The 64,425-nt window shown below is 31.3% G+C and overlaps 2 protein-coding genes across 2 annotated transcripts; both read left to right on the top strand.

Annotated features, from left to right (window-relative positions):
- The first annotated feature begins 19,552 nt into the window (after positions 1-19,552).
- LOC120076000 (transcription factor HHO3-like) lies at positions 19,553-23,079 on the top strand. The gene is made up of 5 exons (XM_039029769.1): positions 19,553-19,697; positions 19,787-20,052; positions 20,136-20,409; positions 20,536-20,612; positions 22,620-23,079. Exons 1-5 carry the CDS (start codon positions 19,553-19,555, stop codon positions 22,959-22,961), a joined length of 1,104 nt encoding a protein of 367 aa, XP_038885697.1. The 3' UTR covers positions 22,962-23,079.
- A 26,468-nt stretch (positions 23,080-49,547) lies between these two features.
- Positions 49,548-50,141, top strand: LOC120076240 (secreted RxLR effector protein 161-like). The gene is made up of 2 exons (XM_039030004.1): positions 49,548-49,557; positions 49,630-50,141. The coding sequence occupies exons 1-2, from the start codon at positions 49,548-49,550 to the stop codon at positions 50,139-50,141; spliced, it is 522 nt and encodes a 173-aa protein (XP_038885932.1).
- The last annotated feature ends 14,284 nt before the right edge of the window (positions 50,142-64,425 follow it).

Raw genomic sequence — 64,425 nt, 5'->3', positions numbered from 1 at the left:
GTGCAAACCTTTAAGCTAGATTAGTGACAGAGGGTTTATTACCAAGTTGAAGAAGTGGATTATGAAGAAAATTTTTCACCTGTTACCATGCTTAAATCTACTTTGGATTCTCTTGTCCATTGCCATATATAATGACTATGAAATATGGAAAATGAACGTCAAAATTGCCTTTTTGAATAGTAAAATTTGATGAGATTATTTACATGAGTCAACCAAGAAAGATTCATTGAACAAGGTCAAAAGTAGAAAGTTTGCAAGCTTAATTAGTCCATTTATGGATTGAAAACAAGCATCTCGATCTTGGAATATAAGATTTGACACTGACGGTAAAATCTTATGTCTTTGATTAGAATATTGATGAACCTTGTATCTACAAGAAGACCATCAACAGTTCAATAGTTTTTTAGTTTTATATGTGGACGATATTCTAACTCATTGGAAATGATGTAGGTTACTGACGAATATTAAGAATGGCTAGCTGCTCAATTCCAAATGAAGATTTGGGGTAAAAACGCAGTTTGTGTTATAGGGAATCCAAATAATTAGGAATTATAAGAACAAAAACACTAGCCTTGTCTCAAGCATCATCGTACAAAATGCTTGTTAGGTATTAGATGCAGAATTCCAAGAAAGGTTTGTTACTTTTCAGGCATGGGATTAATTTGTTTAAGAAACAATGTCCTAAGACACCTAAGAATTTAAGAGAATGAAACGAATTCCTTATGCATTTGCATTAGGTAGCCTCATGTATGTCATGTTGTGTTATTAGGCTGGATGTTTGCTATGTAGTGAGAAATAGTCAGTATATATCAATCCAATCCAGGATTTTATTACTGAACGATGGTTTAAAACTATTCTCAAAGTATCTTAGGAAAACAAGAAACTATATGCTTGTGTATGGTGCTATGGATTTTGGTCTTTTACTGAAGGAAATCTGACGTGAGGATTTCGCATGAGCAGCGGAATGATTGTTCCAAATTCCACTCATATTTGAACAACAACAATTACAGTAACAAACAAGAAAACTAATCAGTCATGCAAAAATGGAAATTACAGCATGCTTAAACAAGATCTCAAGGGAAAAATTATACATACCTTTTGAAGACTCATCTTCAAAAACACCCTTGTCTCGAACGTTAGTACAATGAGCAAGACATCAATCACGAATGCTCAAACACTACGACCACAACATTGCACAATCAATGCGACCACGAACACAGCGAACGGCCTCCGAAAACCTTGAACTATGTCGGAGTTGAGTACGACACCACCACAATGGCTACCTTGGTATTCTCAGTGTGAGAATCCAGAAGTGTGGGCTCTGTGTGGACTTGGTTAGAAGACGAGACTTGGAGGAAGAATAATCGTGTAAACAATTGAGCAAGTGGGAGATGACAAGGTCTATCGTATAGACGATGCCCTTGTTTAACAAAAGCAATGTGATTGTTTAGCAAAAGCTCCGCGACCGTTTAGCTAAAGGTCAGCTTGAGTGAACTATCTATTGGGGTTGATGCCTTTAAAGTCTCGTGTCCTGTAGTTTGTAAAAGTATATATGAAACACTTGTGATTGTTAATATATGATATTTACTTCACATCTTGTTTTTTTGCTCATTTTACATGTTTTATTTGCTTTACCACAAACCAATAAACAAAAAATCCCTGGCTATCTGTATGTGACTCAAGCAATGTATGTGGTGACATACAAGTGGATCATGTCTTGAGAGATAAACAATGGTCTGTAGTAAATGGATAAATGAGGGAAACCTTATCCTAGTAACGCTAGCGGATGTGGCCCACTTTGTGGAATAGTCATAAGTGTTGTGACTTGTCACAGATGGTCCGATCCTGATCATTCATGTTGGGACATGCGAGCGGGGGCGTCCTATACAAAGAGTTTGTATAAGACCTGACCACGAAGTGTTAACGTCTCGTTATATAACACCGTTCATGACAGAGACTTCACTTCACTTAGGATGACCATAGGTAACATGAACCTTAATCCTGAGTGAGTTGGGAACTCCTGCATTGAGGGCGGTCCTTTGATTTATATAGGTGCGAGTGGCCAGTTCGCCGATTCAAACCTACCATTTTTGGAGATTCATCTGATTTAGGAGCTGAGAAACTCAGCTAACATAAGATGGATTCACTCCTTCCCGAAGGTAGGGGTAAGTAGATAGATGGCTTCCTTTAAGGGCTGATTCTGGGCTTGAACAATGTGTGCCACACACCTTCTCCTGGCCCGAGAGGTGTTCACACATAGTTGATTAGAGGAATTAGTAGAACTTAATGAGTGAGATGTAACAATAGCGGCAAAACGGTAATTTGGCCCAACTGTACTTACGAGCATCTATGAAGGGTCATCGTACTCATTACTGGTTATATCCGATGGATACAGAATATATCTGTAGTAAGAATAGTTCAACTATTGGTCCTTTAGTGGAATCACTAACAGTAACTGATGGTGAATCTCGTGGCTAAAGAGTTTAGTAAGTTATTCACGTACCATTTGAGCTTCGAGCCACAGGTCCATTAGTTCACCTTGCTAGCTTGGATAAAGTCGAGAACCAGTGTTTGGGTTAATTTGAAATGTTCAAATTGACAAGAGGAAGTTCAATTAATATTAATATAATTGGACTAGTTAATTATATATGATATAATTGGCTAAATGTATGAGATACATTATTTTGGAGGAAATTAGATATAAAATGATTTATATCAAATAGGGGAGAAATACTATAGTAGATATTGTGATATCAAAACTATAGGATATAAATATAATATGATTATTTTATTAATTGATTGATTGATTAATTATATGATAATTAATCATTTTTTCCACGTTCGGGCATGGGGTTAGTGAGCAGCGTTGGTTATGGTAAACGATAGGTTAAAATGAAAAATGTTTTCATTTTTGCATAGTTGGTCAATCGCCCAAAAGAATTGGTGAAGCGTGCGTTGGTGATTCAAAACAATCGCTTTGAGAGCCTATGCGATAGCGTTCTCTGTCTGAACGATCGTATACCTCATGCCTAAACGATCGTACACTGTCACCTAGATGATCAGATAGCTTTCTCAAAACGATCGTATAGTGTGCCGATTTAGCTAAACGATCGTTATACCTTTTTCTAAACAATCGTTCAGCAAATCCTACACAATCGTGTAGCTCTTCTAATACGATAAGCACTTCCGCTATACGATAGCAGAGTTTCATTCTCCCCGCGGCATTGTTCGTGTGTGTTCGAATCGTGCTGTTGCAGTCGACCACCGGGTGCTAAGTAGAGCGGTGGGAGGTTTTTTTGCTACTGAAGGTTCGGAAGTTCGAAGATTGTCTTTCAAACTAGTATGGAAGATGCTCTAGGGTATAATTGTTATAATTTATTTTATAATTGTTTATAAAATAACCTAGACTTCTAAAATCTATAACAAAGTTAAGATGTATGCTTATTTAGGGTTAACACCGAACAATCCTAATTTTCATAGAAAATAGGTCGATATCTTGGTAAAACCGAAGTTACAAGAAAACTCACCCGACAAGATCTTGGCAAAAAGTCAGATAAGATGACAAAGGTTGAAGGTTTTTAAGTTGACGGTTCACGGAAACATCTACTACCTGGAGATCGAGCCGATGTCTGAGTTAGGTTAAACCAGTTTTATGAGCATGCGTGAGCGGTGTGAGGTAATAAATTTGTTTATCACCTAGGCATCGTAGGTTAAAAATCTAGTTATATAAAGTTATATCGGATAAATCATCTAGACTTAGGATATGTTTAGTTAGCCAAAATGTATCGCTAAGTATTTTATACCCTAACCGTCTAGAACACTCAGCTGGAGAGAAGTAATGTACTTTTAGCTCTAGCGTCCCTAAGAGTTCACACCGTGAGATTCATGCTTGGCTTTGAGCACCCTGGGAGCAGACTCCATTCGGAGAGTGTTTTCATGAGTCAATACCAAGTTGAATAAGGGAAGTTGTTCATAGTAAGTGGAAGAAAGGAAGTGTGTCACACATCCTGCGGTCTCCTCCATTAGGTCACACCGTGAGATTCCTATAATGCGCTTGCATGTCTGTCCTGGAGCGACCTTACCAATCGAAGGGTTGTATTATAGGATTCGGAACTCCACGAACTATAGAAATAGATATGGGTCTCTCAGGTCCGTTTTCATTCTTGTCTTTTCAACTTCGGGAGCATAATGATTCCGATCTTTGAGGTCTAAAAATGGAGGGTCACACTTACGAGAATTACTAAGTGTTAGTAAATTCTTGACCAAAGTAGCGATAACTGAGGCTTCTATAGGAATAAGAGTTATTTTGGTGATAGTATCTAGTCAAGATAGTCATGGTTCAATGGAGGAATAGTCGATCACCCCTCAGTGGAGGTTATTCTAAAACGTTGAAATATCGTTGCAAAATATAATGATGAAGGGTATGTTATTAGATTTTTTAACTAATCTTGATTTGGATTTAACATATTTAATTTTTTACTAAAAAATGATATGTTTTTCTTTTCAGCATGACTACTCTTTAGATCAAATCTTAGCTTCCGAGAAAACTAAACGGCAATATTTACTCAACATGGAAAACAATATGAATTCAACACTAGTAATAGATGACTTGAGATTTGTCTTAACTGAGGAATGTCCTCAGGCCCCTGCCTCGAAAGAAGCACAAGGTAAATATGATTTATAGTTGTTGAGAACTGTTTAGTGGAGGATGATACCTCAACCTGGATATTAGATCAGCAGCCACTTACACATATTTGCTTCTCTTCTCAGGAAACTAGTTCCTGGAAAAAGATTGAAGAAGGCAAGATCACTCTCAAGGTTGGAAACAAGAGAGGTTGTCTCGACCGAAGCAGTGGGAGACTTAAAGTTGTTTTTCAACGATAGAATATATCATACTTAAAGATGTTTTGTATGCACCTCTTATTAAGAGAATTTAATAAATCTATCGCTTGTATTACGGAAAAAATGTATAAAACATCTTTTGAAGTTAATAAAGCGTTCATTTTCAGAAAAGGTATTCAAATTTGTTCTGCTATACTTGAAAACAACTTATATAAAGTTTAAGACCAACTAAAGCAAATTTGTCTTAAATATTGAGATGTTTAGAACAATCGAAAACTCAAGAATAAAAGACAAAAAGTTTCCTCTAATGCCTATTTTATGGCACTTAAAGACTTTGTCACATAAATCTCAATAGGATTGAAGAGATTGGTTAAAGAATGGACTACTAAATCAGTTAGAAGACAATTCTTTACCTCCATGTGAGTCTTGTCTTGAGGGAAAAAATGACTAAGAGATCTTTTACTGGAAAAGGTCTCAGAGCACACAATACCCTTAGAGCCTCGTACATTGGACCTCTGTGGACCGATGAATGTCAAAGCTTCGAGGGGGTATGAATATTTCACAGTTTTATTGATTGATTATTCAAGGTATGGTCATATTTACCTAATGCATCACAAGTCTGATTCTTTTGAAAAGTTCAAAGAATATAAGGCTGAGGTTGAGAACCAGTTAGGTAAAACAATTAAGACACTACGATCAGATCAAGGTAAGGAGTACATGGACTTAAGATTCCAGGACTATATGATAGAACACGGAATCAAAGTCACAACTCTCTACACCTAATATGCCACAGCAGAATGATGTATCTGAAAGAAGAAACAGAACCTTGTTGGACATGGTTCCCTCAAATGATGAGCTTTGCTGAGTTACCTAATTCCTTTTGGGGACATGCATTAGAGACTGTTGTCTATATTTTGAATAACGTTTCCTCTAAAAGTGTTTCATAAAACATCTTATGGGCTATGGAAAGGGCGTAAAGGCAGTTTACGTCACTTTAGGATTTGGGGATGCCCGGCACATGTGTTGGTGCAAAATCCTAAAAAATTGGAACGTCGTTCAAAACTATGCCTATTTGTAGGTTATCCAAAAGAAACAAAAGGTGGTCTATTTTATGATCCTCAAGAGAATAAGGTATTTGTACCGAAAAATGCCACATTCTTAAAGGAAGACCGTATAAGAAGTCATCAACCTCGCAATAGACTAGTATTGAATGAAATTTTCAAAGACGCTACAAATAGAGCTAGTTCATCTACTAAAGTAGTAGATAAAACTAGTACAGACTTTTAAGGCTCGACTTGTGGCAAAGGGTTATACCCAGAGAGAAGAAGTCGACTATGAAGAAACTTTCTCTCCCGTTGCCATGCTTAAGTCGATTAGAATACTCTTATCCATTGCCATCTTTTATGACTATGAAATTTGGCAGATGGATGTCAAGACAGCCTTTCTAAACGGCGATCTTGAGGAGAGTATCTATATGGCTCAACCAGAGGGGTTTATTGCACAAGGTCAAGAACAAAAGGTTTGTAAGCTTAAAAAATCCACTTATGGGTTGAAACAAGCTTCTAGATCTTGGAATATAAGATTTGATACTGCAATCAAATCTTATGGCTTTGAACAAATTGTTAACGAGCCTTGTGTTTACAAGAAGATCGTCAATTCTACTATAGCGTTCTTAGTTTTATATGTTGACGATATTCTACTCATTTGGAATGAAGTAGGCTACCTAATTGACATCAAGAAATGGCTAGCAACGCAGTTCCAAATGAAAGATTTAGGAAATGCGCAGTATATTCTCGAGATTCAGATTATTCGGAACCGCAAGAACAGAACACTAGCCATGTCTCAAGCAACTTATATAGACAAAATGTTGTCTAGGTATAAGATGTAAAATTCCAAAAGAGGTCTGTTACCTTACAGATATGGAATTCATTTGTCAAAGGATCAATGTCCTAAGACACCTCAAGAGGTTGAGGATATGAGACGCATTCTCTATGCTTCCGCAGTAGGGAGCCTGATGTATGCAATATTATGTACTAGACCTAACATATGCTACACGGTAGGGATAGTCAATAGGTATCAGTCCAATCCTGGATAAGATCATTGGACTGCCGTTAAAAATATCCTCAAGTATCTTAGGAGAACGAGGAACTACATGCTCGTGTATGGTACTAAGGATTTGATCCTTACTGGATACACTGACTTTGATTTTCAAACTGATAAAAGATGTTAGAAAGTCTACACGTAGATCAGTGTTCACACTTAATGGAGGAGCAAGTAGTGTGGAGAAATTATATAAGCAAAACTGTATTGCGGACTCCACAATGGAAGCTGAATATGTAAGCTGCTTTGTGAAGCAACAAGGAAGCAATATGGTTGGAGGAAATTCTTGACAGATTTGGAAGTAAATTCCAAATATGCCATCTGCTATACCCTATATTGTGATAATGTGGTGCAAATGCAAATCAAAAGACCAATGAAGCCACAGGTGCGGCAAGCATATTGAACGCAATACCATCTGATTCGAGAAGATTGTAACATGGTGGAGACGTTGAAGTGACCCAGAATTCTTCTGAGCAAAACATTGTTGATCCTTTACAAAGGCCCTCATGGCTAAGTGTTTTGAAGGTCACCTACAGAGTTTAGTCTACGAAGTTTTATAACTAAGAAAAGTGGGAGAATTTTTGGTATATGTCCTAGTTTATTGTATTCATATGTTTATTGTACTCATATGTTTCTCACTTAAATTCAACATTGTGAATACTCCACTAGGAGTTTTAGTCCAAGTGGGAGTTTGTTGATTTTATGTCCTAAAACTCGTAGTTTGTAAATTAAATAACATATTCTGTTTTGTTTTTTTTCGATAAAATTGTTATTGAAATTGTAATCTTGAATCCAAATAAACTAAGGTCCTGAGACTATTTAATGTAGTTTGAACTTTATGTTGTGACATAAAGGGTGAATCAAGTTCAAATATTATAGCCAAAATGGTCTAATAGTATGATTTAGGTAGGGCGCCCTTAATCTGGGGACACTATAGATATGGCCCACTTGTAGTTAGTACAAACACGTGTGAATCCTGAATCATTCATATAAGATATGTTGAGTGGGGGCATCCTATGTAAGAGTTTTACATAAGACCGAACAATGAAATAATAAACTTTTTACGTAACTTAAATATTCGTTTATGTTAAAAACTGAACTATTTCGTTAATTGATGACCTAGGTAACTTAATCTTAATCCTAGCTACTATGAAACTCCTGTTCAATCAGAATTATCCTTAGATCTGCATTAGAGGTGAGGGTAGCTCAACATTCGGCTAGCACAATAAGCCTCTCATTTCAGGGGGTAAGATCGGGTGGATAGCTGGGAACATAGGGTGCAAGAACGGAATTTCACTCCTACCTGTTTATTAGGGATAGTAGAAAGGTTGTTCCCTTTAGTACTGAATCCAGGGTCCTTGAAGCAAGGGGCCCCACCCTCTTTCCTGTTGGCCCCGAAAGGGGATTCGGGTTTATAGGTTGGACCTAACAATTGTTCATATAGAGAATCCAGTGAAACTTAAGGAAACAAGAGTAGTCTTGGGGGTAAACAACGGTTTTTATGCTCAGTTGAGATTACGAACAACCTGTTTTTTTTTGGGGGGGAAAAAAAAGGGGGAAATTTTTAAACTTTTTACTCCATCAATTGGTTATATCAAATGGAACACAAATAATCTATAGTGAGGGGAGTGCCAACATATAAGAACCTTTAGTGGAATGACCCGTTAGTTAAGAATGTTGATTAGCTCTGTCTAAAGAGTTTAGCTAGCTAATCCTCGGAATCGTTGGAGCCGCAAATGATCTATAAGGTCGCATTAGTTCCCCTACTAGCTCATATGATTAACTTAGAACAATATGATAGAATAATTCGAAATTGTTCCGAATTAAGGGTAGAGAAGAGATGAAACCGACAAGTATAATGTGTTATAGTGGTCGGGTTTTTCAGCTTAGAGATACAACTTTTAATATTTAAATGTGATTAAATATCAAAAAGAAATAATGAATATGTTCATATTCAGAAAGCTTGGAAATAATGGAAATGGTCAAAGTTGTGAAAAGTCAAAGAGTTGACTTTGAAAAGTCAAACTTTGACCAACCTCATATTCAAATGTGATTTGAATTTCGAGAAAATGAATGCGGATTCATGCTCGGGAGGTCAAAATTAGTCAACACGGAAAAAATCATAAAAAGTCAAATTGTTGACTTTTTGGTCAAAGTTTGACTTTGACCAAATGACTATTTTGCTCTTTGACTATAATTAGTGGAAAAATCTAAACTTTTGTTGGATAATTCTACTAACAAAATAGTGGGCTAGGTTTTGGTTTATAGTGGAGATATTAAGCCCACTAAGTTAGTGGATTATAGGTGTTGGGTTTTTATGGATTTGCTTCATGCAATTATTGCATGGTTTTTTTCTATAAAATTTGCTTTTGATTTTAAATAAAAGACTTTTTCCATTTTAGAGAAATGATGTTCTAAATTTGGGTTGGAAAATCCTATGTTCTTTGAGTGAAATAAAAACCCAAACTCAAATTCATCTTATTTTCCATCTCATTTCTCTCTCTCGGTTCTCTTCATCCACCGAGTCCCACAACTCAGTTATGAGTCCAGAGGATAGTAGTTCAACTATAGTATGGTTCGAAAGAGTTCGGGTCGTGATTCAATGAGGATAAGCGGTTTTCGGGGGCTTCAAAGGTAGTATCCTACACTTTTTAATCCACTGTTTTTTCCTTCATGATGCATGCTTATTTCCTTTAATTTAAGAGCAATTAGAGTGTAATTAGATCCTAATTCCGCTGCGTATGTCTCGAGTTCCATCATATACTAGCAAAGGAAGGCCGAAGTATGGGTCTCTTGGCCGATAACAGACGTTAGGAGCTAGAGCGATGTATGCTCGTTCTCAACTAGGGAATAATGATGTTAATGGTGTTTAAGAGTAGTTATCAATGTTTATGTTTAGAGGAAGTTGCTTGAGATGCCCATCGGTATATTTAAAGGGATCGACGTAGGGGTCTCTTCTAGCCATAGTTCAGTATGAAGAGATCGAAGTAGAGGTCTCATCTGGCCATGATTTGACGTTCGAAATTAGAGCAATGAATGTTCATTCTCAACTAAGATTTAAGTTTCAGATACAATGGTTTTAAAGGTTTTATGTACACATTTGCTTGGCATATTTTAGTTCTAGTATTATGTTTTCGAGCTTCCAGTTTAAGCATGAGATTTATGTTTTTATTAAGTCACTCACTGGGCTTCTAGCTCATGTTTTCAAATGTTTTCCTTTCAGGTAGCGGTCAGTTCCCAAAAATATTTTTTTGTTGCTGCTCTGCCACTCAAAGAAACAAGTTGAAGGAAGCGTAATTGAAGATCTATATTAGTTAGTACACATGTGTCTGTCTAGCGACTAGTATTCTAGATGGGGCTCACTAAGTTGTAATATTCATGTATGAACAATGCTGCAAAACCCTGTAATGTAAATGTGTTAAGTTTTGAATTAATATGTTCGTATATTGATGATATGTACGTATTCAGGGTTTGAGCAAAATTTAAAAGGTTAGATAGGCAGTAAGTGCCAACAAAAGGGTTGGTAACTGCTGCAGTCATCATTCCATCCAGGTTAAGAGGGTAATCTGGAGCGAACTGTGACACAAACTCCCGAGGAGCCTCGAGACCACAAACTAGGAAAGCACATCGAGCGCAAGTATCATCTCATTAGGGAGATTGTGCAACGAGGAGATGTGATTGTCACAAAGATTGCTTCGAAGCACAACATTGTTGATCCATTTTCAAAGGTTCTCACGGCTCAAATTTGTGTGGCACCTGGAGAGCCTGGGTCTATAAGATATGTGTCATCTTGTCTAGGGCAAGTGGGAGATTTTTAGGGTATAGAGGATGCCCTAGTTTATTGTGTTATACTTTATATTGTATCTTGTATTGTACAGTCAACTCGCTTTAGGACAAGTGGAAGATTGTTGGATTTAGTGTCCTAAATCTCATGGATCTTGTAGTTTGTAATTTTTAAATACAAATTATTTATTTAATAAAATAAGATGTATATTCTATTTGACACTTAGATAGCATTAGCCCAATCCAATAAACTAAGATTGGAGGTTGTTTAATATAACTTAAGCAGTATATGGTAGACATACATGTGGATCATATTCAAGTAATAACCTAAAAGGTTTGTAGTATATGGATAAGATTGGATGCCTTATCTTGGTGACATTGCGAATATGACTCACTTTGTAACTGTTACATGAGTTGTAAGTGTTACAGACGATATGATCCATATTATCCATGTGCTGACATGTGAGCGGGGGTATCTTGTATAAAGAGTTTATATAAGACCAAACTGTGAAATGATTGGTTTCTTTGTATAACACCGTTACTTGAAGAAACTAATATTTCACTAGGATGACCATAGGTGACTTGACCTTAATCGTGAGTGAATTGTGAAGTTCTGTCTATAAGAGCAATTCTTTAATCTGTATGGGTGAGAGTAGCCCGCTTTGTCGACTCAACATGCCTACCATTTTGAGAATTTTTCTGAGTAGGGAGTTGAGAACAAAGCTACACAAGATGGAATTCACTCATTCCCGTAGTTAGGGAAAGTAGATAAATTGCTCCCTTAATACCTGATTCTGGGTTTTAAACAATGAGGCATCAACCTCTCATTGGTCTGAGAGAGGTTAGTTTATAGTTGGACTATAAACTGTTTGTTCATTAGAAAGATCAATGGTATTTAAGGAGTTAGATGTAACTACATGAGTAAAACGGTAATATATCTACAGTGCAAAGAGTGCAATTTTCGGTCTTTAGTGGAGTGATTGGTAATTAATGAATGTTGGTTAATCTAATTAAAGAGTTTAATCGATTCATCTCGTATTATTAGAGCTTCTAATCTATAGTTCCATAAGATCCCCCTGTTAGTTCTCTATGAATAAAAACAAGGAATAATGTTTTTAGAATAATTTTAATTATTCAAATTATTTAAGAAAAAATAGTTATTAATTATATTAATATGATTAATAAAGTATAATGTAAATTGATACATTATAGTATATAGTTAATTATAAAATATGATTTATAATTAAACTAAATAATATGTGAGAGATAAATATTTGAATGAGATTCAAAGATGATTTATTATAAATAAGATTTATATGAATACTATAGGATAAAATTTGATATGAATATGATTCATATTAAAACTATAGGTTATAAGAGAGAGTTGCATTTTAATATGATTACAATGCATATTATATGGTTTGTTAATCATTTAACTAACCATATAATATAAATATTATATTTTTAATATTTTAATAATATAATTATAACTCCCCTATGATAAGGGAATTATTTGGCAGAATGTGAGAATGAGTTATTGTAACTCCCTCTCCCTCACTCTTCTCTTTAATCTGCGTTCTTTGGAAAACACAGAGGAAGAAGATTTCTTTGAGAAATTCTAAAAAAACTCTCTCTCTCAATATCAACACCTTTCTCCTATAAAACTCTCTCCCAAAAGTGACAAAGAAAGAGCCCACATGTTCGTTCCTTGTTTCAGAGAATAATAAGGTTACTAAGTGGTGGTGTCTGGATTTGAAGAAAAATCTCATTGTTCGTCCAGAACTGTTCAATTCGCATTCTTTGAGAGAATTTGCCTTAAGAAGAGTTTTTCATCAAGGGTTAGTCTTCTCTTCTCTAAACTCTCTATAGATTACATACTTAGGTATATTAAATATTTATCATGTGATATTTTTAGTTTGAGAACTTCTATGCATTTCACTGTATATCAAAATGAATTTCGAATTGATAGCATTCACACGCTTCCGTGATAAATTCGATTCCTTCATATAAAAATGTCATAATATGAAATTCAGTGACAATAGAAATGTGTCGTGATAGAATATTTATTGATATAAAACATTTGTTATTATTCACATCTATTATGATTCATATATTCTTGACAGTAAAAATTTTCATGGTTCAAATATTCTAGACAAGAAAAAAATGTCTCTATATATTCTTTTTTGACATTTTACAACTATCGTCAATATCCATAACGCTTTAGCAATAAGCCAATTTTGAGTCAATTGATGACAATGATAATCTTTCACAGTAAACTTTGCAGTGACAGCTTATAGTTATTAGTAATTGTTTATTGTTGATAATTATTTCTTGTCATTAGATGTCTAATTATGACATTTTTCAAAAGTGTCATTGATACTGATACCTTTACAAGTGATACAATACCTGAAAATAATTGTCACGAATTTTAATTGTGACACCTTTTAAATGTCATGAAATTCCAGTTTTGTTGTAGTGATACTTGATCACCACCAGTATGGTGAAAGAAAAAAGGTAAATTACAAGTGATACAATACCTGAAAATAATTGTCACGAATTTTAAAAGGGAGGGGCGAAAATCACACAACACCTTCATGGAAATAAATCAAGTTTCTCATGATGAAACATTTTGTTCCTAAGTTGTTCCATAAATTGCACACTTTGGAATAAGGAGGAAAAATGTGAAAATTTACCATGAAGAGATGCTACATGTGATTAACATATATGAGTACACTAAATATACGTCTAGCTTCAATGCCAATACAATAGTGAAAGAGAGGTTTATTCAAGCATTTTGATAATGTAGTTAGTAGTAAAGAGAAGCTAACTAATGTTGCACGATAATGATATTTTGCCTAGTACACCATTAGAAAATAAATAATTACATTATTGTAATCTTACTACTACTTTTGAACCACTTATTTATGGAGAAACATGTGTTAGTATAGAAACCACTTACTTAAGTAGGTGGTAGTGACCTTGATACTAGAAAATTTTTTGCTAACATTTCTAGTTAATTAGATCTCAAAGTAACATTTAATCCTTCTTTTGTATTATTGTTCCGAAAATAAATAAAACTTGATGTGTGTTAATTCGAAAGCAAAAGGCATGAAATTACCGAAACAAAAGCAATAGAAATATATGGAAAGAAAAAATATGCAAAAGAAAAACATGCGAAAGATACTTGATCCATAGAAAGAATAAGAAAAAGGCCAAGAATGTAAGTTTGAAAATTTGTGAGGTAAAATCTTGTGTTTTTAAAACAAAACATTCATGACCTTTTTAATAAAGAAGATTGTTTTCTAACAAGTGAGCTTTTCTAACATGTGAACTTCAACTAAGTTTACCTAATTTTTTCTTTTGAGTTTTTACAAGAAGATAAAACTTTAACTACGAAGCAAAGCTCAAAGTTAGGCCTAGTTCTTTCTATGGTCACAAATTGAATGAGGATTAGAAGGATGGACATTGTTTCCAAAATAGATGGAATCCAAGACAACGTCAACATTTGACATCTCATGACTATACGAGAAGTCAAAGAAAAGTAACATTATTTTCTTCTCATGATTTCGAAACTATTTTACAAGGTTTTGATTTGGATTCGAGGCCGAATCCTTCAAAAGGAGGAGATGAATAATATGAACTATTCAGGCCATCAAATTATTATTTATATTTTATTTAATAATTTAAACATAATTTAGTGTTTTCCAACTTTATCCTTTTTATGGTATATTAAGTAGGGATATTTTTTATATTTTAATATGTCGAATGATGGGGCATTAGAGTTTCATTTGGAGGTTAAAAAGTCTTGCCTTCAGGTTGTTCTGATTAGATTTAGGTGAATTAATTTTGGTATTTTCACTTATTTCAAGTTTAGCAAGGAGAACTTCTTGAGTTTTGCAATTCATGGTTTAGTTATATGTCAATAATATTCAAGTAGAATTGATCATACTATCTTATAAAGTGTTCAAATCTTGGAACAAAGAACAAGTTCTTCGTCTCAATAGGTTTGATCTTAAGACTATCTGTGCCAAATTCAATCCTTATAATTGAAATCAAATTGATTTGGGGGTTTAAATGATTGAGAAGTAGGGGTTTACATATTCAAAGAGTTTTAAATTTCAATTCGCTAGGGTTTTTGTACCAGCCCCATTTGGTAATCATCTAGTTTTTTAAAATTAAGCTTATTTTCTCTCAATTTCTTATAATTGTTTGTATATTTTTTTAAGTAGGATAGTTGAATTCTTAGTCAAATTTCAAAAACAAAGACAAATTTTTAAAAACTAATTTTTTTTTAATTTTCAAAACTTGATAGTATTAAGTAAATGACGAAGTAAGATTAAATTTAGATGTGAAATGAATATTTACCCACAAAGAAAAACGAAAAGGTAATCAAACGGGTCAATGATTATTAAATAGATCCTTAGTTGTGCAAACATGTTTTTGTATGATACTTTGAGTTGCTTTGTGAGATTGTAGGCTGTTCTTGGAAACCATTTTTTATTCTTAGAAGAAATATATCAATAACAAAATAATAGAAAGATTTAAAAATAATAATTTTAGATGTGGCCTAACCTAGAAAATATTTCTATTTCCATTTTGGGTAACATTTTTCTTTATTCCATTTTAAAATTAATGGGAAAAGAGGCTTTTTTTTTTCTTTTTTTGCCCCTTTTAAGCAATAAGAGACTTTTGAAATTTACTCTTTTTTTCTCATTAAGGCATTATGAAAGTGGACATGTAAAAAGGTCTATTTGATGTTTGATTAAAAAAAATGTATTTGATGTTTGAAAATTCCACATATAGCTCTTCTTTTTCCATATCATATTATAAGATTTTCAAAATCCACTCATAGTTTTAGTGGAATATTTAGTCATGGTGTAGCATCAATTGACTCTAGTCCCTATAACACTTTTGAAATATTTCCAAAGCACAAAGATTAATAATAAAAAAATAGATTTTGTACAAAAACTATGGGTAAAATTTTTCTAGTTTCTAAGATATTACCAACTTAAATTTGTTTAAAACTTATTACACATATAACAATAAAGTTTACATTAATGCAAATATCTTTGAAAACATGTATTTGTTCTTATAGGTAGTATTTATTGATAATTTTAAAACTTTTCACAACTAAATTATATATATTCTAGATTTAATTGTGAGGTGTTCGATGTTGAATTTTCAATCCTTATCTAAATTCAGACTCGAGTCTATACAAATAAATCTCATGCGTGGAATTTGAATTTTAAATATATTGATCTAAATTTAGAAGTCGAATCGTTACTGCATAAATTATTATTGAATAGAATATAATAAAGGAGACCAACCAAAAAAACTCCGATAAGTTTTGGCAAACAAGGATAATAATAATGAGGGAACCAATTAAAAAATAAATTATTATAAAGTTTTTTTTATTTATTTTCTTAAGGGTAAAGAAAGAAATTGGTTGAGAGTTGAGAGTGGCTTTGCGAGTGCATGAAAGGCCACAATAAGGGAAAAGGAGGAGAAAGGGCCACAATGAATGATTGATTGTTGTTGGGTGTGCACGACCGTACTGGATCAGAGCCCGAGATTCCTTTTTCCTTGTTGGAATCTTCTGGTATATTCTGTGGGGAAAAAATTATATAATTATTTTTTAAAAAAAAAGACAAAATAATGAAGCAGATGAAATAAATGGGTGGGAAAGCGTTACGTCACCGACATTGACAGCACATAAATTGGTGACGTAAACGGAATCCAATCGAATATTCACCCTTTTATTTTCCTTTACTTAATTAATTGGTTTTTCATTATCTATTCGAATTTACATTTTAATTAATTCAAGTTAATTCATTTTTATTTTTGGAGCAATAGAGATTTTCTTTTCGGACTAATTTACTGTTGGTGTGGGAAATTCGCATGCATTTGTCATCATCGTAGTCTCTTTGTGGGTTTATTTATTCACTTGCTTAGTTGACCTACATAAAAGTTACTCGCATCGCACCACATTGGAGTTTGGTTTCACTCTCCAAACCAATAACGCTTCGATGCCTATTCAGCTAAGCATAGAAAATAAGATCAAAAATTCTTGTCTGGATGTTGCCCTTTCTCTAACACCTACCCTTGTTACATGTAATGTTGTTAATGAGACGGTAGTTCTGACTTTCGAGGTTGCAAGGTATCAAGCGGAGCCCAATTTGATTATTTATTGATTAATATATTTTTTTAGCTCAATTAGTCAAGCCAAGAACTTGAGGCTTTGACTTCTCCCTTTTGGGATGTGTATTTTTCTATGCGACATGCTCCCTCTTCTTTTTTTGTTTTTTTTTTGGAATTTAGATTGCCCATGACTTAGAGCAATCCTCAATATTTACCTATAAAATAAAAAACCTACATTATTAGAACTATAATAACTTAGTTCAAAATAAGTTATACATTGTTGTCATTGTTCTATTAATCAAATACTAGTTTTTATAAATTAATAAAAGCGTAACTAAATGATATTGACATATATTTATTCTTTTTATATTGAAATTTCAAATTTTCATACATCATATTAACAATAAAAAGGCTTTAGAAAGATATGGATATGTATGAATTCCGTGAATCCTCTTATAATTAATTACTATTATATTAGGATTTGTTCTAAAAAACTTAATATGCATAAATTTTGATAAAATAAGAAAAATCACAGATTGGATTAAATTGATTATTTGGAAGATAAAATTATATGTTTGACCTTTCTTAAAAGAAGTAATTTTATTCGCATGAAATTAACATGTTGCTGAACTAGTAATAGGAAAATATTACTTTAAAACTCTAAATTAGTTTTATATTGAAAAAAATCTATATATTAAAGTTATATAGAATTGAGGTAAATTAAATACTACTTTATACACTATTTAAGGCTTTGTTCATTGTAGAATTTATATTTTAAAATTATTTATACATTTTTTTTGTCAATATTTCGAACATTTGTTCATTTTAATCTCTATAAAATATCATATCTGATATGTGTAATATAAAAAAACGAACATTTGGATATAGCTACTATTTAAGATACAAGCATAATTTTAAAAAAAAAAATCAAAAAAGAAAAAGAAAAAGAAAAAAGTTGTGAAATAGATATGATTATAAATGAAGTACAAAATGGAGAAAAGATTCTTGATATGGCCTATTTTATAGATTTGGTGAATGAAGTTGCTTGCTAAAACTTCCAAAAATAGATTTTTTTTTTAAAGAGTAAAGAGACCAAAATGAACAAATGAATCAAAGTAGTATTGAAACTTAAATTTAATATTTTATTCAAAATTAAAATAAATTAAGAAATATTTTCACAAATAGAAAATATGTTAAACTATTTAAAAAATAATTTTAAAAAAAAACACTAATAGACACTGATAGACTTCTATACGCATCTTTCACAAAGTAGCCATGATAAAGTTTTATTTGTTTCTATTACTAATAGACATAGATATGCTTTTATCAGCTTCTATAAAGAAGATTAAATTTTATTATTTTGTGTAAATAGTTTCTCTTATTTTTCTATTTTTGACCATCTCCCATAAATTAAATGAGTATAAAGATCATATAAATATGAAATTAGGTAAAAAAAAAAAAAAAAAGAGTAATAATTAGGTACAACCTAAGCTACATCTAAAGATGTCCACGGGCGGGGTGGGGCCGGGATGTCATTCCCCATCTCCATCTCCGCTCTCCATTTCATTCCCCATCCCCGTGAAATTCCCCATGGGGATTTTCCGTGGGGAATTTGCGGGATTAGGTTCCCTGCGGGAATTTTTTTCGTTACTCAAATTTTGGCCTAAAAAACTAATTAAATTTTTTTTGTAGAAAGAAATAAATATAAATCAAATTATTCACATATATAATCTAAATTTAAATATTCAATTTAAATATATTCATTATATTTCCCAATAAATAATCAAATTTGAAGTTTTAAAATGTAATATTTATATAATAATAATAACTTATGTAACTATATTAAATAAATATGTAGCTAACCGGGGTAGGGAAGGGGAACGAGGCGGGGTAGGAACGAAGAATGTATTCCCTGTCCCCGTCCCCGTTTAGCTCACGTAGAATTTTATCCCTCACTCCCTCCCCATTCTCCGCCTAGGGAATCCCCACCCCGTTCAGGGCGGGGTCCGTTCTCGTGAGGAAATTGGACATTACTAGCTACATCTAACCTTTATACTTCCCACCTACTAGCCACACAAAAATAGAATTAAATTTTTTTTTAAATGGCACATGCCAAAATTTTATTAGACAATACTGAGAATACAATAAAATGGAACACCCAAAGACAATACTTAGAATACACTGCAAGATAGCTGCATCCAAGGAACACCCAACTTTTTTTTTTTTTTTTGGGGTCAAAAAATGGCACATTAAATATTTAAGTAATTTTTATTTTTCGGAGCAATAGACTAAAGAAGGGCCATAATAAAATAATAAAAATGAAATAAAAAAGGGCCCTTGGCTTATTCAAAACCTCCATGAAAGAATATAGATTCGTTACACTACGCGACGGCCCGACCACGATATTTTACTCTCATCCTTCTCTAAATCGCTTCCCATAAATTCTCCGATCAATTTATCAATTCTCTCTCAACCTTTCTCTCTCTCTCCCCTCTGCTTCTCTGTTTTGTTTGTTAGTTTGAAGATGATGAAGTTTGGACAGCAAGTTTATTCCTTCCAATGATTCTCTTGTAGATCCCTTATTCTCCACTTTAGTCAAGCCTTCTTTCTCTTTCATCTCCATTCCCCATTTCCCAAATTCCCTCTTTCTCTCTCTAGATTTCCTCAACAAACAGAGTCTTGGAGAATCATGGTTTTCTCCGACAAAATGCAAGAAATTGCAGCTAAAATGGGTTTCACACTCTCCGATTTCGCCGAAACTTTGGAACAAGAACGCCGTAAAGTCATCATGTTTCAGCGCGAGCTCCCTCTCTGTTTGCAGCTCGTTTCCCATGGTGAAAATTTGACCCGACCCGATTCGTTTCTATTGCACTCTGTTTTTTATTTTTTTTTTGTTCTTTTTCTGATTTGGGTTTTTTCGCAGCCATTGATTGTTGCAGGCAGCAGTTATCGGGGACGACGACGGAGAATCGTCAATCGGAATGCTCTGAACAGACTTCCAGTGACATGGGTCCGATTCTTGAGGAGTTTATTCCGATTAACAGAAATGGGGTTTCTGATTTTGAACAAACGGAGAAGAACAAGAATGACGATGACTCTGATTTAAACAATTTGAATTTGGCTCCGTCTGATTGGCTCAGATCTGCTCAGCTTTGGAATCAGACTTCAGATCCTCCTCCCCTGAATCAGGTAAAAAGGAATTTCCTCCCTTTCCCTTGATTTTAAAATTACTCTCCTCGGAAGTTTTGGGGTTATTGGGTTTTGTTCCGCAGGATCCGCCGGAGAACACGGCTGTTGTTGAGGTCAATAGAAATGGCGGCGCTTTCCGGCCGTTCCAGAAGGAGAAAACCGGTGGAGGAGGGACATCGTCATCTTCAGCCCCGGCTCCTGCTGCGGAAACGAGCTCGACGACGGAGACGGGGTCAGGGGGAAGCAGCCGACGGGAAGAGAAGGAAGCGCAGAATCAGAGGAAACAGAGACGTTGCTGGTCGCCGGAGCTGCACCGGCGGTTCCTTCATGCGCTACAGCAGCTCGGAGGCTCCCATGGTAGGGAAAAAGATGGGGAAAATTGACACTATTGTCTTGAAATTAAATTAATTTATTGTTATTATTTTGTTTATTTTATTTTCTTTGATTTAATTTAATTTATATATTTTTTAATTTGAAATGCAGTGGCGACGCCGAAGCAAATAAGGGAATTGATGAAGGTGGATGGTCTTACCAACGACGAAGTGAAAAGTCATCTACAGGTTTGTGCTTTTCTTTTTAATTTTTATTATTTTTTGCTATTTACTCAATAGAATTCAAGAAATTTCCATTTTGTCCGGATTTCTCACCTTTTATTTATTTATTTATTTTTTAACTAATTTGTTCTTGGAGAATTTTGTTTTAAATTAAGTTTTACTATTTCTTTTTTTTTTAAAAATTGTCTTAAGAGACTTTTATTTTCATTTATTAGATAGGTTTGATAGTTCAATATTTATGGCAAATTTACTTTTCTTTGCAATTACTTCATTCCTATATTTTCATAAAGAAAACAATTGGGTAGGTTTTGAATAATTTTTTTTTTAACTAAATTTTGATCGCCAAATATGACGTAGAGAATGAAATCTTTAGTCACCTAGCGATAAATGAAAGAGAATTTAATGAAGGATTTAGAAAGAAAGTTTAATTTATGGTGACTACCAATTTAAGATTTAATAACTTACAGTTTTCTTAACATTCAAATATTGTAAAATCAAACATTTTCGTGAAAATAGTTGAGATGTGTGTAAATTAAATCGAAGTCACCTATCTAAAAAAGAATTTCAATCTAAAATTGATATAGATTAAGTAATTTCAATAATCAGTGATTGTATTGGGAATTATTTTCTGCATTACTTTGGGTAGAAGAATGAATTATTATAAAAGGGCTAAAATAAGATCAGAATAAAGTAGAATATGCTTGAAATGAGTTTTTAACTTTTTAAATTTATCATTTATTAAACCAAAAAAATGTCAGTAAAGTATGTTCACAGCTAATAAATATACAACCATATCATGAATTTGAATAAATCTTTTTTTTTTTAATTCTTCTATTATTTGGCTTTCTTTAAAGTTTTTCTTCAATCCTAGGTTTTTTTCTCCTTTTTATGAATTTAAAAAACGTGATACCAAATTTATATTTATGAAAATAGTATTAACAAAAAAAAAAAAAAAAAGTTAAAATACAAGTTCATGACCTAAAATTTCATATTTGTTATTATTTTATCTCCCACCTTTAACTTTAAATGAATCTATTAAATAACAAATTCATCAACTTTCAATATTTTTTTCAATAGGCCTACGACCTTTAAAATGTGTTCTAATAGTTCTATGGAACTTCAAGTTTGTCACTTGAAATCTTTTAAATTTTATTAATTAAATATTATAATTGTAAGTAATAGACAAGTTAATTTTTATAAAAATTTAATATATTATAGATTTATTAGATAGTTATTTTAAAATATAGTAAAATAAGTCATATTATTTACAAATATAACAAAATATCATTGTACATCACTGATACACTCATAAATATCTATCAATATCTACCACTAACACTAATAAATGTTTATCAATGTCTATCACTAATAAACAAGCACATTTTGCTATATTTGTAAATATTTTTAACAGTTTTGTCATTTAAAACAATTATCCTTAAAAAAACCTAAATTTTATAGTTACATATAATAGACAAGTAATTATTCCAAAAATTTAAAATGTTATAGATTTATTAGAATTAGACAAAAAAAAGGTCAAAAATTGATTTTTTTTTTCAATATATTTATCGTTCAATGACTAATTTGATGCAAATTTTGAAAACTTGATAATTAAAGTCTTATTTAGTAACCATTTTATTATTATTATTTTTTAAATTAAGATTGTAGACACTACTTATATTCCCAAATTTTTTCTTTTATTATCAATTTTTCACTAATAGTTTAAAAAATAAAGCCAAATTTTGACAACTAAAAAAACCACTTTCAAAAAATTATTTTTGTTTTTGAAATTTTGTTAAAAATTCAACCATTGTACCTAATGAAGATGTAAATCATTATAAAAAATGTGGATAAAATATACTTAATTTAAAAAAGAAATAAATGATTAACAAATGGGCCTAAACTCGCATGTCCGACTGTATTTCTCTTATTTTGTGAGAATATATTTCTTGTAAATAAAAAAGAATATTGTGGAATTATTGGAGGTTTAATTTTGTAAAACATAATATTGTTCAGAAGTATCGTTTGCACACGAGACGGCCATCTCCGACGATCCATAACAACGAGAGCGGCCACGCGCCTCAGTTCCTGGTGGTCGGCGGCATATGGGTACCGGCGGCAGAATACGCCGCCGCGTCCGCCACCACTTCCTCGGGAGAAGCAGTCAGCGCCGCTGCCACAAACGGAATTTATGCACCGGTGGTAGCAGCGGCAGCGCCGCAGCCATTACCCAGTATAGTCCAAAAGCCTAAGCCCAAGATTCCTTCCTCAGCCACCGCCGCCGTCGCCGCCGAATGTAATTCTCCGACTACATCTTCCTCTACTCATACGTCTTCAGTTTCACCAGCCTCTTCTTGAGTTGGAATTTTGTTTTTATTTTTGTTTTTTTGTACACTTTTGATGTGTGAATTTTTATAAAAGTTTTGTTACAAAAACGTGCATAGAAATAAGAACAAGTTGAGATTAAATTCGTTTACTTTGTGTTGCTTTTTCATCTTAATTCTCTTTCATTTTGTTCTCATTTGTTAAAGGAAAATTAATTAATATATGGAATAATAAAACAACATAATAACTGGGTACTCTCTCATCAATATTCAGAAATGTCAGTAATCTTTAAACATCCTTTAAACACATGTAGTAAATCTTTTATAGTAAGCATTGAATATTTCGAGATGTAATTATTGTATGCATCTCACTTTTAGCATATACAACAAAAAAAAAAAATGAATTAAAATATTTTAAAAAATGAGTAAGAAAATTTTTTCATACCGCAAATTATGATTATATTAGACACTTTGATGAGATGCACACATAAAAAAATAATCAAAATATTTTTAAAAAAACAAATAAGAAGAATTTATCATGTGAAAAATTATGATTAGGCAATTTAGTAGGATGCACAAAGATAGATGTTCTTTAGAATGTACCTAAGTATGTTTTCCTTAACTATATGTAGACATTCCTCGTCTCAAAGTATCATGTCTCCAAAGGAACCTCCTCATCTTTATTATTATTATTATTATTATTATTTTAAATATAAGTTTTAAACTAGTTTCCTAATATTTGAATTTTAATGTTTTTTTTTAATTTTGCAGAGGGCTACCAAAAGCAAAACCCAAAGTCCACATACAGGCTCAAGCCTATAAAGTATCGAGAGGAGCCATGGGAGGACGCGCATCCCATAAAGAAAATGTCAACACCTCAAGATTTGGGTCGATCAACCAACCTGGTGATTATATACCAATTAAGTTGTGCTCATCTGGTACCCTACAACCTCGAGCGTCGGTAACGGTTCTGACACCGCTGACATTACACATAATTAGAGGTAAGTGTCAAAGGAAAAATCTATAAACAATCTCATTTGACAACCTCAAAGGGAAGAGTAAGTAATTTTCAAAGGAGAGAGCCCTGCTTAGCTGAACTATGCACTCTCGGGACTAACTTAGGTGTCTAAGTGTGGTAGGCTCATGCCACCACAACGATGCTAGAATCTCTTACCCATGTTTGCTCGAAACATCTCGAAACTAGTTCTGAGAGAAGTGGGTTGGAGGTCAAGCCCATGAGAGGCTTGCAAATCATTCAATGCCAACGAGATTCGAGTCCCAACATATTTAATGATTTATACTAATTATATGTTTGAATTTCAATGTTCTATTTGATAATCATTTGATTTCTTTTTGTTTTTTATTTTTAGAACTTAAGCATTATTTTAACCTATAAGTTTCTATGTTTCATAATTTACTTTAAATTCTACCTACATTTTCAAAAATCAAGTCAAGTTTTAAAAACTAAAAAAAGTAAATCCCATTTGATAATCATTTTGTTTTTTTAAAGATGGGCTTGTTTTTCTATATTTATTAAAGAAAACATTGGAATTTATAGGCTATTCTTTTAAAAAAAAATAAGTATTTAAAAACTTTTTCTTTTTTAAGAAATTGTTTGTTTTTAAAATTTGACTTGAGATTTGAATGATTATTAAAAAAAAAAAAAATAGAATTCATACAAAGATAACTAAGAACATACTTTCAAGAGAATAGATTTTGTTAGACAAAGTGATTTATTTATAAATACTATTGTTAAAAATTTTTATTTCTAATAACATATATTTTATTGTTTTGTTCTAAATTTATAAAATTTATTTAGATATAATTAAAATGCTTTCGAATTATTAATATGTTTTTAAGAGTGATTTTAGAGAGAAATTGTTAGGGAATGAAAAAATATATATATAACTAAAAGGTAGGAAAGAAAAAAGTGAGACAAAAAGGGATGATATATTTTTTTTAATCAGAAAATACCTTTTTGATTTATATTTTTTTTCAGTAGTTTTCATTTGGTCTATAAGATTTTAAAATGATATACTTTTTATTTTTTAAAATTTAAAATGTTACCTAAGGACTAAATTAAAACAAAATTCAAATTCTCAACGTTAAAATTGTAACATTTTAAAACCTAAAAACTAAATTAAAATCAAACTCAAAATTTAAGAACTAAAATTATAGCAATTTAAAATCTAAGAAACAAAATAAAGATTAAACATAAAATTTAGGGGAAAATATTTTGACCTATTTTTTAGAGAGAAATTATCAGAGAGAGAGAAAAATCTATAAAAACATAGACGCGGATCCGGATACAGATAGAGATATGAATATGGTAGGATACAACGATATGTCAATTTCTAGAAAACTAGGATACAGATACGTTGAAGATATGTTTTCTTTTTCTTAAGAAAAATCTAGAATAATATTGATAAATTTAGCATATAAGTTAATGACAATAATACAAAATAAAATACAAAAAGTGACATATAAGAAGTTGGAGTAAAATAGTCAATAAAATGCAATAAAAAGGTGATTCATATTGATGAGAGAAGAAGAAGCTGATTAGAGAGAGAAATATGAAGATAAACGAAGAACTTCTTCGTTGAATTGTTGAAGAGATTTAAGTGACTTATATTTTGATGGACTTTGTGGGGATTCAAATGTGAAGATGAAGATTAGATGTTTCTAGAGTTTTCCTTTTAGTTTTGGACTCAAGTAGTGAACCTTTTAAATAGACCGCCTAGTTTTAGATCGGGAAAGATTAAATGAGTTATTTATCTTTTTTTCTTTAAAATATATAGGCATAAAATAGATACGTCAAATCGCGTGTCAAATACGTATCTGGGAGGTATCGATATCTAATTCGGATTTTTTAGCTCACATGAAGTAGCTGTGAGGTAAAAAAAAAAAGAAAAAATATAGAAAGAGAAGGAAAATTAGATAGAGACAGCACATTTAGAAAGAGAAAAAATGGAGTGGAGAGAAACTTTAAAGACAGATGAAATAATTTCAAAATAAGAAAAGTTATGAACTAAAAAAAATGAAAAAAAAAAAAAAAAAAAGTTAAGAAACGGACAACAAAATTGCAGAGAAAAAAAATGTTAAAGGAGGGAGTTCAAAAATTGGAGAGATAACAAGTTAGAGACGTAGAGGGAGAGACATTTTTAGAAACCAAAAAAAGGCAATTGAGGAGGGAGAAAAAAGCAAGTGTTCTATAGAAAAAATAAAAATTATTTTTAAATATAAGAAAATGAGTTAACTTATTTATAAATATAGCCAAATGTTTCTGTCTATCAATGTGTATCATTGTCACTATATCCATCAATATCTATAAGCGTTTGTCATGAAACTAAAAGTGTCGTCTGTCATAGATTAGTATCTATCATGGATAGATAATAATATTTTACTATATTTGAAAATATTTTTAAAAGTTTTGTCATTTAAAAAAATTACCCTATATATAATACTATATGTTTGAATTTACGAGAAATAAACCAAGATATATTTGATAAGTACATGAACACAACAGTTTGTACAATATATCTTCTTATATACTTAATAATAATGCAATGTATATTTATATTTTCAGTATATTTGTAAACACACCAAAAAAAATAAATAATGATATATGTGATGTATATTTACATTTTCTAGTATATTACCAATATATTCAACATATACTTGAAATCTCAATGGAGAAATGATCCATTTTCATTTACGAATGTGGATGAAAATAAACAAAATCTCTTAAAAAAAAAAAAGAAACATTAATTTGAAATATCCTATATTAAATGAATATCAACTAAAATTGATAAATAACAAAAACAAAATCAAAATTTAAAAATGATATTAATAAGAAAGAATTAAATATTTCAAAAATTTATTCATGAGAGATAATGTGTAATTAATGGTGTTTCAATAAATAAAAAAAAAACTTAGATAATTAATACTAAATCTAAAAAGGATATATTTTTATTTTAAGATATTAAAAAAAAAAGAGATGAGAGATTAGTTTAAAATGTCTCAAAATGTTACTAAAATCTGGTTATGAAAGATTACTAAATTTTTATATATTTGTGACATAATAGTTATGTGATAGACTAATCCTCTAAATGTTTAATAATTATATCAGTACATTCTAACACTCCTCATTTATGGACTTGAAAATTTGTAGAAGACCCAACAAGTGAAAACCATTATTAACGGGTGAGATGATATTACAAAGATTTAAATATAAGACCTCACACTCTAATACCATGTAGATGGTTGAGAGAGTTAAAAAGTTTAACCAAATCAAAATGTCTAAGGTTTATCATGTTNTATATATATATATATATATATTAGAAAGCAATAAAAAACCACTTTTGTAAATTGCATCCCAACTTTCCATTGAGTTAAAAAGATATTATATTCTCGACTAAAAAGTTTAGAGATCATAATGTAACATCTTGAAATCTAAACCAAATAAAAATTATATTTAAAATATTTAATATTCCAGTTAAATTCATTGTAAAAGAGATTAACACAAGTAATGTGAAAGAGGTTAACACAAGCCGATCCTAATAGAACAATTAATCAATCAAAACACATACTATATGGCAAAACTTATAGTGAAAGAAATGGTAAACTTACTTGATGATTCCAATGATAATTAAATATCCCAAACGATAAATGTTCTTCAATCTCGATACCATGTATTCTTCAATTTGTCTTTTGATGATATAAATACTTGTTTAATTCAATGTATTAAACCCTAAATTGATAGAGAGAATGTTATTCTCTTTTCTAGAATCAACAAACACACAGATATTGAGAGATGAAGAGAGAGAGGAATTGTATTTTTTTTTTAAAGAAAACTGTCTATCACGTATATTTAAAAAAACTAATCCCATTAGTTTAGTTTTTAATTTCACATAATGATAGAAAAGATCTCCCTCCAACTTCACATAACACTACTCAACTTGTAATTTTCCACAATATGAGTCAGAGGGATATACAAATATCATTAATGCTAATTTTAAAACTACAAAATCATTAAAAAAAAATGACAATCTATAATCGTTCAACTAATTAAAAAGTATATATCAACTCGAAAGTCAGATATTCAAGTCACCCTAAATCGAAAATATTTATAAAAACATAATCCATGAGATATTCAAGTCACCATTGATGCCAATGGCAGCTTGAATATAGGGCTTTCTATTTTAAGTTTCCTCTCTTGTATAACAATTAACAATTATACAACATTTGATTTTTTGAAAGATCACCTACATCTTGCTTCATTAGGGATATTTAATAAAAATCCTTGGTGTCATTTGAGCCTAATTTGATAATATTTTATTTTTATTTTTTTGCTTTTTATAATTGTACTTCTTTTCACATTCTTTTAAAAAGTGTTTCGCCTTTCTTAAAATACACATTTGAATTTTAGGTAAAATTTTGAAAATCAAATCAAAATTTTTAAAACTATTTTTATAAAGTTTTCAAATTTTAATTTGATTTTTGAAAATTTATTTGAAAAGTAGATAATAAAGTAAGAAAAATTTAGATTATAATGATTGTAAGCTTGATTTTCAAAAATAGAAAATAAAAACAAAATGCTTACCAAAACCAAACTTCGATTTTTTGTTTTTAATTTTGAAAATTGTGCTTCTTTCTCACAATTTCTTTACCATAGTTTTCATCTTTTCTATGTAATGAATTCTTAGCCAAATTTCAAGAATAAAAACAAACTTGTAAAGGTCGTTACTTTTTAATTTTCACAATTTATCTTGGATTTTCTTTAGAAAAAAAAATTAACTTGAATCTTGAAAATGATGTTAAAAGGTAGACAATAAAACAAATAAATATATACTTAAGAGGTAGAATTTGTAAACTTAATTAAAAAAAAAAAAGTAAGAAACAAAAAATCTAAATAGTTAACCAGTTTTTTTTTTTTTTTTTTGTTGAAATTAAAAATAGATACTCTCTTATCCTTTTTGTTAAATATACATTTGTCCAATATAGCTACAAAATAATTAAAATTTTATGTTAAAAAAAACTTTCACAAGAGAACTTTAACGAATCTGGTTTGACTGAGTGAATAAATCATACTATTTTGGTGGTATATATATATCACACCCAATTAAAATATTAATGCATATGACTTTAAAAGTAATATTTATTGTATGAGAGAGAGAATGGTTCATGAATTAATTTAAATTATCCTCTATTGACGTGATTGAAATATTAATGTTTCTACTTTTTTTATTAATTTAATCGTCCTAATAAAAAAATTCGAATCGATTTGGATAAACTTTGAATAGAACTATCAACTCGTTGTAAACTTCGTGAATGAGAAAAAATCTCGATGTACTACTAAACATATTATAATATCATAAAATATATGTAAATTAGATTACCATTATTAATGTTCATTGGTCATATGTCACTTCTCTATTATCCGATGTGTTGACAACACGTCATATAATAACCCATGCATAGTATCCAAATGTGTCACATCCTACATATAAAAATCCCTATAAATAAGTGGTTATTTGTGTATTTTGTAGACACGCATTGATGAGAAAATCTACTTCAAGTTTCCATTTTTCATATTTTCTATTTACATAATTTCTTATATTTTGATATTTCATTTTATTTATTTATTATTATTATTATTATATTTTATTGTTATATATATTTTCTCTATATCAAGGATCCCATTGTGCTCCTCAATTTTACAACATGCTATCAACACAGGCTCTTATCATTTCTCTCGCTAAAGGTAGGCCCTAGGGTATGTTCTTTTCTCCCTCTTCACTATAACTAATAAACTAAATGTTGTTTGAAGGAACCCTGAGGTCCACCACAGAAGCGGGATCGTTCCCAATTTTATTTTCACAATGATTAAAATTACAGAGAACTAATTATGCAATTCAAACTAATTTTACAACATGCAAATGATAGAATTGTAGAAGGGTTAGAAATTATATTACCCTTGAAGAACCGAAGAACTTCATGTAATCCCTTGAACCGGTCACGAACAATTCGTACAGGACATCACCAATCAGAGCCTTTTGTATTCTCTTGGGTAGAGAATTGGCAGGAGGTATGGGCTCTGCATTTTAGAAGAGGAGAATGAAAATTGAGAGAGGAAATTTCTCAAAGATGAATTTCTGTAAAAACTTACAGAAACCTTTGTTCCCTCTTGGGAAAAAGAAGAAGACGAATAATACGTCAAAAAACCAACTCCCCTTCTCCACACGATTTGAGAGAATTAAGGGGAGGGAAGTTATTTCCTTCCCTTTAATTTTAAAACTTAAAAATAAATTTAAAATAATTTAATTTAAATCATTTTATATATATAACTATATGTTATATCATATATAACACATAACCTATAGTTTTTATATTGTATCAAATACAATATAACCTATAGCTTTTAATTCTCTCATTAATGCATGGTATTTAATATAAATCACATTTATACTAAGTATAATTATATGAATCTCATCCACATAATTAATATTTGAATCATATTCAAATATTTAATTCCTCTCTTAATAAACTTTATTTTATAATATATCAAATACATTATATTAATTATATCACATATAATTAATTCAAATTTATTATATCATATATAATTAATTCCCTCCATTAATTTGAACAATTCAAATTAATCCAAAATTAATTCTCAATAATCCCAGTTGAGCTACAGAGGGGACCTTATGGACATGTAGATTAAAGCTCTAATGGTACTTGAATAATTAATTAAACTCCTTTAATTAGATTATTCAACATCCATTAACTGACATCATTCCATTAAAGATCGACAATTACACTCTTCGTACTACAGATATATTTCTGTGTCTATTGGATATAACCGGTCAACAATGCGATGACCTTTCACAAATTGCTCGTAAGTACAGTTGGGCCAAAATTACCTCTTTGTCCCTATAGTTACACATAACTTCTTAAGTACCACTAATCCCTCTAATGAACAATAAGTCATAGTCTAACTATGACCAAACCCCTCTCGGGCCAAAAGAGGGTGTGGCGCTACATTGTTCAAGCCCTGAAATCAACCCTTAAGGGAGCAATTTATCTACTTACTCCGACATTAGGGAATGAGTGAATTCCGTCTTGTGTAGCTGTGTTCCCAACTCTCCAATCAGACGAATCCCCAAAATGGTAGACTTATTGAGTTGACGATCTGGCCACTCTCACCCATACAAATCAAAGGACCGCCTTCATAAGCAAGAGTTCACAACCCATTAAGAATTCAGGCCATGTCACCTATGGTCATCCTAGTGAAATGTAAGCTACTATTAACGGCATTATATAAAGAAACTATTCATTTCGTGGCCCGGTCTTACAAACTCTTTTGTATAGAACACCCCTGCTCACATGTCTCTACACGAATGATCAGGATCATTGTAACACTTTACAACCATTGAAACATCTACAAAGCTGGCTATATTCGTAGTGTCACTAGGATAAGATATCCAACCTTATCCATCTACTATAGACCATTTAGGTTATCACTTAAACATGATCCACCTATATGTCTTTATATACATGTTTAAGCTACAGAAGATAACCTTGGATGTTAGTTTATTGGTTTTGTGGGTTAATGCTATTAGTTTATTGGTTTTGTGGGTTAATGCTATTAACTGTCGAATAAAATATCTCATATTTATTAAATAAATAAATCGTTTATACATTACAATTACAAACTACAGGACCCATGAGATTTAGGGCATCAACCCTAATAGTCTTCTACTTATCCTAAAGCTATGGGGTGTATATCATAAAAGTCACACTAATATAAGAGTAGACAAAACAGTAAACTAGAGCATGATACGCGCTCAGCTGTCTCTTATACACATCTAGATGTGTATAAGAGACAGTCCTAAAGCTATGGGGTGTATATCATAAAAGTCACACTAATATAAGAGTAGACAAAACAGTAAACTAGAGCATGATACGCGCTCAGTACAAAATCTCCCACTTGCCCTAGACTAGATTTTTTTTTGGCCTATCCCGTAGACCCATACTCTACAGGTGACACTCAAACACCTTAGCCATAAAGGCCTTTGTAAATGGATCGGCAACGTTGTGCTCCGAAGCTATCTATGTGACGATCACGTCCCCTCGATGCACAATCTCTCAAATGAGATGATACTTTCACTCTATATGCTTCCATTGTTTGTGACTCCTAGGCTCTCGGAAATTAACCACAGCACCACTATGATCACAATAAAGGGTGATAGGCCTAGACATGTCTAGAACCACTTCCAGATCAGTCAGGAACTTCTTAAGCTACACAGCTTACTTAGTAGCTTCACAAGCCGCCACATACTTAGCCTTCATAGTGAAGTCAACAATGCACCCCTACTTGGTGCTCCTTCAAATTATTGCTCCTTCATTAAGAGTGAACACTGATTCTGATGTGGATTTCTTAGAATCCTTATCAATTTGAAAATCAAAGTTCGTGTATCTTGTAAGGATCAAATCTTTAGAACTACACACAAGCATGTAGTCCCTCGTTCTCTGTAGATACTTGAGGATGTTCTTAACGACGTTCTAGTGATCATATCCTAGATTAGACTGATATATACTGACTATCCCCATTGCATTGCAGATGTTAGGTCTAGTACATAACATCGCATTCATCAGGCTACCAATAGTTGATGTATAAGGGATCCGTCTCATTTTCTCAACATCTTAAGGTGTCTTAGGACACTGTTTTTAAGACAAAATAACTCCATGCCTAAAAGGAATTAAACCTCTCATCGAGTTCTACATCGAAAACTTGACAAGCATTTTGTCAATGTACGATGCCTAAGACAGGACTAGTGTTTTGTTCATTCGATCTCTAAATATCTGAATTTCCAGAAAAAACTGTGCCTCTCTCAAATCTCTTATTTGGAATTGGGTCACTAGAAAATTCTTAATTTCAGTCAGCCATACCTACATCATCTCAATTAATAAGATATCGTCTACATACAGCACAAGAAAAAACTACTGAACTGTTGATGATTTTCTTGTAAACACAAGGCTCATCAACATTCTGATCAAAGCCGTAAGATTTGATCGCAGTATCAAATCTTATATTACAAGATCGAAAAGCTTGCTTCAATTCATAAATGGACTGATTAATCTTGCAAATTTTTTTTCTCTTGACTTTGGGTTATGAATCCCTCAGGCTGCTTCATATAAATGGCTTCCTCAAGATTGCCATTCAGAAAAGCAGTCTTGACATCCATTTGTCAAATCTCATAGTCATAATATGAGGCAATGGACATAAGTATCCGGATAGACTTCAACATGGCAACGCGTGAGAAAGTCTCCTCATAGTTGACTCCTTCAACTTGGGTAGAACCTTTTGCCAGAAGTCTAGCCTTGAAAGTTTACACCTTTCATCAGCATCCGTTTTCTCTTGTAGATCCACTTACAACCTATAGGTTTTACCCCATCAAGTTAATCTACAAGATCCCAATCTGAATTGAAGTACATAGACTCCATTTCGAGATCCATAGATTTTATCCATTCATCTTTGTCAACATCCTCCATTGCCTTCTTGTAAGACAATGGATCTTCAACATCTCCATCAGCACGATAACTAGGGTTTTTGTTAAACTCATATAATGAACAGGCGGGTTCACAACCCTTCTACTACGTCGAGGCTCCCTCAACACTTGAGGTAAATATGACCTACTAGATGAACCAACTTCAACAACTCTTGTTGAGGTGTTGGGATTTTCAAAAACTATAACAACTCTTGTTGAAGGTTCGGTAATTTCACTGGAAAATTCATTCAACACAATTTTACTGCAGGGCTTATGCTACCTTATGTGATCCTCTTCTAAAAAATTAACATTTTTTGACACAAACACCTTATTATCCTTAGGATCATAGAAGTAACCACCTCTCGTTCCTTTAAGGTAACCTACAAATAGACACAATTTTGAACGAGGTTCCAATTTCATATGATTTGCCTCAAGCACATGTTCTTGGCAACCTCAAATCCTAAAATGGAATAAAATACCTTTACAACCATTCCATAATTCTAAAGGTGTTCAAGTAACATTTTTGAAAGGAATGCAGTTCAAAATGTAAGATGTCGTCTGTAATGCATAACCTAAAATAAGTCAGGTAAGGAAGCATAACTCATCATAGACCGAACCATGTCCAACAAGGTTCAATTTCTGATACAACATTTTACTGAGGTGTACCAGATACTGAGAGTTGGTATACAATTCCATGCTTTAACAAATAGTCTTGGAGTTTTAGATCCAAATACTCCCCACCTTGATCAGATCGGAATGTTTTAATTGTTTTATTTAATGTATTTTCAACCTCAGTCTTATACTCCTTGAAATTTTCAAGAGCTTTAGACTTATGTTGCATTAAATAAACATACCTATATCTAGAATAATCATAAGTAAAAGTGATGAAATATTCAAACCCTTCTCTTTCCTTAACATCATCGGACCACAGAGGTTTTTTTGTACAAGTTCTAAGGGTTCTTTGGCCCTGTGACCTTTTCCAATAAAATATCTTTTAGTCATTTTACCTTCAAGACATGACCCATAAGTAAAGAATTTTCTTCTAACTCAGTTAGAAGTCCATTCTTGACCAGTCTCTCAATCCTATTGAGATTTATATGTCTTAGTCTTAGGTGCCAAAAATGGACAGTTTTCTTATGAGAAATTTTCTGTCTTTTATATTGAGTTATCGTAATTTTAAACAGTTCAATATTAAGGAGAACTTTAGTTGTTAACGATCTTAGCACATAGAGATTATTTTCGAGATTTGTACAACAAACATAAACTCCATTTTTGTAAACAAACACTTTATTTATATTAAATGATAAAGAATAGTTCTGTTCAAGCAAACACTTTATAAAAATAAGGTTCCTTTTCAAACTTGAAACCACATATACATTATCTAATATAATATACGATTTCTATAAACAAAGTCGAAGTTCTCTCACTGCAGTAACTTAGATAACATGTCCACTTCCAACACGCATCGTCATTTCCCCAGCATCCAGTTGCCGCTAGAAACTAATTCCCTGAAATGAAGAACAAACATGCTTAGTGACATCTGAATCTATTATCTAGGCTGAATCATCATTCTTCATTAAACAAGTCTCTAAAACAAGTAAATCATATTTACCATGCTTGACTTTCTTCTTTTCTGTCAAGTATTTAGGACAATTCCTTTTCCAGTGCCCCTTCTAGTTGCAATGGAAACAGATTCCCTTTGCAGCCTTGGCCTTCTTGTCCTTCTGGGCAGTAGCTGGTGGGTTAACATTGAAGGTTCTCTCAACAAAGAGTTCCATGAGCGCGTTCGAATCGCTCCAATTTCACCATGACCGAAATACACCATATACATTCAAACGCACAGTTATGCAAACAAATAGTAATTAACGGCATGCTTTGAACAAAAAATAACAAGGGAGAGAGTTCTCATACCAGTTGAAGACACTCTTCAAACTATGGAACTCAACACAGTGGTAGACCTCTACCCGATCAATAAATGCCCAACAGATGCATCGGCTACAGCAGCACGAACAACCGCAAAACAAACGAATGCAATGGGGACAACAACATAAGAAAAGAGCCCTAGGTATTCTCGGAGTGAGAACCCAAAGCGGGTCTTTGGTGAGTTTGGTAAAGGTAAAAGGAAGAACTGATCGTGTAGACGATAAGCAAGTAGGAGAGAATAGGAAGCTATCACATAGATAGATGCTTATCGATTAGAAAAAAGTAGGCAATCATGTAGGTTTTACTAAACAATCGTTTAGAAGAAGGTAGACGATCGTTTAGCAAACACGACACATTATACGATCGTTTAGGAAAGCTATCCAATCGTTTAGAAAACTAGTGTGCGATCGTTTAGGCACTAAGCGACTATCGTATAGGCTCTCGACTTTAAGCGATCATTTACATTTTCACACCAACACAAACCTTTCGATCTTTTTCCGAACTTCGAACTCTTTCAAAATGAAACATATTATATTATCATATAATTAAATTATTAATAATATAATCATATAATTAACCACACAATTAACAAGAGAGATTTTAGGTTAATTATCATATAATTAACCAATTAAATTATTAATAAATATAATCATATTATATTTTACCCTATAGTTTGATATCACATATCTACTATAGTAATTTCTCCTCTACTTCATATAAATCATATTTATATCTAATTTTCTCCAAAATAATGTATCTCATACATTTAGCCAATTATATCATATTTAATTAACCATTCCAATTATACCATATATACATAATCGAACTTCCTCTTGTCAATTGAATATTTCAAATTAACCCAAACACTGATTCTCGACCTTATCCAAGCTACCCAAAGAACCTAATGGACCTGTGGCTCGAAGCTCCAACGGTCCGTGAATAGTTGTCTAAACTCTTTAGCCACGAGATCCACCATCCGTTACTGTCAGGATTCCACTAAAGACCAAACAACTGAACTCTTCTTACCACAGTATATTTTCTGTGTCCATTTGATATAACCAATCATGAGTACGATGACCCTTCACAGATGCTCGTAAGTACAACTGGCCAAATTACCGTTTTGCCCCTGTAGTTACATCTCACTTCTTAAGTACCACTGATTCCTCTAATGAACAATACAACATAGTCCAACTATGTGTGAACACCTCTCGGGCCAAGAGAAGATGTGTGGTATCACATCGTTCAAGTCCTGGAATCAGCCTTTAAGGGAGTTATCTATTACTTACCCCTACCTCAGGGAAGGAATGAATTCCATCTTGTGTAATTGAGCTCCTAGCTCCCAAATCAGACGAATCCCCAAAATATTAGGTTTGAATCGACGACCTGTCCACTCGCACCCATAAAAATCAAAGGACCACCCTCAATGGCAGGAGTTCCCAACTCACTCAGGATTGAGGTCATATTACCTATGGTCATCCTAGTGAAGTGAAGTCTTTGTCATGAACGGTGTTATATAACGAGACGTTAACATTTTGTGGTCAGGTCTTATACAAACTTTTTGTATAGGATGCCCTCACTCGCATGTCCCCAACACGAATGATCAGGATCAGACTATTTGTGACAAGTCACAACACTTGTGACCATTTCACAAAGCGGGCTACATCTATAGCGTTACTAGGATAATGTTTCCCTAATATATCTATATACTACAGACCATTTTGGTTATCACTCAAGACATGATCCAATTGTATGTCACCACATACATGCTTGAGTTACATATAGATAACCAGAGATTTTATGTTTATCGGTTTGTGGTAAAGCAAATTATAGATAACCAGAGATTTTATGTTTATTGGTTTGTGGTAAAGCAAATAAAACATGCAACTGAGCAAAAAACAAGATGTGAAGTAAAATATCATATATTATACAACACAAGCATTCGTACAAACTGTTTACAAACTACAGGACACGAGACTTTAGGGCATCAACCCCAACAAGCATTCCCCTTTTCCCCTTTCTTTTTCTTCTACTTTTTGGTATCGGAGGAAGAAGGCATAGACTTAGTTCCCGGTTGAATCTTTGAAGAACTTCTTAAAGGATGAGGCAACATTTTCCTCCCCCTTTTATTCCTTGACTTTCATCAAGGGCTGAAAAGTTTGTAGCTGTTGAGCATGACGATCCGGATGTAGTCTTCCTGTTCATAACAGCATTGTTACGAAACTACAGGAAACCTCATCGATGATAGACTCATTCATCTCTGCCACATTAAAGTGAACCATCATGTTGAGAACATGTTCTCAAATAGATGCTCCTTCTAGCATACGAGCATTGAAGATGTATTTAACAGTGTCATGTCTGAGCTGAGCGGATGGTTTTCCGAACATCCTCCGTAGGGACTCTATGATCTCATAGGTAGTGATCATAGGCTCATGCTTCTTGGTCAAGACTTTAGAAAGGCTTGTCAAGATATACGCTCGTGCCTTTTCATTTGCTCATACCCAATGCTCGTATGCCTCTTGAACGTTTCGAATGACATTTAGAGTTGGGACTAAGAACAAATCTCAGGTCATCGATGATTAGAACTGTGTTAATCGTGTTTTTCCAGTTGATGTAATTATTACTTATTAACTTATCAGTGATGAGCATGTTTAATGTAGTGGAAGTCATTTTACTAAAACGTACAATTTATTTATATTAGTATTCAGGCATTACCTATTTGAAAAACCAATAAAATTTTAGCAAAATAATTTAATGCACCCTATGCGACATCTATTTTGCAATGATGTTTCAGTAAGGTAGGGTAAAAGTTACCGTAGGGTGATTAAGTACCATTTCACTGAAATTAGACCATTTCAACCAATATACAGAACAGCTCATTATGACATATATAATTAATAATAAACCATACATCAAATGCATAATTTAAACAAAAATAAATGGACTGGAATTGGACTCTTAAATCATTAATTAAATTAATATAACATTTATATGAATCTAATTAATCAAAAAACCAACTACTCCAAAATAATAGTCAAACAGATTCAAAACAAGTGAATCAAGCCTTAAACCGCACGAACTGGATCATCCAGCACCTGAACCGCCCACGAACCAAGCAAACCAAACATGAACCAGCTGAACCACGAACCGAACCGGAAAAAACTTTTCGTCTCGAAGCGTTACAATACTTAGAAATTTTTTTTGTTTCGCCTTTCGCAATGTTGCGAAGCTAGGGTAAGACATTGTAGTGCTACTGTACAGTCACCACTGTACATTTGCTATTTGCTTCGTTTCTTCTTCGATTTGGGCCTCGTTTTCTCTAGAAAAATGCCAAAATCATCATGAATGACTCAATCAACAAATTTACAAACTCGATCGCAATTAAAGCCCAAAAACAAAGAACCCTTACAAACCAATTTGTAAAAATAAAACGATAAATCTATAGACCAATCCCGAAATTATCCACAATTAAAAACAATACATTTCATACACATTCATCAACATGAATCAAGAAATACAGAATGCAACCCACCAAGAAACTAAATTCTAATTTTGGAAAATTGAAAATGGGACCAAGAACACCGCTCTGATACCAATTGAAGGATCCTTGAGATCCATTACGGAAGCGGAATCGTTCCCAATTTTATTTTCACAATGATTAAAATTACAGAGAACTAATTATGCAATTCAAACTAATTTTACAACATGCAAAGGATAGAAATGTGGAAAGGTTAGAAATTATATTACCCTTGAAGAACCGAAAAACTTCACGTAATCCCTTGAACTGGTCACGAATAATTCATACGAGACACCACTAATCGGAGTCTTTGTATTCTCTTTTGGGTAGAGAATTGGCAGGAGGTGTGGGCTCTGCGTTTTGAGAGAGGGAGAATGAAAATTGAGAGAGAAAATTTTTGTAAAAACTTAGAGGCTATTTGGGGGCCAAACATGAGATGATATATCCCCACATCCTATATCATCTCAGTGTTTGGAGGCCTATTATATTATCTCACTAATTTTAATTGTTTGTGGGTCCATTTTTGGAATGTGTTTCGTATCTCATTTTCATTTTCCTTCCGTGTATCGTATATCATCTCAATGCATGAACATACTCGATTAGAACTTTCCAGACATTAGAACTCTCCAGACATCATAACTCCCTACATCCTAGAGACTTCTGTTCCCTCTTGGAAAGAAGAAGAAGATGAATAATATGTCAAAAAACTAACTCCCCTTCTCCACACGATTTGAGAAAATTAAGGGGAGGGAAGTTATTTCCCTCCCTTTAATTTTAAAACTTAAAAATAAAATAAAATAAAATAATTTAAATAATAATTACACACACATATATATAATAACTAACTTATTATATGTATATATAACTACGTGTTATATCATATATAATACATAACCTATAGTTTTTATATTGTATCCAATACAATATAACCTATAGTTTTTAATTCTCTCATTAATGCATGGTATTTAATATAAATTACATTTATACTAAACACAAGTATATGAATCTCATCCATATAATTAATATTTGAATCATATTCAAATATTTAATTTCTCTCTTAATAAACTTTATTTTTTAATGTACCAAATACATTATATTAATTATATCACATATAATTACTTCAAATTAATTATATATATAATTAATTTCCTCCATTAATTAGAACAATTCAAATTAATCTAAAATTAATTCTCAATAATCCCAGTTGAGCTACATAGGGGACCTTATGGACATGTAGATTGAAGCTTCAGTAGTACTTGAATAATTAATTAAATTACTCAACATCCATCAACTGTTGATTACTCAACTAAAGACCGACAACTGCACTCTTCGTACTACATATATATTTCTGTGACTATTGGATATAACCAGTCACAATGTGATGATCCTTCACAAATTGCTCGTAAGTACAACTGGGCCAAAATTACTGTTTTACCCCTGCAGTTACTCTAACTTCTTAAGTACCACTGATCCCTCTAATGAACAATAAGTCATAGTCCAACTATGACCAAACCCCTCTCGGGCCAAGAGAGGGTGTAGCGTCACATTGTTTAAGTCCTAAAATCAGTCCTTACGGGAGCAATTTATCTACTTAACCCGACATTAGGAAATGAGTGAATTCCATCTTGTATAGTTGTGTTCCTAGCTCCCCAATCAAATGAATCCCCAAAATGGTAGGCTTATTGAATCGACAATCTAGCCACTCTCACTCATAAAAATCAAATGATCGCCTTCATAGGCAGGAGTTCACAACTCACTCAGGATTCAGGTCATTTCACCAATTGTCATCTTGGTGAAATGTAAGTGTCTACTATTAATGGCTTATATAAAGAGAATATTCATTTTGTGGTCTGATCTTATAAAGAGACTATTCATTTCGTGGTCTGGTATGATAAAATACCCTCGCTCACATGTCTCTACATGAATGATCGGGTTTAGATCATTTGTAGAACTTTACAACAATTGTAACATCTACAAAGCGGGTTGTATTCATAGTGTCACTAGGATAAGGCATCCAACCTTATCCATCTACTACAAATCATTTTAGTTATCACTTAAACATGATCTACATGTATGTCTCTACATACATGTTTAAGCTACAGAAAATAATCTTGGATGTTAGTTTATTGGTTTTGTGGGTTAATGCTATTAAATGTCGAATAAAATATCTCATATTTTATTCAATAACTAAATTGTTTGTACATTACAATTACAAACTACAGGACCCACGAGATTTAGGGAATCAATCTCAATAGTTTTGCATATTTGAAATTTCTAATATAAATACACGGTTTTGTGATAGTGTTACCATAACAAATTTTACAAAACTAGAATTCACTGCTCTTGACATTAATGGTAATAATTATTTGTTGTGGGTATTTGATGCCGAAATACACCTGGATGCAATGAACCTTGGGAAAACAATTAAAGAAGATAATATGACCTCCATTCAAGAAAAGGCAAAAGCCACGATCTTTCTTCATCATCATCTCCATGAGGGATTGAAAATGGGATATCTAACAGTAAAAGATCCTCGTATCTTGTGGAAGCATTTGAAAGAAATATATGATCACTAGAAGACAGTTGTTATTCTTCCTAAAACTCATTATGAATGGATTCATTTGAGGCTCCAAGATTTTAAATCAGTAAGTGATTACAACTCCACATAATTTAAAATCAGTTCAAAATTGTTGTTATGCAGAGAGAAAATCACTAATGAGGATATGTTGGAGAAAACATTTTCCACATTTCATGTTAGAATATGTTCCTACCGCAGCCAAATTGAGAGAAAGGTTTTTAACATTATTCTAAATTAATTTCATGTCTTCACGTGACTGAACAAAATAATGAGTTATTGATGAAGAACTATGAATCTCGACCAACTAGAACAACACCATTCCCTGAACTGAATGCTATAAATTTTAATAATCGTGGTCGAGATTGTGACCATGAAAGATGAAGAAATAACTTTTATTTTCGTGGTGGCCATTCTAATCATCCAAATTTCAAAAGACCCCTCGAAATAATGATTATAAAGGAAAAGCTCCACAAGATAAAAAATCATAAAATATTAAACAAAAATACTTCCGATGTGGTATAACTGGACATTGGGCATGTATATATCGTAATCAGAACATTTAGTTGATCTGTATCAAGCTTCCCTGAAGGAAAAAAAAAAAAACGTAGAAACAAATTTTGCGTACCAAGATAATGATATATTTGACCCATCCCATATGACAAATTTGGATGTGGCGGACTTCTTTGAATCTCCTGAAGAGAAAATTAGCGTCATTGATGGAACAACAAGTGCTTCTTTTTATTTTGAGAATATCTAGGATTGATATTGTTTTTTTTTTATTATCTTTCATGTTTTTTAGGTTAATTTTTTGCATTTCAAGTTTTCTTTATCTTATTGTAATTATCTTTTTAATGAAGAATCATGGACTCTTTTCATATGTTAAGTGACTAAAAAATGAAGAATAAAGATCTATGTCTGGTAGATTGGGCAACTACATATACAATACTTCCAAGTAGAAAATATTTCTCTAAACTAACAATATTGGAAGCAAAAGTCAATACAATATCAGGTTCTGCAAACCTAACTGAAGGATTTAAAAAGGAAAATATTATTTTGCCTAGAAGAACACAATTTATAATTAATGTTGCATTGTTCTCTAGTCAATCAAAGAGAAATCTACTAAGTTTTAAAGATATACGTTGTAATGGTTGTCATATTGAGACTGATAGAAAAAATGAGATAGAATATCTTTATATCATATCTACTGTCCCACATGAAAAACGTATATTGAAAAAGTCCCAATAAATTTGTTAAGCACCTCCACCTCACTTCGATCTCTCTATCTCTCCCTCTAAACTCCCAATCCCATTCGATTTCTCTATCTCTCCCTTGTGTAAGCACCTCCACCTCGTGTCGATCTCTTCCATTCCCTTTAATATCTCTCCCCCCGGTCTATCGTTGATGTCTCCCCCTCCCGTCAATTTTAATTGTCTGCACCGTTGATCGTTGAGTTCTCTGTTGATCTCTCTGTCGATCTCTTCATCCTCCATCTATCTCTAAGTTCTCCCCCTCCGGTTTACCATTGTGGTATTTTTTTTCCCTAAGTTTTTTATTTCCTTTAGTTTTTTTTATTTTTTATTTAATAAAATCAAGTCAATTGCTTGATATCAGAGCAGCCAAAGGCCCAAAAACTACCAGAAGCTAAAAATACCACAACGAAAATTAATGTTCTTACTATCACTGAAAAAAAGATATTCAAAAAAAAAAAAAAAACCCAATGACCCAACCCAACCCAACCCAGAAATATAGGGTTGGGTTGACCCTTTGAAGTTGAACTGATAGTGTTCAATTAAAGCCAACCTGAATTTTTGAGTTGGTCCATAAAATGGCTGTAACCTGGCCCAATCCGGCCCATGTACACCCCTACTTCCTACATCTGTATAGGTTCATGCTATTTTTCATGATGTGTCACTTGTACCTATTAAGCCAATAGCTTATCATAAGTACTCGCCAATACAATTAGCTTATGGCCATCATCCAAATATTTCCCATCTTAGAATTTTTGGATGTGCAATATATGTTCCAATTGCTCAATCACAATGTACTAATATGGATCCTCAAAGGAGGTTAGGAATATATGTTGGATATGATTCCCCATCAATTATTAAATATTTTGAACTCTTGATATGTGATGTATTTACTGTATTATTTGCTAATTAAATGAGATAATTTTTTCAACATTAGGGAGAGGAATTTAAAAGTTGCAAAAAGAAATTACATGGAATGCATTGTTATTGTCTCATTTAGATCCCTGTACAGATCAGTATAAACTTAAAGTTAAAAAAAGAATTCATTTACAAATAAAGGAAATTAGTTACCAAATGCATTTATAAATGAAAAGAAAGTAACTAAGTCATATATACTAGCTGCAAATATTCCATCGAAAATTGATATCCCAACACAACAAATTATCACTAATGAGTCTGAAACACGTCAGAAACGTGGTAGACCAATGGGTTCCAAAGATAAAAATCCTCGAAAAGAAAATTAGTCAATAATAAAAAAGACTTGGTTGAAGATATAAATACCCATGAAGAAATCCTTGACATGACTAGCGAAGAATGTGAAATACCTAAAGATAATAATGAAATTTCAATAAACTATGTCATGACAGGCAAGAGATGGAACTAAACTAATGTAGTTATTGACAACATCTTTGGATATAATGTTGCTCTTGATATTATATTTGAAAGTGGGGATTCTGAACCAAAATCAGTTGAAGAATGTCGACATAGAAAAGATTGTCTTCAGTGGAAAGAAGAAATCGAGACATAATTAAACTCACTTTTAAAATTTAAGGTTTTTGGACCAATAGTCTGAAACCAGAAGGTGTTAAGCCTGTAAGACACAAATGAGTATTTATGAGAAAACGAAATGAAAATAATGTGGTCACAAGATATAAAGCAATATTAGTTGCACAAGGTTTTTCACAAAGACCTGACATTGATTATGATGAGACATATTCTTTGGTGGTTGATACAATTACACTAAGATATTTAATTGGTCTTACTGTGTATGAAATCTTGGATATGTATTTTATGGATGTAGTCGCATCATATTTATACGAATCTCTTAATAATGACAGTTATATGAAAATCCTAGAAGAATTTAAGATACCTGAAACATATAAATCAAGTTCTCGATAATTATATTCAATAAAGTTATAGAGATCACAATTAGGACGAATGTAGTACAATCGCTTGAGTGGATATTTGTTGAAAGAAAGATATCAAAACAACCCAATTGTATTCAATAAAGTTATAGAGATCACAATCAGGATGAATGTAGTACAATCGCTTGAGTGGATATTTGTTGAAAGAAAGATATCAAAACAACCCAATATATCCGTGTGTTTTTATAAAGAAATTACAGTCAAGATTTGCTATTATAACTGTATATGTAGATGATTTAAATAGAATAGGAACTCTCGAAGAGCTTTCAAAGATAGTAGAATATTTTAAGAAAAAATTTGAGATGAAAGATCTTAGGAAAAAAAAATTGTCTTAGATTGCAAATTGAGTATTTAGCAGATGAGATATTTATTCATCAGTCAACTTATATAGGAAAAGTTTTGGAAGGATTCTATAAGGACAAAATACATCCATTAAACATTCTAATAGAAGTTCATTCACTGGACGTAAAGAAAGATATATTTCGACCTCGAGATGATAAAAAAAAACTTCTTGGTCCTGAAGTATTGTATCTTAGTGCAATTGGTGCACTTATGTATCTTGCTAATAATACAATACCAGATATTGCATTTTCAGTAAATTTATTAGCTAGATACAGTTCTTCTCCAAAGAAAAGACATTGGAATGAAATTAAGCATATACTTTGTTATCTCCGAGGAACTATTGATATAGGTTTATTTTATTCAAATAAATCAAATTTTGATCTAATTAGTTATGCAAATTTTGAATTTTTATTCGATCTACACAAAGCTCGATCTTGAAAAGGTTATCTGTTCACATGTGGAGAAACTACTATATCATGGCGATTAATGAAACAGATCATAATGGCTACTTCCTCAAATCATGCTGAAATTCTTGCAATTCACGAGCCAAGTCGAGAATGTGTATGGCTAAAATAAATGACTCAGTATATTTGTGGAACATGTGGTTTGTCTTCTAGTAAAAATCTTCCAATAAAATTATACGAATACAACACAACATGTATAGCCCAAATAAATGAGGATATATTAAAGGAGATAGAACAAAGCATATTTCACCCAAACTTTTCAACACTCACGATCTTGAAGAAAATGACGACATCATTGTACAATAAATTCGTTTGAAGGATAACCTAGCAAAGTTATTTACCAAATCATTACCAACCACAACTTTTCAAACATTGGTGTACAACATTGGAATGTCGCGACTCAAGGATCTTAAGTGATGTTTTCGTGAGGGAGAGCAAATATATTTTATTCTTTTAGGAGTATAAATTGTCGAAATGCCTTGAATTTGTTTGTTGGCACTTTGAACAACTAAGTACGGGGGTCTCGCTTTGAACAACCTATTCAAAATTCGTATTTAGCATATTTATGTATTTGTATTATTTACGATTATGACCCTAGGTTTAGAGTAGCACGCTATATAAACTTTCTAACCCTAAAGGAGCCATGTGTGTATTCAAAAAATATTCTCTCTAATAATATTGTTCTCCCTTTGCCCCGTAGATGTAGCTAACATACTGTTTGTGAACCACGTATATCTGTCTGTCGATTCTTTTACGTTTTTTTTTATATTCTTTAATTTTTGTTTTCATAACAAACTGGTATCAAAGCCTCATTAGGGTTTTTTGAAATTCCACATTTGTTTGACAATTGAAGATTTCTGCGTGAACGTAAAAATTGACAAATTCACTGTGAGGAACTATTTCGGTTTATGGAAAATTGAGATACGATCCCTGCTAAAGCAACAGGGGTTGTGGGCACTGCTGACTGGTGAGTCAAAAAAGGCTATCGTGGATGGTGAAGAATGGTAGACTCTTGAGGAAAAGTCTCATTCGACGATCATGCTATGTTGGGCTGATGACGTCATCATCGAGGTCGTAGATGAAAAAACTGTTGCTGGTCTTTGGTTGAAGTTAGAAAATCTTCACATGACGAAATATTTAACCAAGAAGTTGTTTATAAAAAACCATCTGTATCATCTACCTATGCAGAAAGGTATGTCTCTAGAGACCATCTTGATCAATTAAATAAAATCCTATTAGATATACGTAACATAGAGATTAAGGTTGATTATGAGAATGTTGTTCTAATTTTTTGACGTCTTTGCCTTCGTCATATGAGACTTTCGTTGACTCTTATATTGGAGGGAAAGAAACTTTAGCCTTAGAAGATACAAAGTCCACAGAGAGGACCATCCGAATGCAGGAATTTCAAGTATAGAAAGTCAGACATCTAGGTTAGCTGTTACAGAGAGTAAGGGACATAGGAATTTTGGTAAGCATAAGTCAAACCATAATAATAAGTCTTCGAAGTCAAAGGATTCTAAGTCAGATGATATTTGTCACTCTTATAAAGAAAAGGGACATTGGAAAACCAAATTTCCTAAGATAAAAAGGTATTAGGAAAAGAAGGAAAAAAGTGACAAAAACGAAGCATCCTCTGTTGCATAGGTTGAGATTGATCTTGAAGAAATCTAGATCGATTCTAAAGGAGATCTAGTTTTAGTTGTGAATGAGCATTCACATTCTGATAATGTGTGTGTTTTTTATTCTGGGGCATCTTATCATGTGTACCTAAATAGATAGTGGTTCTCAATGTATCAACAAATAGATTGAGGGAATGTTAGCATGACCAATGGTGTTTTGTGCAAGATAGTTGGAATTGCTCAATCAAGATACGGACACATAATGGTGTCTTTTACACTTTAAATGAGGTTAGACATGTTCCATTATTGACAAAGAGTTTGATATCCTTTAGTGTACTTGATAGTAAGTGTTACAGTTTTAAAGGTAAAGGTGGAGCAATATATGTCTACAAGGGTTTTGAGGTAGTTCTGAAAGGCATAAAACGTGGAACACTGTATTTCCTATTAGGTTATACAATAACAGGTTATGTTCTTGTTGCATTGTCTGTCATTCACAGGGATGATATGACTAAGTTATGACATATGAGATTTGGTCATATGAGTTATGACACATGAGACTTAGTCATATGAGTAAAAAAGGGATGCAAATTCTGTCAAAAGAGGATCTTCTATGTGGGCACAAGGTGTAAGATTTTGAATTTTGTGAACATTGTGTATTTAGGAAACCTCATCATAGCAAGTTTTCAAAATGTGTTCATCGTACAAAAGAGGAACTTGATTATATTCCTTCAAATTGTTGGGGACCTTCCATAGTTGAATCTATTGGAGGCAGCAGGTACTTTATGTCTATAATTAATGATTACTCAAGAATAACTTGGGTTTTTATGATGAAACATAAAAGTGAGGCCTTCAAGAATTTCAAGCAATGGAAGATAATTGATTGAAAATCAAACTGGGAAGAAGATCAAAAGGTTGCAAACTGATAATGGTTTGGAGTTATGTGGATCTGATTTTAATGAGTTTTGTAAAGCTAAGGGGATTGTTCGCCATCACACTGTTAGGGATACTCCATAGCAAAATGGAATTGTAGAACGTATGAATCAGACATTGTTGGAGAGAGCAATATGCATGCTTTCTAGTGCAGGGTTTGCTAGAAGGTTTTGGGTAGAAGCAGTAAGTACAATATGTTATTTGATCAATTGTGGACCTCACATAGGTATTGATTGTAAAACACCTTACAAGGTGTGGTCTGGTAAGCCTTCATATTATTATTCATTAAGAGTTCTTGGTTGTACTGTTTACTATCATGTTAATGAGGGTAAATTAGAACTGAGAGCTAAAAAAGGTATATTTGTAGGTTTTGGGGATGAAGTTAATAGATATAGAGTCTGGTCACCTTCTGAGAATAGTGTTATACTTAATAGGAATGTGATATTTGATGAAAATTTTATGCTTAACTCAACTGTGAAGCCTTTTGTGACATCTACTGATGTTGGAGAAAGTAGTAGTGTTGATAAACAGATGGAGATGCAATTCACTTCAGTTGTGAATGAATTACAATTCTAAGGTGGAGAAGATCAACATGTTACTACAAAAACTTATGTTCAACTAGAAACTAATGTGTCTGAAATATCAGAAGTTGTTTCGACCGAGAATTCTAGTTCACAAGTAAATCAACCAAGTATAGTTCGTGACAAAGCTAGAAGAGTTGGTGTTGGACTTCTTGTGAGGTATGGTTTTGAAGATATTGTTACTTTTGCACTACAGATTGTTGAAAAGGTGAATCTTCATGAGCCATCTAGCTATAGACAAACTATGTCATGTAATGAGTCTGCTCAATGGCTTGTTGCTATAGGGGATGGATGGAATCTCTTGACAAAAATCAGACTTGGGAATTAGTTAACGATTTAAGGAGAGAAAAATCGTCATTTATAAATGGGTCTTCAAGAAAAAAGGAGGGATTATAACCATCAGAGAACATTAAATATAAAGATCGAGTTGTTGCTAGAGGGTTCACACAGAGAGAAGAAGTTGATTGTAATGAGATATTCTCACCAGTAGTCATACTTCTGTTAGGGTGTTACTAGCTATAGTAGCACATCAGAATTTAGAATTTGAGCAACAAGATGTGAAGATGGCTTTCTTCCCTGGAGAGTTGGAGGAAGAGATTTATATGACCTAACTAGATGAGTTCCAGTGTCTAGGTAAAGAAGATTATGTTTGCAAGTTGAAGAAATTTTTGTATGGGCTAATGCAGTCTTCAAGGCAGTGGTATAAACAATTTGATAACTATATGGTTGGACATGACTATAATAGAAGTCCGTATGATTGTTGTGTATATCATAGCAAAGTTATTGATGGTTTGATGATTTATCTACTTTTGTATATAGATGATATGCTCATAGTTACAAAGTTCAAGTCTGGCATTTAGAAATCGAAGAACCTTATCAGTGTTGAGTTTGATATGAAGGATTTAGATGCTACTTAGAAAATTTTGGGTATGGAATGCTATATGGATAGAGGTAAGAACAAGTTCTTCTTGCCAAAGAAAGGCTATATTTAGAAAATATTGTCTAGGTTTGGTATCTCATCAGCTAAGTATATAGAGACTCCTAGTGCTGCAAATGCTCGTTTGTCATTTGTGCTTTCACCACAGTCTGAAGCTGAGAAGGAATATATGTCTCGAGTTCCTTATGCTAGTGCAGTGGGAAGTTTGAGGTATGTTATGGTTTGTACTAGGCCTGATCTTGCCTATGTTGTTAGTGTTGTCAGTAGGTTCATGGGTCAACCTGGGAAGGAGTATTGGCAAGCAGTTAAGAGGATTTTTCACTACCTTAGAGGTACATTTGATGTTGGCCTCGTTTATGGGAATGACACAAAGTATTTTTTGGCTAGTTATTCTGATTATGACTATGCCAATGTTGACAGTAGGAGGTCTATGACTATCTATGTGTTCACTCTGGGTGATTCTGTTGTTAGTTGGAAGGCAACCTTACAACCTACATTTACTTTTTCTACTACTGAAGCAGAGTACATGAACTTGGCAGAAGTTGCTAAAGAGGGAATATGGCTGAGGGAGTTAGTTGTGTTGGGGTTGATGCCCTAAATCGGATCCTATAGTTTATAAACACTTGTATAAACAAACATTCTATGATTTATGATATATGATATTTTATTCACATTGTCTATGAAATATATGATATTTTAGTCACATTAACCACAAACCAATAAACTAAGATCTATGGTTATCGTTGTAACTTAAACATGTATGTGGAGACATACAAGTGGATCGTGTTTAAGTGATAACCTAAATGGTCTATAGTATATGGATAAGGATGGGTACCTTATCCTGGTGACACTACGAGTATGACCCACTCTGTAGGTGTTACAAATGTTGTAAAGTGCTACGAATGATCTGATCTTGATCATTCATGTATTAGGCATGCGAACGGGGATACTCTATATAAATGAGTTTGTATAAGACCGTATCATGAAATGTTTAGTCTCGTTATATAATGCATTCATAATCAAGACTTTCATTTCACTCGGATGACTATAAGTAACACGACCTTAATCCTGAGTGAGTTGTGAACTCCTGCCTATGATGGTAGTCCTTTGATTTGCATGGGTGAGAGTAGCCAGATCGCCGACTCAACAAACCTACCATTTTGGGGATTCGTCTGATCGGGGAGCTGGGAACTCAGCTACATAAGATGAAATTCACTCATTCCCCGAAGTAGGGGTAAGTAGATAAATTGCTCCCTTAAGAGCTGATTCCAAGTCTTGAACAATGTGGCACCACACTCTTTCTTGGCCTGAGAGGGGTTCAGTCATAGTGGGACTATGATCTATTGTTCATTAGAGAAATTAGTGGTACTTAAGGAATTAAATGTAACTACAGGGACAAAATGGTAATTTGGCCTAGCTGTACTTATGAGCGATTTGTGAAGGGTTATCGTACTGTTGATTGTTATATCCGATGGACACAGAAATATATTTGTAGTACGAAGAGTGCAGCTGTCAGTCTTTAGTGGAGTTTCCGACAGTTAACGGATGGAGGATAGTATGATTAAAGTGTTTAGTCAGTTATTCACATACCATTGGAGTTTCAAGCTACAGGTCCATAAGGTCCCCTTGGTAGCTCAATGGATTCAAGTTGAGAATTAGTTTTTGGGTTAATTTGAAATGTTCAAATTAATAAGAAGGAATTTGATTATATATGATATAATTAAATTAATTCAATTATATATAATATAATTGATATAATGTATTTGATACATTAATGATATGATTGGAGGAACTAATATTTGAATATGATTCAAATATATTTTCTATGAATAAGATTCATAGTTATTAAATTTAATATAAATATGATTTATATTAAATGCCATAAAATAAAGAAAAAGAACTATGGTTTATATATTGTATATGATGCAATATTAAAACTATAGGTTATAAATATAATATGATAAGTTAGTTATCATATTTATTTATAATTTATTAATTATCTGATAATTAATTTCTTTTTTCTCCATAACCACCCTTAGTGGGTAGTTATACGATTTTATGGCAAATTGGGATAAAATAAATTTGTTTTAATTATTCCAAAAATCAAGTGAAAAATGATTGACATAATTAGTAGTCGAGTAAGAAGGTCTTACTATACAATCACTTGAGAAACTACACAATCGAGTAGCTAGTCTATGCGATAGACTTTCTCATCTACACGATAGTCCTGTCGTTTACTTGATCATCTTCCTCCTCCACTTTAAATCTTCCCTTTAACCAAAATAAGCCAGAGCCCACCACTCCTGGATTCTCACATTGGTAGTGTTCGGTTTGTTTGAGGATCAAGTTGCTACTTGTTCGAAGAAGATCGAGTTGTTCACTGCATTCGTGAACGAGTTTGATCGAGGGATTTACTTGAAGAAGGGTTCTTCGAAGGTATAATCACTCTTATCTATAGTTTTTACTTTCAAAGCATTTTGTAATTTAGTTTATAATGCATAGTTTGTTCTGTACAACTGTAAACACATGCGTTCGTTCACAATGAGGTTTGGACGATCCGCTTCTGCTCAAAGGTCCTCTGTAATTAGAGTTCCTTCAAGTTGGTGATCTTGGTTTGCATTATGACCAAGCTATTGTATATTGTGATAGTTTGAGTGCAATATGCCTAGCCAAGGATCAAGTACATCATGAGAGAACTAAGCACATCAATGTAAGATATCACTTCTTAAGAGGTGAGTAGAGAGTTAAAGTGATGAAAATTGGTACCGTTGATAACCCTATTGATATGTTCCACAAGGCAAGTTCCAACATTATTTGAACTTGCTGAATGTTTTGAATTGTTAGTGGTCCCCTTTGTGGGACACTTTGAGGCATGAGGGAGAAATATGGATACGTCTGGCAATATTGTTTATGTTGCATCTGGTACATCTGTTATCTAGAAGGGAACTCAAGTCAAGGTGGGGATTTGTTGAAATGCCTTGAATTTGTTTATTGACACTTCGAACAACCAAGTATGAGGATCTTGCTTCGAACAACCAATTAGCATTCATATTTTGCATATTTATTTATTTGTAGTTATCTACAATTATGACCCTAGGGTTTAGAGTAGTGCGCTATATAAACTTTCTAACCCCAGAAGAGCCGTGTGTGTATCTAGAAAACATTCTCTCTAATATTGTTCTCCCTCTGACCCATGGATGTAGCTAACACACCGTTAGTGAATCACATATATCTGTGTATCGATTATTTTACGTTTTTTATATTCTTTAATTGTCATTTTTGTAACGTAAATTATATATACTTTTTACTTCACTATGGATTTTTCCATTGGGTTTTTCTTAGTAAGGTTTTAATGAGGCATATTTCATATATATAATGGGTATCTAAGGAGAAATATTACATTATAAAATATGTGTAAATTAGATATCCATGCTTAATATCCAAATACCAAGTGTTACTTCTCATTACCCCATGTGTTGACCATGTGTCATGCAACAACCCATGCTTGGTGTCCAAGTGTGTCACATCCTACTTGCCAAAATCCCTATAAATAAGTGATCATTTACGTATTTTGTAGACACACACATTGGTGAGAAGATCCACTTCAATTTTCCCTTTTCTATATTTTCTATTTACATAATTTATTATATTTTATATTTTATTTATTTATTTATTATTATTATATTTTATTATTATATATATTTTCTTCATATCCGGATTTTCGTTGTCTTCCTCAATTTTACAATAAAACATTTATTTTTCTATAAGTACTACCCATATCAATTTATATTTCTAGATTTAGAGGGTGGAGGGTGAGGGTGTACTAATTTAAACTTCAAACTTCATGATTTTGTCGATTTAAAATTCTAAAATTTCGTAAGTAAATCAATTTGATGATTTGCAGCAATTTTTACTCAAGTCTATCTAAAATCAACTCAAAATTAATAGTTAAATGAAATTATTCATTCTCGAAAATTTCACCAAAGTAGTAAGAAAAATTACCATGTAATTCTTTCTAAATAATAGAAAAAAAAATAGAGGAAGGACATATGAAAAACAACGAAAATATTTTTTTTTTAAAAAAAAAATCAACAACGAATGGGAATAGAGGACTACCCCTAGTTAAATATATATGTTTTAACTAACAAAAAATATTATCAAATGAAATTAACTTATATACTTTGTTTGTTTTTTTATGGATATATCTGAACAAATTTTTACAAGTTTTGATCGAATGATAGAAAATGTAATAAGATTTAAAGAAAGGTAAAGATTAAATTATATAAAATTAGAAAAGAATATATAGCTCAATTGATATAATTTGTATATGTTAGCCACACAAAGCTTATGATTCGAATCTCCCTAATCGTTGTTATACAAAAAATATATATATATAAAAGTGAACTTATGAAGAACAAAAACTATTATATATTTTTAATGTAAATGTGTGGAATAATAAAGATTAAGTTGTAAGTTTAGTTGTTAAACGTTTAAATTTATATCTAATTGATCCATAAATTTTTTAGAGAGTATTTGGTTCACCAACATGAGTTAAGTTGGTATAATATATCAATTCATTATCTGGCCTATCACCTTTAAATGTTGGTAGACTTGAGTTGGTATATGAAATCACCACAGACGTATGAACTCTAGACATCATATCTTAACTCAACGTCCCAAATAGGCCCTTAAAGGTATCTAATAGATTTCTAAATTTTCAATTTGTGCCAAATAAATCAATTCTAAACTTTGTGTCCAATTAATCACTAAACTTTTGATTTTGTATTTAATAGACCTATGATATATTCAATTCTTTTATTAAAAAAGGATATACAAAAATTGATCAATTGTAAATTTGATTTACTATGTTCAATGAAACACTAAAATTTCAATTTTATGTTTAGTAGACACATAAATTTATATATGTGTATCAAATAGGCTGATGGCCTATTTATAACCTATTATATACAAAATTTAAAGAATTAGGAATTTAGATTATCAAACACTTTTTAAATTTATAGACTTAATGGACATAAAACTGAAAGTTTATGAATCTATTAAATACCTTTCAAAGTTTGTAGACCCATTGAAATACAAATTAGAAAGTTCATAGACCGAATAGATAAATCTAAAAGTTCATGACTAAATTGATAATATAACCAATAATAAATATTTGTATTTGGATACGTAGAATAATTAATGTTTAGAAACTAAATGTACATGTTTAATTTATCAGTTTTTTTCTTGGAATTTAAACAATATTTTTATGAACTAATTAAAAATTTTAAAAAAAATACTAGAAAACTGTGAAAAAAAATCTTGTTTGGGCGAGGTTTTTTTTTTTGTTGTTTTTAAATATAGAAAAATAACCAAAATATTTATAAAATATAGCAAAATTTTAGAACTATCAATGATAAATGCTGATAGACACTGATAAACTTCTATCCGTGTTTATCAGTGATATTGATAAATACTGATAGAAGTTCTATCAGTGTCTATCAATGTCTATCATTAATATTTCTAAAATTTTGCTATATCTTGTAAATATTTCCAGCAGTTTTATCCTTTCAAATAATTTTTCTTTTTTTTTTTCTTTAACTAGATATATTAAAATGTTATAATATTATTCTATGCAGTGTATTCAAATAATATTATTAAAATTCACGGTCATGTTTAGAAATAAAAATATCAACTATGAAATTTCTTCCTAATTTTTCTTCCTCTTTTATTTTTACTTTTTCCCTTTATTTTGACGAGCATCAAATTTCTATTAAACAATTTTGGATCGACCTATAAATATATTAGATGATTAATTCATAATAAAATTAAAAAATATTTTTTATTCCTAAATTTTTATGAAAGTAACAATTTAATTACTAAACTTTGGTTTGTAACAATTTAGTTTTTCTACTTTCAATTTTATAACAATTTAGCCCTTATACTTTAAAATTTATAAAAACTTTGTCTCTAATGTAAAAAAATAATCAAAATTAAGATGACAATTTTTATTATTTTATGATGTAAACTTTGTATTTTATAAAAATATTGAGTTTTTAATTAGTTTATCAGTTGATTTATTCATGAAATCTCATTAAATCTTAGCACCAATTTCTAGAATATGAACGAAATGATTACAAATTTTAAAATACAAGGACTAAATTGTTACATAGTAAAGTTATGAACTAAATTGTTATAAAATTGAAAGTACAAATACTAAATCGTTGCAAACTAAAATTTAAAGACTAAATTGTGACATTTATAAAAGTCATTTCTCATCAGGATCATATAATCTCATAGTTCATGTGATGTTTCCAGACAGACTAATTATCAAGATTTTTAAAAATAAATATTATTAATGGAATTTTTATGTCCTTCCAAAAAAAAAAAAGAAAGAACATTTCAAAACCTACAAAAAGGAAGTAATATCCTTATGGTTTGAGGCATGCAACTTGGCCTTCAGAAAATGAATTATCTATATTTCTCCATTAACAATAAATAAAAAAATCTAAAGGCATGGCCCCAAGTACATGTAAAGATTTTAGGTTAAATTATACCTAATATCCTTAAATTTTCTACTTTGTAAAAAATATCTTTGAAACTTCAAAGTTTCAAAAATATCTTTAAATTTAAAAAAATAAATTAAAAAATACCTTTAACGTTAGTTTTAGATGGAAATTAATCGTCATTATTTCAATGTTTTAAAAATAATTTAAAACATATTTTTACTGTTAGTATATAAATACAAACTGTGTTAATATAACGTTAAAAAATATCCTTGAACTTTTAGAAGTTGCATTAATACTCTTAGCCTTAAAAAAAAGTTAAAAAATGCTCCTACCATTTAGTAGTATAACGATCAATTTGTTTGAAGCTTTCATTAATTCGAAAAGAATCAATTTTAAAATAAATTATATAGATGTCATTTTTACATATATAGAGAGAGAAATACTCTCAATTTTCACTCATTTGTCAATTCTTAACCAGTTTTCTTACATCAAAAAATATAAATCAAAACTTCAATTAAAACATATAATCCCACATACTTTCACAACATTCCAAAATCAAAATATCCTCTTAAAACTAATCAAAACCATAAATAGTCAAATACAAAAAGAAAATATTTGGTTATTAATACACACTCAACTACTAAACGTACAAGCTTTTATCAAAATATTTAAATCCTAAAGTCCTTTTGGTATGTATAATCTACATACCTTAATTGAATGAGACATTTTTTTATGAGATAAAAAAAGGTAAAAAAAATAATAATAATAAAAAGAAGGAGAGAAAGAAGGGAGAAAAAATAGAGAAAATAGATAAGTGTGTTAAGTGTGTTAAGTTATAGACTAAAGTAGGAGATAGAGAGGAAATTAAAAAAGGCAACTAGTTAAAGATAAACACTATGGGCATTTTTAATTTTTTTTAGGCAAGACTATTAATCAACTTTTGAAAGTTTAGAGATGGTTTTTTTTTTTTTTGGTAACAATGTATTAACTATTTCTAGCTATATATATATATATATATATATATATATATATAGTATTTTTTTTAAAATCTTTCTTTAAATTTGAAGGGTATCTTTAATAATTCATTCAAAACCAACAATAAGGTAAACTCTTTTTTCATATTTAAGGGTATTTTTGAGACTTTTGAAAGTTCATGAGGTTCATGAGTATTTTTTACACTAACTAAAAAGTTCAAAAACATTTTTTCTAAGGAAAATTGTTTTAAATGACAAAACTACTGAAAGTATTTTCAAATATATCAAAATATCATAGTCTATCAGTGATAGACATATATTAGTGTCTACTAGTGATAGATGATAGTAGTCTATCAATGTCTATCAGTGATATACTGTGATATTTTGCTATATTTGTAAGTATTTTTGCTTCATTTTACTATATTTGAAAACAACCTTTTATAATCAAGCCAATTAAATATACTTATCCCTACTAAATTAAAATAATCTTTAAGAAATATGGTCAACTGAGATTTAAAACCTACAGAGTACGTTTGGATTAATTTTTCAAGTGTTTAATTTAAAAATAAGTCATTTTAGAAAAAATTGAAATGTTTGGCAATCACTACAAATAACTTTTGAATTGTATTTTAACTAAAATTTATCAAAAGTGTTTTAAATAAAAATGATTTTTTTTAAAAAAAAATATTTTTCTGTAAACAATCCAAACAGATCTCATTGTATGCAACTATTGTATAATTTTTTTTTTTTTTTTTTAAAAAAAAGCATACTAGACATGTAAGACATCCTAAAACAAGAGAGAAAAAAATTATTGTTAATTAAAAGCTACAAATAGTCTAATATTATTATTTTAATATTAAATTGGTGTTATTAATATATTGGAATATCATGGAAAATTTATACCGATAGAAAAATTGTCAAACTATTTACGGAAATAATAATAAAAAAAAAAACAATGATAGACTTTTATCAAATAAACATCGATAGACTTTCTATCCGTCTCTAAAAAAAAAATTAAAATTTTACTATTTTATATAAATAATTTTCCTTATTTTAAAAAACTTTCAAATATATTTGTCCCCTTGAATAGTCAGTTGTATCTTATTCTTTTATTTATTTTAAATTTAATATTACAAATCCAAAGTCATCTCAAATTTTTAAATGAATAAAACCTTATTAAAAAAGGAACATTTTATACCACACATTGTCATGGACATATTGTGTCATTGAATGCCTAATATTGGTATCTACACAAGTGGAAAATCTTCTCACATTATACTTTTATTTTTCTTTCTTTCTTTTTTTTATTTATTTTTTTTCAAAGGGCATTAGACTTTTTGGGTCTTTGCAGAAAACCCACTAATAAATTTGATCAACTCCAAAGGCCAATCCCAACAATATTTATTGCCCTTTCTTTATGGGTCTCTGAATCACATTGAGGACAAAAAATTCCAAAATACCAATTAATATGAAGAAATTTTAGGCTAGTATTATTTATAATAGAAAATAAATTAGTCCATTCTCTAATCCATCCATGTGATCGATTAGGTATGGACAAAATAAAAAAAAAAAATAGCCCAATACTTATCAAATATCAACCTATATCCATATATAAAAGAGGCTATGATGAAAAAAAAAAATCTTTTACCTCCTCATTTTATCTTTACATCTTTTTATAATTCTCATTTTATCTTTTATTGCAATTATTTAGCTCAAATAATTACACATGATGTGTTCTTTCATATAAAACGTGATATCTTGACCATAAATATGAAATATGATGATCTAATCGTGGATATATGTTTGAGCGAACAGTCATTTCCTACAATTATTCTCGTAGATGTGATACATTTTTTATGTACAGGTGTGATTTTGAACATATATATGAAGCTAACAGTAGATCATATATGTTTGAACGAACAATCACATACTTTACCTTTTAAAATTTCTATTTGGTATTTCTCCGATTAATTTTAAATATTCAAATCAAACAATATAGCCAAAATATTTCATTCATGAGAATTAAAAAAAAAAAAATTCTGATGTACCAAAAAAGAAAACTATAAATTATTGGGTTAGTTAATAGATATGATGCTTGGTTACTAATTAATAGAACGATTTCAAATCGTCCATTTTTTTGCAACTTTAATATTAATATAGATCTACTCTTCTTTTTTTTTTTAATTCTTTCACATAAATCAACCCTTTAAATTTATTTAGCCATATTAAAATATGAGATAAATAATAAATTAAATAAGGGTTTCCTTTGTTCTTTAGTTGCTATAATATGGTATTTGCGATAGTTAGAAAAACTAATAATTTTGAATCTAAAGCGTTTTTTTTTTTTTTTTTTTTTTGAGAATTGATCTAAAGTGTCTTGTTGACTCATTTTTGGAAAAATAATAATATTCCTCAAAGGTTATATATATATATATATATCTTTGAAATTTTAGGTGATGTTTAGTATTTAAAATTGGTCAAGGATGCAAAACAAAAATATATATGTTTGGTTCTCTTTTTTTTTTTTTTTTTTTTTTTTGAGAAGATATATGTTTGGAATTTATTGTAATATGGAAAGCTATTATTTCATATCATTGAAAATTGATAAATCTACATTAATCAACTACATTCTTTAATTTATAAAATTTCCCATGTATGTTAGATGATATATAATTAAATCTATCTTCACCCTTAAGCTTTTAAGATGCTATCAAAATAGATTGAATCAGGTTGTCCTGTGTGTTAAACACTTGCAAATAACGAAAGAATGTTAGATGATATATAATTACTTAAGTTTTTCGGTCAATCGATGATTTAAAAATGTATTAAATTATCAAATGGGGTTGGAACGAAAAAAGAAAAATACTTATCCGATTCTTGTTCTTAAAAAATAAACAAAGTTTTAAAAGGGATGGAAAAGTTTACTAACATTAATTAGTTAGGTCTAACTCATTAGAGTCTATGAGCACATAGACATAGACATTATATTTATGAGAGTGACATTAAAAATTATATGTAATAACATTGAAGTTATCTTTTGAAATAGAAAAATATGATGATATGTTCCACAAAACAATATTAAATGTATTACTACTCCAAGGGGATCTTCTTAGAATATTCCAATCTTTTTTAGAAAGGTGAAGATATTATTTTAGGTTAATATAGAAGTTTATCCTTAGGAAGGGGTCAATTAAAAGGTCCTAATTTTTTTTAAAGCATATCTCTTAGAAGAAGACTTGTTAGGAAAAGAATAATAATATAAAATTTTCATGTCTTAGAATCTTTCATTGTCAATGATACCCATTGCCCAATTGGATCTAATGGTCTAAAAATATAATATTTTATCAAAATAAAAATATAAAAAATAGACAAAAACAATACATTGACTTTTTTTTTTTTTTTTTTTTTTTGGGACAGAGTGGGAAAATGGTCCCTTGAGACAATGAGAAGCCAATTAAGGAAATGGCTCTTTTTGTGTTAATAAATTTTATTTGTCTTTTTTGGGTTGATTTAATGATGGAAGGGAAATCAATATGGATATGTCAAAATTGGAATAATTAAAAATCCATTGAAATTTTGATTAGCATTATTCCTGCCTACCCTTTTTCCAGAAGGTGCAAAGGAAGACAATCAACTATTTTAATATTATTATCAAACATGTTGGAATCAATTTAATTATTTTAAAATTATAGGCCTAATTAAAGGTTTTTCATTATAAAAATATTGCCAAGTCTTTTTCTGTTTTTTAAAAAATTCTTGGACAGCAAAAGATATGGCCTATTAAATAGGAATTGTGGAAACCTTTTGTTGGTTTAGTTGGGAGGTATTTTAGGTGAGAATGGATATAGATAAATTAAACTCATATTTATTACAAAGTTTTGAATACTCTACAATAACTTATTCTTCTATATTTATCTTGACAAATTTTCATTATCATGAATTTTTTCGTCAAATTTCCATCCATTAATTTAATTTTTCGATGGGTTCGCATGAGATTTCTAGAGAAACATATTACCACTACAACAAATATTACATACGATAGCAAGCCAAAAATGCTATCATAGACTTTTGATAGCGTTTTTGGAGACGTTGTCATAGACGATGTTAAGGAAAGTCCAACACTTTTGATAGCATTTTTGTCTGCTATAACTTGTACTATAAAAAGTCTGATTTTTATTGCAAAATTATCATGCTATGGAAATATTTCATAGCGTTCGCAAAAAATATTATTTTTCTCTTTAATAGCGGTTTTAATAGCATGAGAAAAACAATGTCAAAACTATTTTATAGCATTTTTAATATCATGAAAAATGGTGTAAAAGACTTTCTATAGCATTTTTAAGCATGTTGTCATAACCAATGTTATTGAAAGTCTCTTACTTTTTATAGTGTTTTTTTCAATGCTATAAAAAAAATTATAAAAATTCCATTTTCAATTGCACAATTTTAATGTTATTAAAACATTTTATAGCATTACAGAAATGTTATGATTTACTTTTAATAGCTTTTCTTTTATAATAGTGAAAATATTATGATTGACATTTACTGGCATGTTTTACAATAATTAAAAAAATGCTATAAAAATTTGTAATATTTTAATCTTGTCGTGATAGCCAATAATAATCAATTCGTATATAAACAATATAGTCATTTTATAAGAATTATTTCAAATGTAATTGTAAAATTAAATTAAATACACATTTAACGTAACTAAGCGGATTTACATCAAAATAAACTTTCAAGAATCCAAACTTTTAATTTATCGCTCGCAACTATTCATCTCTCTTTCTTAACTCTTCTTGACTGCAACTCTCATTTGTTTCTAACTCTAGAGTCGTACAAAAAAACAAATGCTTCAATTCTCCAATGTTCTGTTTCAAAAAAAAAACACAAACCATCAACAACATGAATGCCAAATTCTGTAAATAGCGGAAAAGAATCTTTTGTACAAAGAAAATAGTAGTCCCTACTTACAAGACTTACCTTATGAGACACACTTGACTTTCTTTATTTATGTTCACATTTTGTTTCTCCTTCAAAATCTTGCACAAAAAATAAAATAAAATAAAAAAAAGGCACCATTTTTAGTATTATTGGATGCAATCATCTTCTTGAGGAAAATGAAATTCAATCAGAGGATTCTCCAATTTGCAAGCGTGGTCTGGTAAAAGCCAAAAACAAAACTCATAAGATAGAATGACCAAAAGAAGCAAGAAAAAAAAAAATCCAAGTTAAGTAGCACATATTACATGCTTTGTTAAATCTACATGTTAGATGTCAAATCTTTCAACGGGTCTTAAAAGACAAAAATTGGGAGTCCTGAAAATGCAATTTTCCACAGAACAACTCAAATTAAATAGCTTTTTGCACCTACATTCATAGATCTAACTTGAGAGCAGAATATGAATTGAACAAGCCACTAAACTTTGACAAAGCCCCAAGTTCTCCGCTGGTATCAACCTAAATATTTGATTGTTATCCATTCAAAACTACTTTCTAGCATTTGAAAGACTAACATGAATTGAACTAAAACATTGTTATCACTAAAATCATGAATTCGTTAGAACAAAATTGATATACCAAGCTTAAATTTAAAGCTTCTTGGTTTGACAGACAAAAAATTAAGGTTGTTCACCAAGAAACTTGTTTTGTCTCCCCTTGTTCACCATCTGCTTGGGCTTGTTTCTTGCAAAAATCCAACATCCAAGAGACAAACGAAAGCTGAAAATGGAAATTTGGAACATAGACTTTACTTTAACGTTGTTTAACGCTGAGGACTAATGTGAAAGACTGAGAAATCACGAGGCATACAAGAAGTAAACGCTTGGAAACAGACTGATTCTAACAAAAAATCCACATTATAATACCAAAAACCATCACATAAAGCAGAAAAATATATGAATACGAATAAATGCAAGTCTCAAATGTAGCATATTTCACCATAAAAATTTCTTATCCAAGCGATTAGAGTACGTCCATACAAAAATTAAACACCAAAACAAACTACATTAGAAAACACCATGAAATTAATTCCAACAGTACACTTTGGAACTAATTGATTGAGTTCAACATGAAATATTCATCCCAATATGCAGAAGTTTGCAAGAATAACTACTTATGCCTTGATCGTCCAAAACACTCACTGAGTACAGATAACACTGGCTTGAAAAGAAATAAAAGGAAGAAATAGTCATCGAGCAATTTGGATTCTTGAAACCAACTAAAAAGTTCTTAAAAAATTAATCAAATCCACCTAAAAAGATCTTCAAAGTGGTTAAGTATCATTCTGACTATAAAAACCATTTAAAACGTTCCTAAAAAGTGTCTAAGTCACACTTTGACTCTCAAAATAACTTAAAAAGTGTGCAGGTGTCACTTTGATTTTCGATAACACTTAAAGATGCTTAAGTGTCTTCAAAGACCAAGACATAACTCAAAACAACAAAGAAGTGACTACTATAATTAAAGGATAGTCACAAAACAACATATATATGAAGTGGTTTCCATAACCAGAGGATAGCCACAAAACACACAACTACTAAAGCCAATTATCCATGCAAATTAATTCAACACTTGATAGTAACTGGATAGAAACTTTTTGCTTCAAAAACTATGACGTTTGAACACAAAATCAACCTGTAATAAAATATGTTGTAAATGATACTTACCTTCTTGTGTAAATTTCCAATCTTAATAATATCACGTTGTATTCCATCACTTTTTTTCTACCAAGTATGCAAGGATTAGTACGAAATCATAGTGGTGAAAATCCAACACACAACAAAAAATAATTCCAACGTTTATATTAGAATTAAATAAGATTGCCCCACTACAAGAAAATTGACAAACCTTTGAAAAAACATTTAATAGACCTTCTATACATTTTTTTCAAAAGTTATCTCAACCTTTGAAAAGTGTCGAAATAGATCCCGTCGAAAAAAACTTTTTCAAAGGTTTACTAACCTTCGAAAAATATTATTATTCAAAGGTTGATTAACTTTCGAAAATTATTATTTTTCAAAGGTTATATATCTTCGATAATTGTCAAATTATTTATCGATAATTATTATAATCAAGTAGTCTTTTTCGAAGGTTCTCATTATTTTTAAAGGCTTATCATGTTATTTTCAATTTTTTTAAAACCTTTATTAAAAACTTATTTATCAACAATTGTATATGCTTCGAAAATTCTCTTACAAAAACCTTTTAGCACATTTATTGACAAATCTCGGAAAGTTGTTTTTACTAATTCATCTACATGTAGTACCTTGAATTACAAAGTATAAGAATAGAATAGAAAAATTAGACAATGACATGGATGGAAGTAAACTTATATATCATAAAAGTACACCAAAAGGCTATCGAAATTCTATAACATCAAACTACAATTGATCAACTAGAA

The sequence above is a fragment of the Benincasa hispida genome, chromosome 4 (assembly GCF_009727055.1).
Source record: "Benincasa hispida cultivar B227 chromosome 4, ASM972705v1, whole genome shotgun sequence".
NCBI lineage: Eukaryota > Viridiplantae > Streptophyta > Magnoliopsida > Cucurbitales > Cucurbitaceae > Benincasa > Benincasa hispida.
The sequence above is the reverse complement of the archived record's forward strand: the minus strand, read 5'-3'. Positions and strand labels throughout refer to the sequence as shown.

Excerpts from the sequence above, each read along its gene's own strand:
- LOC120076000 (XM_039029769.1), top strand. The coding sequence starts at position 19,553 with ATGGTTTTCTCCGACAAAATGCAAGAAATTGCAGCTAAAATGGGTTTC. Across the intron at positions 19,698-19,786 it reads TTTGCAGCTCGTTTCCCATG|CCATTGATTGTTGCAGGCAG; the intron begins GTGAAAATTTGA and ends GTTTTTTCGCAG. Across the intron at positions 20,053-20,135 it reads ATCCTCCTCCCCTGAATCAG|GATCCGCCGGAGAACACGGC; the intron begins GTAAAAAGGAAT and ends TTTGTTCCGCAG.